Source organism: Rhamphochromis longiceps, linkage group LG11 (genome assembly GCF_057381845.1).
Source record: "Rhamphochromis longiceps isolate RC_006_pf linkage group LG11, R_longiceps_female_GT1.1, whole genome shotgun sequence".
In the NCBI taxonomy this organism is placed as follows: Eukaryota; Metazoa; Chordata; class Actinopteri; order Cichliformes; family Cichlidae; genus Rhamphochromis; species Rhamphochromis longiceps.
Genome location: NC_140567.1, coordinates 33,786,261 through 33,857,324, shown reverse-complemented (window position 1 = coordinate 33,857,324; position 71,064 = coordinate 33,786,261). Strand labels below are relative to the sequence as shown.

The window sequence follows — 71,064 nt, the reverse complement described above, 5'->3', positions numbered from 1 at the left end:
ACTCCTCAACCTTACAAAGAAAATAGAAAATTTCAACATTGGTCTACTGCAATGGTTAAACTTATGACTGTGCCAAAAATCCTCAACAAGTATCCTAGTACCTCACCTTTTACTGAATTTATGCATTTCACTTCAAATCCATCTTTGTCCTGCCCCAAAGATGCAAATTTTACTGCTTCATCTTTCGGTTTACTTTTTGCTCTCGGGGGCTGCATTGCAATTCACTGTCTCAGAAAAAGAAAAAAAAAGTACAATTTATGTAATATTTCAGGAAAATAGTTTACAGTGAAAACTGATCTCGTACAGGTGTTCTTAACCCTCTGGAGCCAAGGGTATAATTGGCTGTTTTTGACTACTTTTGATTTAATTGTTTGATCGGCTCATGTTCATTTATCCACCACAATAGGAAAGGAGAGGCAATAATGTATAGAAAATACCGTTTTTATATTTTCCTGCACTAAACGTAAAAACAGTTTTCAGGAAAAAGCTTAAATTATGTATCATAACTCTGGTTTTACTTGGCCTATCAACACATTTTAAAAAACTATTATATACGCATGTTTCTGATACACCGTAAATTGGCCATATAATCTGCACTCCAGAGAGTTAAATGTTAGCTTATCTTATCTGAAATGTCTCATTAATAACGTGTCACCTATATTTCAGCATTGCTTAAAATCTGGAGACAGTGGGATGAATAAATAATAACATCTGAGTATTTTCAAATGTTACAGTTTAACTAAAAAGGTGTGCGTTAGACTAGGTATTTAACCTTGACTAATTAAATACACGTGTCATCAAAAAAGGCTAGCTTTAGCATGAGAATTACACTGAAATACAAAACTTAATCAAGGAATATACACCAAAGAAAAACCTCAAGAAAACTAAATCTGACTGGTTGCTGGGCTACAAAGCTGGCAAAATTTGAAAGTTTAAAGCTACCTGTTGGCTTCTCCACACCAGCAAAGTGTTGCTACTCCTCAACTCGAAGTCAGGAAGTGAGGGGGGAGGGGTGAAAAACAGCTCATTGGATAAAAAGTGGTCAGGTGATGAGAGTTCTGACTTTTTTTTGATGGAATTTCAGTGAAACATTTACAGTGACGAAGGACTGAGTTTTATTACATTTGTTTGTTTATAGGAAATTCCTCTTTTAAAAAGTATTTAGTTATTTATTTGAAGAAAAGGTACACTATAAGGCAAAACATGTTTCCTCACACACCACCAGCCAAGGTCCACCACTGAAGCAATGGTTTTACACTTACATCTGCATAGGTTAAACAAATCTGAGATTCAACCAACAGCATAGTGTGACATATTTTAGATCCTTATGTTAAACCAGCATTTCAAGTTTCAAGTTTCTTTATTTGTCACATGCATAGTTATACAAGTATAACACACAGTGAAATGTAGCCTGACACGCTCCTCGACATGTGCAAAAAAATTGGGGGGGGGGGGGGGGGGGGTGTAGAGGAAAAACATTATATATATATATATATATATATATATATATATATATATATATATATATATATATATATATATATATATATATATACACACATTGGGTGAATGTGCAGTAGTAGCAGCAAGCAGGTGAATTCTGTACATTAATATGAATAGACATCTGACTATTTTACAGGATAGACAATATAAACATATTTAAAATTAAAGGAATTGAAATGTACATTGTGCCTTGGTTTAGTGTCTGGAAGAGTCCTGACTCAGTCAATTATAGATGATGTGAGAGGGCGGGTGTGTGTGTTTAGAGCACGGATGGCTTGGGGATAGAAGCTCCTCTTGAGTCTCTCTGTCCTTGCCCGGAAGATGCGGAACCTTCTACCAGATTGCAGAAGTTGGAACAGTTTGTTGCCAGGATGGGACGGGTCCTTCAGTATCTGCGCTGCTCTAGTCCGGCATCTCCTGGTGTAGGTGTCCTGAAGCGGGGGGAGAGCAATCCTGCAGCAGCGTTCTGCTGTACGGATCACTCTCTGGAGAGCTTTTTGGTCCTTCACACAGCTGTTCCCAAACCACGATGTCATGTTCTGTGTGAGGATGCTCTCCACAGCGCCTGTATAGAAAATCCTGAGGATCTTTGGAGAGACCCTGAACTTCCTCAGTTGTCGTAGGTGATACAGGCGCTACCTAGCCTTTTTGGTCTGGACCTGAATGTGGGCAGCCCATGTCAGGTCTGAGGAGATGTGGACACCAAGATACTTGAAGGACTGCACCCTCTCCACTGGAGCTCCATTGATGATAATGGGCTTGTAGTCTCTGTGCTGACCCCTTCTGAAGTCCACCACCAGCTCCTTGGTCTTGCTGACGTTCAGCTGGAGGTGGTTGTCCTGGCACCACGATGCCAGATTCTTCACTTCATCCATGTAGGCCGCCTCATCGTTGTTGGAGATGGCACCCAACACCACTGTGTCGTCAGCAAACTTCACAATGGTGTTGGAGCCATGGGTGGCCACACAGTCTGAAGTGTAGAGAGAGTAGAGCAGTGGCGAGAGGACACATCCCTGAGGTGCTCCTGTGTTGATGGTGATGCTGTTGGAGAAGCACCTGCCCACCCTCACCACCTGAGTTCTGCCAGTGAGGAAGTCCAACACCCATGCACACAGACGGCTGTTAAGTCCCAGATCCCTCAGCTTTGTGAACAGTCTGCAGGGCACTATTGTGTTAAACGCTGAACTGTAATCAACAAACAGCATTCGCACATAGTTACCCTGTTTCTTGTCCACATGGCTGAGAGTGGTGTGTAGATCTGTTGGATCTGTAGGCGAACTGCAGCGAATCTGTGGTGTCTGGGATGGAGGAGGAGATGATGTTCTTCAGCAGCCTCTCAAACACCTTCATTACTACCGAGGTCAGTGCAACTGGCCGGTAATCAAGCATGTATCAAGATGTAGCTTTCTTCTGAAAAATGTATTTAATTATTATACTTTTGTTCTGATTTTTTGTTTGAAGATGCAGAAGGTGCATCCTGAAACCAATGAATTTATCACTAGCAATTATGGACAGTTTGAGAAACCAAACATTGTTTCGTTTAGCAGTACAGAATAAATCAGATCATATGATATGACTAAAAAAATCTGAAACTAATAAATCCTATGGAAATTATACAGTGTAAAATTGGCTCTGTTTACAGTATAGAACTGTACAAACTTGGATGGATGGGATGGATGGATAGTTATTAGTTATAACGACAAACTTGACAGAGTAAATGCTAACCAGTGTGGAAATGATAACCCAGTTTTTCTGGGGGCTGGGAGAATTTGTATTGTTGATTGTTAGGGAGAGAATTAGGTAAGTAAGTACAGATTGTGGAATATGTTATTTGTATTCCAGGACATACTTCTGTCCCTATATTATCAATTATAATATGAGTTACCATGGGTGGCACAGTAGTGTGGTGGTTTGAACTGTTGTCTCACAGCCAGAAGGGTTCTGGTTTAAAGCCTTGGCTGAGTTTGCATTTTTAACCCTTGTATGGTGTTCGGGTCTGTGAGACCCGTGTTCAGTTTTTTTCAAAAGAAAAATTAAACAATTAATTATTTTTTCACGTGTAAATGTGTTGTGTCTTTCCACTCACTCCACTTGATTATAACTGATTTATTTATAACATTTTATATAAAAGAAAAACGAGAAGCACATTAATTCATAAATGTGATCTAACAAAGGTAAAGGGAAAAAATTAACCATGTTTGCTGTTCATATGTCTTGTAATTGGGATGAAGTAAACATCTGTTGAGTAATTTAACATAAAATTGTTTGATAGTGTTAATTTGGAAAGCCAAAACTCTAGCGGGTCCACCAGACCCATGAACACTGGCTGACTAACAAAAATACAAACACCACACAAGGGTTAACTGCGCATGTGTGTGTTTTCTCCAGGTACTCCAGCTTCCTCCCAATGACCTAAACCATGTATGTTAGGTTGAATAGATATGATAATTTGATAGTGGTTATTGAGTGAGTAGTTGTTTGGCTGTGTGTTATAGACAGGGGTGCATATGACTGGTACGCAGGTACGCATGCGTGACAAAAATTAGGAATGCGTAGTGACACTTTGCGTACTTGACTGTCTCATTTAACCTTACATGTGTTGCTTGTCACCAGCTAAATGTCCAAAAAACAACAGACATTAAGCAGCTTCTTTGGTGTGCCGCCACTAGCTAAGAAACACCAACTGGAGCCAGAGAAAAGTGGCTCCAAGATGTGCCGTGGCTTGAAGCTAACAATGAGCACACTGAAATGTGGTGCAAGATTTGCCACACCCATCCACATCTAGCAGGTGTGTTTTTTAAAGGCTCAAAGAATTTTAACCATCCTTTATTTGACAAACATGAAAAAAGTAAGGTGTCACGGTTCTGGGTCATTTTGACCCAGCATTTTGAGTTCTTATGTTTTGGTTTCATTTTGGATTGTATTCTGATTCTTGTGCTTTGTTGATTATTAGTAGAATTCTATGTTTCTGTTTATTCTTGTTAAGGGATTTGTTTTTAGGTTTTGTGTCTCATGTTTAATGTAGGTTTCGTTCTGGTGCCCTCGTGATTCCTGTAGGTTTAGTATAGTGTCTAGTCTGGGTCTTTGTGTAGATGCTTCTTGTTTCCTGTTTTATTGTGAAGGTCCGTGTCTTATGTGAGTGTATTCAGTTTAGCTTCTCTTGTCTCATCTCGTCAATTACTTCCAGCTGTGTTCCCCACCTGTGTGTAATCTCCAGGTGGAGATTATTTGGAAATGCTTAAAATGGAAATGATCATTTACTGTGAGGTGTGGTTGAGGTATGGACAGTGGTTGTGCTTTTGTAACGTTGAGGTATTGACAGTGATTAGTGTTTAGGGGACACATCATTGGTTTTTATTTAAAAACAACAGTTTATCCACTGTGGCAGGTTGTAGGCGATTTCTTTTTTTTGGACAATATTTCCCCTGCTTTTGAAAACATTTGCTCACAGGGCACAGATGAGGCAGGGGTACACAGGTATGTCAGTGCTAACTTATATAAGTGAGGATAGACATATTTTTGTCTCTCCCAGTATTTAAGGGGTCCTCCAGCCTTCCAATATTTGGCTCCATCATGTACCGTTGGACCTCAATATTCGCATCTGCTGTTACATTTTGTGTCTGTGTCTGCCTGACACTTTCATCCAGGCGACGGCACAGGTTGTTACCTAAACAATAAGGAGAGTTTTTATGTGATACTAACAATTCAATTTTCAATTAATTGTTATTTATATAGCGCCAAATCACAACAGCAGTAGCCTCAAGGCGCTTTATATTGTACAGTAGATCGTACAATAATAGATACAGAGGAAAACCCAACAATCAGTTTATATAAATGCAACTCAAATGCAATAACAATAGTACCGTGGGAAACAGCCTCAACAGTTTGTGACGTTGATGGCTGTGGTGGTAGTGCGGAGGAAGAGGAGGTGGTGGAGGCCCTCATTACGGAAGAACATTCGGCTTTCAGTCTTTTTTCTGCTTCGCTAGCTCTTGCAGGGCTGAGTTTTCTGAACCTTGGGTCCAGCAGTGTTGCAAGGAACATAATGCTCATGGTTTGTATTTTATCCAGCTTCTCTCTCAATAGCATCCTCAGCTTCTGAGCCAGAGAAGACCCAATGGATGGTGATTTCTCCATTTGTTCATTGAGGCAATGAACAAGCATAGTGAGTAAAGGTATGACCTTTGACCCAGACACTCTTTTTTTTTTTTTTTTTTTTTTTTTTTCCTTCCTGAGAGAGCTCAGTGGTTGCATCGTTAAATGGTGCTAGGACAACCAGACACGCGTTTCCGCAGGTCCTACCTCCCTGCAGCTGTCAGACTGTACAATCAGAACTGCTCCCAACAAACAGATGTTTACATCAGCGCTGTATCTTGCACTATTTTATCAACCGATTCACACTATAACCAGGGTTGCCTCTTATCTGTATTTAATTTTATTTAATTTAACAACAGTATGGTACTCAGTTTTTGGTAACCATTGTCCTTCATGTAAATATGTAAAAATTGTGTATGTTCTGTGTCTTGTGTACTGTTTGTTTGTATATGTGTTTTCTTGCTGCTGTTATACCCAAATCTCCCCTTGTGGGACAATTAAAGGATTATTCTATTCACTCTGAAATTATACCAAATTCCTCAGATGAAATAGGTGGGATGTCTGTTGTGAGACTTGCCAAAGCAGCACCCACTGGCTCCCTTTGCTCGAACAGTCTTTGCAGCATATTACAAGTGCTGTTCCAGCGGGTTTCCACCTCCTGTATTAGTTTGAGTTGAGGCTTCCTTAGTTGTTCCTGCACCACTGAAAGCCTCTCCTTACAAAATACAATTAAAAAAGCATACATTAGATTGTCAAGGGAGCAGAACTATACACTTGAGTAGCATTAAAGAAACTGTAATTAAGCCACTTAAGAACTTACCTTTGCAGTGGTACTGCTCCTGAAATATCCCACGATCTTCCTGGACTTGGCTCAGATGTCAGAGAGCTCAGGGGTCTGGTCAAGGGCCTTCTTCACCACTAAGTTCAGGGTGTGAGCTATGCATATGGCATGTTTGAGTCGTAGCTCCCTTGCACAAGCCCCCATATTGGCAGCCCCATCTGTTACTAGGCTTGTAACTTTGTCAGTAATTGCCCATTCTGTCATGAGTGAGCCTTTCACTTGTGCAATATTTTCTGCAGTGTGTGTGCATTAGGAAAATATTGCACTCCTAAAACAACGGTGTTTAATGTGTTGGACTCATCAACAAAATGGCAGGTGACTGCAAGATAGGCCTCTGTGTTGATGGAGGTCCACATATCTGATGTCAGACTCACAGCTGCTGCCTTCTCAATGCTAGCCTTAGCTTTCTCCTTCATCTTCTGGTACCTGGCCTCCACCATGACTTTCAGGGCCTAAAGGTAAGAAAAAATATTTTGTTTAAAAGTACGACGTGGCTGTGAAGCAGTGTGTAGGGTAGCTACACAGTCCTGCCTGTTCACATTTTATTCTGTAAAAACTAAATTTTCACTGCTTTTATGACCTTTTTAGTGGGGAGAACATAGCTAGGATTGAATGATTTAACAAATCTTTTGAATCCTTTGTCCTCCACAATGCTAAATGGTTGGGAGTCCTCAATCACCATGCTAACAGTATAGATTCGTTTTGGTTCCGTTTTGCCATTTCCACCTTGTGCTTTATTTTTTTTCAATAAACCTCCTTCACATCTACGAGTGCCTGCGCTTGGATCATTTAATTCCTCCACATGTCTCATCCCATTCGCCATGACAGTACAGACCAGCCACATTATGGATCCAGCAGCATTCGCCCCACCCAAGGAGCTTCAGGAGGTCATAATTGACTCTGCTTCACGGTTGGTCAACCTATGGCTGGAGCATGAGGGAGAGGGATTTCTCAGCGCTGTGGAAGCCAGGCTACAGCAACTCATTTCCAGTCACTCCTGACTATTGGACTCACTGCACCCGCTCGTTCAGGATTTCATTCTCCACGAACTTCATCTTCTCCACCCCCCGCCGCTACCGCTTGCCTCAAAGGAGGATGTGCGGTCTGAACTGCGGGACGTGGAGTTAACCGGCCCGTCGGAGCCATCTCCAAGGAGGAAGCGACGTTCGCGTCACCCCACAGCCAGATTTGAGGATGTTAAAGCAGCCAGCTGTGGTGAGTGAAAAGGACACATTTTCTGTTTCTTCTGGCTCTGTAATTGTTTATTCTGGGGCTATTTTTTTATGTTTCCACTAAGAATAATGATGGATTTTCTGCATCACCCATGACCATCGCCTCAAAGACTGTCACTTCTGAGCCCACACTAAGTGTTAGCAATTGTGTTCACTCTGTTGCCTGTTTCTTCCCCTGCATTGGTTCATTCAGGGAAAGAGGGAAACCTCACTGAAACAGTTGTTTCTGAACTTATTTTTCCGTCACAACCCTCTGTTCGGTCAGCCACTCCACCACCTGTTACACCTCCACCACAATCATCTCCGCAGTTCAGTCTGCCGCCCAGCTGCCTTCAGGTTCATCTGCTCACCTTCCTTCATGTTCGTGTTTATGTTTGCTGTTCAGTAATTTAGTTGGTCCCAATATAGATTAGTTTTGATTCCATTTTGCCATTTCCACCTTGTGCTTTATTTTTTCAATAAACCTCCTTCACATCTACAAGTGCCTGTGCTTGATCCTCATTTAATTCCTCCACACCCCATTCGCCATGACATAAGGAACATGTGAATGTGGCACAAGTCATTGCTAATAAACAAGCTAGCTGTGAAGAAATGTCCAGTCGCCCACTTAACAGACAGCAAGACAAGAAAAAAAAAAATGAAGAACAGCGGCAAGCTCTGTTTAATATTTTTCTCCTCACCTTCCATAAAGCTAAGCATGCACGCCCTATGTCTTCATATTCCGAGGATACTCCATTATTGAAGCGGCTAGGAGTAAATGTCGGATGTGCGTCTAATTCACATGAAGGGGGCACACAGATCATGCAGAGCATCGCTCACACCACCAGTGGGGAGTTACGAGCCAAAGTACAGTCTGCCGAATTTTGGGGGATGCTTTTTGATGGATCTGAGGGCATCACAAAAGCTAAGCAGGAAATTGTTTACATTGTGTCTGTGTCTAGCAACAGAGAGTTTACATCGGACTTTCTTGGACTGATTGAACTGGGTGCTGACCGAACTGCGCAGGCCATAACAGACAGACTTGTGAGGCTTTTCGAGAACACAGGACTGGATGACTGGACAACAAAGTTGGTCACTGTGTGCACAGACGGGGTTGCTGCCAATGTGGTTATGTACAATGGCGTTGTACCAAAAGTCCGGCAACTTGCTCCAGTCAGACTCCCTTGTGCACATTTGCACACAGATCTCGTCTGACAAATGCTCAACTCTCAACCATGATGCACATTCATCTGTCAAGGTAGACCACAGAGACATTTGACCCAAAGCCAGCTGTTGACCTGTAGCTGGTGACAACTAACCGGAGGCTCAACCAAGAACATTTAGGTGCGTCTGCAGCATCTTCATTATCTGCCATGCAGGAATCTGAAGTAGAGGACAGTGAGGAAAACTGCACTTACTCGTAGCCTGATGGCTTGCGGGTAGAAACTGACACTGAATCTGCTCATGTGAGTCTGAATGCTCCTGTACTGCCTATTCAACGGCAGAAGCATGAAGAGTGTATAGCTGGGATCAGAGGGGACCTGTTGATCTACAGTGCTGTCTGTAGAGGTCCTGGATGGTTTGCAGTTAAGACATGGCAATATCTTGTGATTGATCTGACCACTCTCTTTAGAGCTTTGCAGTCAAGAGCATTACAACTGCCATATCAGGTTGTGATACAGCCAGACAGAATACTCTTGATAGTTCATTGGTAGAAGTTGGTGAGTATTCTAGAGTCCATGCTGAATTTCCTCAGCCACTAAGGAATGAAGAGCTAATGTCACATGCACGCGATTGACCAGTTCAGATCACTGATGTTGATCCCGAGGAACCTGAAGCAACATACTCTCTCCACCTCTGTCCCCTCAATGTGAATAGGGGTGTGCCCTCCATTCTGCAGTCTTCTGTAGCCCATGATGAGCTTTTTGGTCTTGAAGATATTGAGCAGTAGGTTGTTTTCCTGACACCATGTCAGGGCTCTCACCTCTGCTCTGTAAACAGACTCGTCTCCATCTGAAATGCAATGAATGATGGTAGTGTCACCTGCCCATCCAAAACCTTTATTTTGGTTTCATTTTGAGGGTTTTTAACCAGTCAAAGGTGGACTTGCTGATGTGTTTCAGATCATTATCCTGTTGTATAACCCAAGTGCTCTTGAACTTCATGAGTTCATGTTCAGTTCATGTCCACTTCAGGACATGAACTGATTGCCGGCCATTCTCCTTCAGGATTTTCTGGTAGAGAACAGAAGTCATCAATTACAGCAAGGCGTCGTGAAGCAAAGCAGTTCCAGATCATCACATACCACCACCATGTGTGACTGTTGCTATAATGTTCTTTTTATGAAATGTTGTGTTAGTTTGATACCAGATGTAACTGGATTCAAACCTTCCAAAATGTTCATCTTTTGTCTTGTCAGTCAACAGAATATTTTCCCAAAAGTCTTCGGGATCATTAAGATGTTTTTTGGCAAATGTGTGCTTTTTGGTCAATAGTAGTTTTTTCCTTGGACCTCTCCCATGGATGCCATTTTTGCCCAGTCTTTTTCTTATTGTTGAATCATGAACTCTGATCTTAACTGAGACAAGTGAGGCCTGCAGTTCTTTAGATGCTGTTCTGGCTGCATCTCTTGTGACCTCCTGGATGAGTCTGCAGTGCGCTCTCAGAGTAATTTTGGTAGGCAGGCTGCTCCTGGGAAGGTTCAGCACTGTTTTAAGTCTTCTCCATTTGTGGATAATGACTCTCTGCAGTCCCAAAGCAATGGAAATGTCTTTGTAACCTTTCCCAAATGGACAGATGTCAATGACTTTGTTTCTCATATTGTTTCTTTAGATTGTGAAGTGATGCGTTGGCTTTTTGAAATTTTTTAGCCTACTTCACTTTGTCAGACAGGTTCTGTTTAAGGGATTTCTTCATTCAGCAGGTCTGTAATAATCAGGTCTGAGTGTGGCTAGTGAAACTGAACTCAGCTTTACAGAAACTGTTAATTGATGATTTAACAAGAGGGGCAGAGCGGGGGGGCTAGAAGAAGAAGTTGGCCGTCCGACTGGGGTCTGGAATGCGGGGCCTCCCTGCTGCTGTGGAGTCGGGGAGGTCTGTTTCTCCCCACCCCAGGGAAAAGGGTAACACCACCTGGGTCTGGGTGCAGTTTCCCCCTCCAGGGGCAAGGATACCTAGACCCGGGGCTTAGAGCACGCTTGGGGAGTGTGATTGTGTGTACAGTGTCTCTCTATGTCTGTCTCCACGTTGGGTGAGTGTTGAGTAATTGCATATGAGAGCATGAGGGTGGGAATGGATGTTTGTATATGTGTGTGCCTGTTTGTCTGTGTCCATATGTCAGGTCGGGTATCAGACGCCACCTCTCTGGGAACATCCCAGGTCCTCCAAGGTATGGAGGCCTATCTCCCCCACCACTTCCCCTACCAGTGGCAGACGCCCTCAGTGCGGTTCTTTGTGTCTGGGGTTGGGCGTCCAGGTACACACCGGCTCACTCCTTGGTGGCTGCTTATCGGAGCCTGGAGCTCGCTCGGGCCACTTCGGTCACTCTGGCACAGCTGGCTGCCGGCGATGCTCATGGGCACATCACTGCAACTCCCCCTGGCTTCTGCTCCGCGGCTGCTGAGTGACCCCTCATCTGGGACTCTCGTCAGCTCTTTCTGGGACAGTGGCGCAGCTGCCCCTCTGTTGGTCTTCCTTGGTCTCTTGTGTTCTGGGGGCCTCTGGATGTCTGGAGTTTTGATCTCCTCCATACCTGCTTCATGCCCTGGTGGACGGGGCTCTGTGTGTGTGTGTGTGTGTGTGTATACGTGTGTGTATACGTGTGTGTGTGTGTGTGTGTGTGTGTATACGTGTATGTGTGTGTGTGTGTGTGTGTGTGTGTGTGTGTGTATACGTGTGTGTGTGTGTATACGTGTGTGTGTGTATGTATGTATATGTGTGTGTGTGTGTATGTATGTATATGTATGTATGTATGTATGTATGTGTGTATATATATATATATATATATATATATATATATATATATATATATATATATATATATATATATATATATATATATATATCCTCCTGAGACCCAGCAGTTCATTTTTGTGCACTGTAGTACACATTTAGTTTTGGCTTGTATCTCTCATACTCTACATGCCACTCTGCTAAGTCCTGTTGTTTCTTAGAGAGGACAAGTGTACCTTTAAAATGATGTCACATGTGTGGGGGTGTGGCCTTGCCAACTATCCTTTTCGCTCCTTTTCAAAATGGCTGGCATCCCTACAAGCACATTTTATGGAAGAAGGAAAGGTAAGCATGATATTTACATTTAAAGTATTTTTGCAACTCATATTTTTATAAATTTCCAAAAATAAACATCTAGTAAGTAATTTGAGGAAGTTTTCAGAACTAAGCTTATTTAATTTCACAGAGCAAATGACTAATTTATTAATGTGTACTCTAGTGCACGTCGGGACTTTGTACTTATATTTATTTCACATTTTTCTAGTAGACAGCTCTTTGACAGAGGCAGAGAGAATTCTTAACAGAATCATTGAGGGAAATTCAGACAGATCTTTCAGAAGATGAGAGTCATGTGAGCCAGACAGGAGAGGGTGAGAACGCAGATGAGGGACCAGACAAAGATGACCAAGATGCAGGGCCAGATGTAATGGAGAAAGACACAGGGCCAGCTGAAATCTGCCGTCGTCCTATCTGGTCCAAAACCAACATGTAGGAGAATCTGGAATTTTTGATTTTGAGTACAAAAGTACCAGTAACATACAGAAATGCTTTACAGTAAATTAATTTAACTTGTAAAGATAGTGTAAAAGTGTTTTAAGTGAACTATATCGGATATTTGAGTATAAATAATTTTTCTGACTTTTGTTTTGCTAAGTAATTTTTCTTTATCTTAGGTTCATGCCTGTGTTGGAAGAATGCAGAATTCGAGATGATGGCACACTAATGACACGTAATGATTGGAGCCCACAGCAGTATTTCCAGCAGTACATTGATAAAAAACTAATTCAGGACTTGTCCTTCTTCACCAACCAGCGTATGGTACGGGATTCAGGGTGTAGTTTAAACACAACACCAGAGGAGATCAATACCTTTTTAGGAATCTCTGTGTACATGGCATGCCTTGGATATCAGAGAATTAGAATGTACTGGGCTGCCAAAACAAGAGTCGCAATTATAGCTGATTCCATGACACGTGATCGTTTCTACAAGATCAGGTCCTCGCTGAAAGTGGTTGACGATCTCAGTGTGCCAGAAAGCGAAAAGAAAAAGGATCCCCTGTGGAAAGTCAGACCAGTTCTAAAGAGGGTCCTCCAAGGTTGCCTCAATCTGCCCAGGCCAACAAAGGTCTGTATTGATGAACTGATTGTTCCATTCACTGGCCGTTGTCCAGTTCGTCAGTTTGTACCTGGGAAGCCAAATCCAACAGGGTTAAAAGTGTTTGTTCTTGCAAGTCCAGGTGGTTTAGTGCTTGATTTTGAAACCTACATGGGAAAGAACACCTTCACTCAAGTCCAACAGATGGGGATAAGTGGAAATGCAGTCCTGCGTTTAACAGAGACACTTCCTAGAGGATCACTAGTCTACTTTGACCGGTATTTTACCACCATCAGTCTTCTGGATGCTCTTAAAGAAAGGGGCCTTCTAGGTACAGGAACAATTCAAAAGAATCGAATCCCAAAAGAGTGCCACTTCACTGCTGACAACATCCTGAGCTCAAAACCAAGAGGTTCGTCAGAAATGATTGTATGGAGACCTGATGAAATAGCAGTCACCAAGTGGATGGACAACAAGCCTGTTGTCATGGCATCAACTGCTCATGGAATTGAGCCCCAGGATACCTGTTCCAGATGGTCAAAGAAAGAACAGAGACAAATCCAAGTCCCAAGACCTGCAGTGGTTGCAGAATATAATATCAACATGGGAGGGGTTGACCTATGTGATTGCATGCTCAGGTTCTACAGAAGATCTAGCCAGACCAAGAAGTGGACTGTTCGCACCATACTTCATTTCATTGATCTGGCCATCACCAACTCATGGCTTCAATATCGACAAGACAGCAAGGCCATGGAACAAGCTGAAAAGAATACACAGTACCTGGAGTTCAAGCTCCTCTTGGCCGAAGAACTGATAAACAAGGGACAAACATGGGAACAAGACCTGGATAATACCAGTGATGAAGAGTTCTCTCCAGAAATCAAGAAAAGGAAGCCCCAACCAGATGAGAGTGTAAGAAAATATGGTGCACTCCACTTGCCTGAAATGGTTAACAGCCCAAGGCCTTTCAGGTGCAGAATGCTTGGGTGCAACAGTAAAACATATGTGAGATGTGTGAAGTACCAAATGTTCCTCTGTGTATCCAAAAAATCACAGTGCTTTCTTAGATATCATAAATGAATGGACGTTTGTGAAATTAAAAAAAAAACAAAACAGTGCAATCAGTTGTTCCTAGACGAATGGCCTACAGCCAGTGAAATGTCAGTGACTTCTAAGTTGACCCATGATCTACTGTTTTGTGATGTTTTTATGTAAATATGTTTTAAAATCCTGCTTACAAAGATTTCAGTGCAGCATTTAATTTTTTTTAATCAGCTCTTGAATTTTGTTAGTTTCACATTCGTGATCAATGAACTCCCCTCGTGCACTGGAGTGCACATGTTGTAAAATTTAAATAAAATCTGTTAAAAACAAAATTGTTTTTGCAATGTGTTTTTTTACCAAACCAATACTTGATTTATATTAAAAAAAATCAAAATACTTTTTTTTTCCTGGGTCTCAGGAGGAATATAAATAAATAAATATATATATATATATATATATATATATATAAATTTACCTGTTACTACCTACTACCACACACCCAACCCGATTGTTGGTCCTTCCTGGCTTGTGTAGCCACTAGGTAACAAAAGCCAACACGGCCCCTAGCATCCTGGAGCACTTCCGTTGTGTTTTGGAGTTTGTACGTGCTTTGTCTCTAGGGGCCACTGTAAATATAGTTTTATTTATTCACTCCACATAAAATGTAATACATAAATTATAAAATACAAAAACCAACTGTTCACATTTCATACATTTCAACTTTTAAATTTTCAGCTTTTTCCTTTTAAACAAATTTAAAGTGAAACAACACAAAACACTGCAAATCACAGCACAATAAAATATGGGGAAAAAAAGGGGGGGAAAAGAACGCCCAGATCTTTAATTAAGGTAAAGGTTGGAATTTAGAAATATTCATATCACACTCAACTGACTGCGTTTTATCTTCCCATTGCACTTAACCCTTTAAGACCTACCATAGAACCAAGTCCGCCAGAGCTTATATTATATTTTTACATGCTGTGGAGCCATTTTTGGGAGCATTTCAAGTTGCTATACATCAATACAACCATTATAGCCCAGATTTTAATAATATGTATTCATTAAGTGCATAGTAATTACATAAATTGCAAAAAAGTGCAATAAACTACAAAAAAATTGAAAATCGTTTTTGATTTTTTAACATATATTTGTAGTTAGAGAAATTTAAGAGGCTTATCCCTCAAAACTGTAAATACAAAAAAGTTGCACAAAATAGTTTTCCACCACAGGAAATTTATTTTGAGTGTCTTCATAGTTTTATTTTTGAAATACACCAATTTTTATACACTGCAGGAAAAACGAAAATAAATATTATACTGCAAATTTGCAAAAAAGCAGCATATGCATCAAAATAAACTATTTCCAGCAGTGCAATATGAGTCCTAAGCATCCCAGAAACGACACAGAAAGTCATAAAGTCAAAGATAACTTTTAAAAAGAGCAGTATAGGCCCTGAGGCCCTGATCGCAAAAAAGACTACATTTCCGCGAAAATGACGTCACTTCCGGTTTCGGCCAGGTAATGGCGGAAATGCAAAAGTTCGCGCTGACGTCTATTCCAACGTAGGAAGTGTTATGGACAGCTGATCGGATCGGTAAAGCGTGTTTCTGGAATATTATGTTTTTGTTCCTGCAAGCGCTTTTTATGCAGTTTTTGCAAAGCTATATGTGGAAGGAAACCGTGACCTAGGACAAGCTGATGGCATCAGATGTAAGTACAACTCCTCCGGTTCCATATGCAAAAAAAATTTTTGCGCTAGCTTACGTGGTTGCAGTGCTACTGGGATTTAAAAATAGTTACACATAACAGAGCGTTCCCGCTCCGATCGGCTCTAAAGGGTTAAGAGGGGACAGTTCTTAGGTGCCTGTGCATGCTGTTTGTGGAGCCGGCTCTATATGATATCCTTTTCTTGTAGACTCTACACTCTGCCTTTGTTTTGTCAATAAGAACGCATCGTTTACTTCAAAGAACCAGCTCTAAGAGCCATTTCGTTCGCGACCGACCCATCACTAGAACACAGTTGACACGAATAACCATAACGAGACAGGCGGAGCAAAACTGAACAGAATGAACATGGAAACACAGGACCTTCACAATAAAACAGGAAACATGATAAGGGAGTGGAGGAGAGACGGATGAGAGGGAGCGAGGCAACACAAGGGAGAGAGCAGACATGGGGAAGAGCCAAGACCCAAGAAGGGAATCTGTGGGAGCAGAGTTAATATAGTTCATATATTTTAGTATTTATATTTGCTGTTGTTAAACTTGTTTGTGTAAATAACAATTTAACAAGTAAATGCATGTTTATGGTGGAACTAAAATTATTTTATTGCTGTGTTGGCTTGGTTATGTAGTACCGTGAATACATGTGCCTTAAAGGCTTGTGTTTATAGTTAAAATCCGGGCATCACAGATTTATTTGGGGCAGGGATAGCTCAGTAGGTAAAGTGGTCGCCCCATGATCGGAAGGTCGGCGGTTCGAATCCACTTAACGGCTACCCTGAGGTACCCCTGAGCAAGGTACCGTCCCTACACACTGCTCCCTGGGCGCCTGCTTAGTGGGCTGCCCACTGCTTCACTGAGTGAATGGGTCAAATGCAGAGAAAAACAAGTAATTTCCCCATGGGGATCAATAAAGTATCCATTATTATTATTATTATGCAAATGAGCGCGTGCGGGTGGGGGGAGAGAGAGAAAAAGAGGTTTTCCTACCGTAGTAGGTTTTTTTTGTTGAGGATAAGTTAAACCTGACCACTCCTGTAAGATCAGCAAACTGTGGAATAAATTTTTTGTTACATCTTCTAACATCGGAGTCCCGTGGAGTTCTTTTTCCTCTTCAAACTAACGTACACGAGTGAAGCACGGGAAAACTGGTCTCACGGCTATACAGAATCCAATAAACAAAACTAAACAGAATAACCCAGGGACCATAGAATAAACCTTTGGAATAACAGGTGGACGTAGCATAATACAGAATGCCAAAAACGCACAAAACCCAAAACATTAGGTCAAAAGACCCAGGGCCATGACAGATGGATCTTTGTACTTACACCATGGATAGTGACTCCAATGGCTCACTTTCTATTTTCTCTTTCACATGACTGTAATCTCCTGTGAGTAAAACAGTGTCAAAAAGCCATCCCATATGGAAAAGATATATATAAATCTTATACAGCTTGTATCTGTCTTGTGTGAAACTTGTATGAAAAGCATACAAGAGTGAAAACAGATATAAGATCCCTTGAAAAATTATATAAATGAAACTTGTATGTTTTGGATACTTACTAAAACAATATATGAAAGTGGCCACTTTCATGGGTAAATCATATAAGCCTTATATGATTCACTATATGAAGTAGGCCACATCTGATGCAAGTCTTTTATAAGTTTTTTCTATTTCTTTTCCATATGGGATAGCATGGGAGGCATTGGGAAAGGTCACAAGGGAGCACTGGATAGAGGGGCAAATATGTTTCTAGCACATGAAGAGGAAGGCTGCAAGCTACACGCTAAAGCAAAGAGCATCTAAGTAATACTAGATACTTATTATTCTACACTTATGAGAAACTAAACATGCGGTTGTGAAATATTGCAGTCTAAGAAGACATTCTGGTACCAGAGAGGAGGAAGCCAACTCTTAAGAAGTCCTCACTGATGAATAGATTAATCACAGGTGCATTGTTCCATGAGTTATAATAATTTAGACTGCCTCTTTAACAAAGGAATGCTCTCCAGAGAGTGGAGATAATCAAACAGTACACAAAAACACACAATCACGACAATGTTTATAATATAAAGGATTCTAAGAGCAAAATATTATAAAATAAATGTTTAAAAATTAACCATCAAACAGTCAAGAGTGAATAAACCATAACTACAGTATCTATTAAGTGCTTGATCAAGTAGTTTAGTCATCTTAGTATCACTGAAAGTGGTGTTTTAAGGAGTTGTAAGGATTTATCTATGGTCATGTTGTGAAACACACAATTTTTAACAAAAACTATAACAATGGGTACCTAATCCTACACAGATTATACACAAAAGTTGAGTAATTGTGAATAGTAAGGACTTTTTTTTGTTTTCACTGAAACTTAGAATTTAGGCTTTTGACAACTATATAAGTATAAGCACCCTCCAATCAATTTTTCTTTCAATGAATTTGAGGACATCGGCTGATGTCTTCTTGCAAAATGTCCTTACAAACCACCTTGGCGCGCGCATGCGTGCACACACACACACACACACACACAAAATAGAAAAAGCAAACACTAAGCTTAAAAAGCTTAATATACATTGAAGGGTTTATCATTGGTATATAAGACTGTTTTGCTTATATGACATTAGAACGGGGGTAGGCAACTCCAGGCCTCAGGTGCTGGTGCCCTGCAGGTTTTAGATATCACCCTGGGTCAACACACCTGAATCAAATGATTAGTTCATTACCAGGCATCTGGAGGACATCAGGACATGTTGAGGTGGTGATTTAGCCATTTAAATCAGCTGTGTTGGATCAACACACATCTGAAACCTGCAGGACACCGGCACTTGAGGCCTGGGCCCTATTTCAGAAAGCCGGTTTAGTGCAAACTCTGAGTAAGTATACCCTGAGTTAACGAAAACTCTGAGTTTTCTAAACCCGCTTTCTGAAACAGACCCCTGGGCCCTATTTCAGGAAGCCGGTTTAGAAAACCCCGAGTGAAAAACGATACTCACGGTTGAGTAACCCCAAACTGTCCAACTCGGAATATTCGGTTTCAGAAAGGCTGATAACAATTAGTTCAATCAACGCGGAGTTGCTACAACCCCAAGTCAAGCGCGCGCACGAGGATACATAAAGCCCCGATTAGTGGAGCACAGATTAAGCGAGTCACCATGGAGACGGAGGGAAAGAAGGCGCGGTCGACGTATTTCACAGCGCTCGAGGCGGAAATTCTGATGGCAGCATATGCCGACAGCATGCACATCATGCAGAAAAAAAGTAACACAGCCGCAGCTGCAAAGGAAAGGGAGCATGCATGGCAAAACATAACCAACAGAGTCAATGCGTGAGTGTTAATCTAAACATTGATCTAGGGATCACCACCCATTTAACACGTCATCTCAGTATATGTCATTTCATTGCCTATGTCATACATTTTATGTTGTGATGTGATGTGAGCGCAGGTGCAACCCAACAGGCCCCAAACGTTCCTGGCAGCAAGTAAAAATGAAGTATAAAAACATAGTCCAAACAGGTAAGGTGCAATTGTATTATGAGCCATAGTGCTTGGTCTGTGTGTCCAATGTAAATCAATTGCAGTTAGAGGCAGAGGAGGAGCCAGACATTTGAAACACCCGGGGCTTAGCCCTAAAGGGTAGTATGCATGTGGGATTTTTTTTTTTTTTTTTGAGGGGGGGGGTGTAGAAATGACTGAAAGATTAATAGGCTCTGTTTTGAGTTTTGTTCAAAAAAGAATGACTTCATATAGGGAAATATATATATCACACATGCAGGACACCTTAAACTAGTTTTTTAATTGAGCAGCAAGACAGAACGAAGTCGGGGCTGTATCAAGACACAGGGACTAAACCCCAATTCAACCAGACCCAGAACTGATCCAGAATTAAAACAGGACTACAACAGTTCAAAAGCAGGATTACTGAGGACTTAACCAAGACATAACCACAATCAGAACTAGATGATAGTAGCACTAAAAATCATCATAGACCTGCACTACACTTATTTATTTAATTCTACCAAAGTACAATATTTAGATTGAGAAAAGTTTATATAATTATTTAGCCTTGTTGTGCGAACAAGCCTGCAGAACTTAATAAATATAGAATTTGAAAAATAGCAAACCTAAAAAGAAACACTAGGTACGAGATACATGAGTACCTATGATACAGTGATACTTTTAGTAAGCAACCATTTGACTAACATGTGTGTCTCACCTGCTCTTGTTCATCTCTGTTCTGTCCTCATTCTCCATCTCAATCTCTGCTCCTCTCTCTCCCTCTTTGTGCTGACAATCATCAAATATACAGTTGAAACCAGATATTTACAAACTCTTCAGATCAAAACACAAACACTTTTTTAATTGTAACATCAAATCAGACTAAATGTTTATTTTTTTAGATTGATAAATATAAAAACATATTTGTTAACTTTAAGAGTAAAGAGAGAAACTGTCTGTGTTTTTTAATTGCAAATGGCACCAAATTGTATTCAAAATTGAGCCACACTTATGGAGCTCCACGATTCTTTTCCTGGTGTTTTGGTTGACATCTCTTGATGTTCCCATGTCACAGAAACAGGCTCTGTGTTTTGCCTTATATGCATCCACAGCTGTGCCACCAATTTACTCACATGGACTCTACTAACCTATCAGAAGCTTCTTCAGCTCAGAATGGAATCGTCTGGAGTTTTTCTTATTAATTAACAATAAACTTAGTGTATATGTGCTCCTAAATTTAATGAAAGTGATAAAAAATAGAAGCTCTGTCTCTCTTTATTCTGACATTTAACTAATTCAAAATATATTTCAATATTTATCTAAAACAAAAGTTTACTCTAAATTGATGTTGTACAGTAAAATGTTTTATGTTTTCTCCCTAAAGTGTATGTAAATATCTGGTTACAAATGTGAATATCCTGCTGTGTACTGAAATCCCTCTTGTTTTGCATAGAAATATACTGAACAACATACAAAGCATAATATATAAAATAACATTTACCTGAGTTTTTTCTTTGAAAGAACCCTCTAATGTCCATTCTTATATTTCAGTACATAACTGAAACCGAATTAGTCGGGGAGGGTAAGAACTGAAAATATGAAATAAACACACGTAAGCTAAGACTCTCTAAAAAATAGCATTTGTTCGGCTTTTCATTTCGCCATTTGTTGATTCACTTGAAGAGCAAGTAAAATAATATTGGTCAAGTGATCAGTTTCATATCAATCTTTCGTGATGCACCGTCATATTTACATTATTTGTACGGTACGAATGATTTGCTTTGGTACCTGCTCAAACTTAAGCTCTCCTTAGTATGGCTGGCTCCGTCTCTCCAACAGCGCACTCACGGGCAGCAGCTCCCCCCGCCCCCTCGCTCAGTCGCTTAGTGCCTGAGCTTGGATCATACCAATATCAGGGGGGGATTCACGCACAGTCGTAAATTCCCACAGTGTGCACTATGTGCTTCGAATATTGTGTGTACTTTTTGTTTTATACAGTTGTCAGCCAGGCATCTAACTATGAAAAAATTACACTCCAAAATACCCCGGGCTTCTGACAAAACAACCCGGGCTTAAGCCCCGTAAGCCACCCCCACGCTCCGCCCCTGGTTAGAGGCTACAGTAATATACCTCCTGTAAGCACATATTGAAATTATCTGAGCACATCACAAGTACACATTTATCTGAGCACATCACAAGTACACATTTGCCTACTCATGCCCAAATGTGTGCCGTCACAGCCAACAGAAAAAAAGCGGAGGCCCGACAAACAGGTGGGGGTCCTCCACCACCACCACTCACAGAGGCTGAGCAGTTGGCCCTCAGCCAAAACAGTGGGCGCCCTGTGGCTGAAGGCATCTCTGCGGGGACATCCTCTGTGGCAATAACCCCACAAGACACAAGTGCCTACATAAGGGGTAAATCCAAAACAATACATGGCGTGCATACATCCATTCTGCACAGTCACCTTGACCAAAATGAACTATGTCGTAGTGAAGTTATTGTCCTACTGTCAGAGAAAGACAGTTATCAAACAGTTAGGTGAATAAACAACACTGAGACACTTGGAAACTGTTAACGTGCTGCACGGGTGAGGGCCCAGGGAGAGACTCACACACACCGAGCTGCAGTGGTACGTCTTTATGAAGAGCATAGCAGTGTCCTTTAATTTTGCATACATGTGTGTGTGTGTGTGTTAACCTCTCACAGGGTGAGCTCCCTGTTCCCAGAGACAGAGCGAGTAGTACATTCCGTACCTTTCCCAATAAGTGTAACATATGAACCTTAATGCAACATAAAGCCCATAAAAGCGTTTCCACCCTGACACCTACTGATTTTGCCTTCCCTCAGTGTCGGTTGTCTCTGAGAGCATACTGACAATGAGGTGTATGGTGATTGGTATGTCTGGTAATTGCCATTTGCGCCCACATAAGTCATGAGTGACCTGTATGAACCCCATATACTTCCAGTTGATGGTGATGGTGTACTGCATCTGGTGCAGCCCCCTGTTGAGCCAGACTGACATGCAGTCGTGAGTACTCGTAATACTCCACAGACTACATGTGTCAACAGTAGAACAGCAATGTTGTTAAATGTCTCCACCACAGGCATATGATGACGAAACAGTGACAGCTGCTACAGAGGAGGCCGCAACAGAGCCACACTATGAGGTATACAGCGTACAGTGGAAAATATAACAACTGACTACAATGTGGTACTATGATGACACCATGGACTTACTATGTCCCTGGCAGAGTGATGCTGGAAATGAAGAGGAAGAGGGTCCAGCCACTCCTACAACAAACCTTACCACAGTGGGTTGTCCAGCACTGATTTACAACCAACCTAAGTAGGCATGTACTATGGATGCCAATGCTATGTCCTTTGTTGCAATAGCTCCCTGTGAAGCAGCTGTATAAGACATATCTGGCCAGGAAGATAAGAAAGTGCGACATGGAAATGGTGCACCTCCAGCTGCAGATCCAAAAGTCGAAGCTGGAGATTGTACTGCTGGAACAACAGTTAAGGGTGGGTGGAGTGATCATAGATGGACGAATCATGTCAGTGTTTGTACAACATACTAATATACGCATTTATACTTTGTGTACAGGACATACAGGGTGACCAATAAAGCCAGTTGACCACAGTATCTGTGTATTTGTCATGTAACATGTTGGGGTGACGGGTCACAGGAAATGGTTGTGGCATATGGTGTCTCTGACTGCTCTTCCATCCTGTACGTTCGTGGGTGGGTCAGGATGTTCATCGTGTGGATCACTGCTGATGTCTGGTTCAGCTGGACAGTGTTCACCTCTAATCGTGGCAATGTTGTGTAGGATCACACATGCCACAATGATGTCACATGCCCTTTCTGGGGTGACCCTGAGTCTACGAAGGCACTGGAACCGGGCCTTGAGCATTCCGATGGTCATTTCAACTCTGGCCCGTGTCCTGCAATGGGCCAGATTATAACGCTGCTGTGGGCCCGGTTCAGGGGCAGGGTAAGGGGTGAGCAAATAGGGTAGACATGGGTACCCCCTATCACCAAGCAGGTGGCCAGTGAACTCTCCTAGGACAGAAGAATACATGTCAGTGCAAACGTCCCTGTGGCAATTGGTCTCTGTATATTTCACAGTTACTTCGACCCACCATGTCCAAATTTGGTGCTCAGTGTACATTCCCGGAAGATTCGTGAGTCATGTACAGAGCCTGGCCACTTGGCTTCCACATTTGTGATGATGTTGGCAGCATCACATATGATCTACACAGTGCAGAGAACACATATTGGCATCCATTACCATGATGCCATCACTTGTTGGTGTGAAATGCTACAGGGAATTATGTACCTGTACATTAATGCTGTGGAAGGACTTCCTGTTCACATAGTCTCCTTCATTTGCTGAGGGTGCAATGATTGGAATGTGGGTGCCATCTATACAGCCAATCACGCCTGGGAACCCTGGAAATTTATGTACCATTTGAGTGGTAGTTCACGTATCACCACATCATGCATTGAGTTTTGTTCATCCTGATACCTGCAATTTTGTGGAATCCCTCTTTGATGAATCTTGTGGGTCTGTGACCGGGGAACACCACAAACGAGTGCAGGAGACGTTTCAGTGCTACTGTAACATTCCTGACTGCCCGACAGACGGTAGCCTTGGAAACGTGCTCAGCGTCACCAATATTGTACAGAAAGCTCCCGTTTGCAAAGAAACGGAGTGCGGTACAAAGAATATGTAATGGACTGAGCGATGTGTCACATGCGCAATATATGGCCTGAGGATATTATCCAAATAACTTATTGATTGTGCTGAGAAACGGTAACGTTCGCACAGGAAATCATCAGGTAATGATAAAATGTCCATACGCGCTCTGATCACTCTCTCCCGGCGGAGAGCTCTGCGGAGTATTTGGGCTTCAAGATCTACTGGCTCTTCAAGGAAGGGACACGCCATGTCTGACACTTCCTACTGTCAGGTTTCCGACAAAGAGGCGGGGTCAGTCAGGGTTAGTTGTAGTAAACCTGCTAGGGGGCAGGTTAGCTTCACGGAGTGTGTCGTCATAGTGACTCACTCAGGCTTCAGCTGAACTCGCTTTGTGAAACCGAAAAACCAGAGTTTTCGTTAACTCAGGGTATACTTAGTCAGACTTTGCACTAAACCGGCTTCCTGAAATAGGGCCCTGGTCTTAAATCCCCATAGACACAGGTGTTGCCAATCCAAGTAGACAAGGTGGAAACACTGGTACAATGGGAAAAACCAGCACTCACCCGGACCATGACAGGGTCGTTGTGATTGGGTTTCTTTTTATTACTGTCTTTTTTGCTGAAAAAAGTGAAGTGAACTGAATTTCCACAGCTAGCCATGAGCGTGGCACTGATAATGTCCTTCTGAGGAGGGAGGCTTTCTATACAATCACTTGGAGGTCTGTATTTTGATTTGAAAGCTGTTGAATGAAATAATAACTAAATTCACAGAAAAACAATAATACAGTTCTTCATGAAAAGTAGTTTTTATTTGATCGAAAAAAAAACATCATAAACACTCACAGAACCAGAGAATTTCTCATCGTAACATGGTTGAACCAAACCTTTTAAAAAAAACCAGTAGAATATTTCATCACATCATTTTAACTATGTGTAAAGTTCTCTGCAGCAACAAAGCAGCAGCTTCTTGCTCTGACCTTCATTTATTTGGTAGTGACAGGTAGTGTTGCACGCATTGTGAGTCCTTGGGTTACTGACAGTTACAGAACTGAGGACCTGCTGCATCTACATGAAAGTCCAGTCAGTTAGTCACATGAGGCACTGGAGGAAAACTGTATAATAATATAATTTTTGTTTGTATTGTTCACTTTGCACTCCTCAGGATTAGAATCGTGTTTCCACTCTTTCCCAAATGCAGTCGCATTCTTGCAAAACGTCCCTTTCGGGCATTGTGGTCATGATGCTGAACCTGTTCCCGGAGATCTCCCGCAGCTCCTTGATCAGTCCCTCCACAGATGGACTCGGCCAAGTTTTGTTTTCGTCACTTATAAGAATGTATGTCTGTCTCTTGATCAGCTCCAGTCGCTCCAGGTGTCGCAGCTTGTTGAGGAACAGCAGGTCTCTTGTTGGTTCCTCACGGTGGAAGCTACAGAAGACAAGACAGGGAAAAAAACGTCAGCTCTAGTTGCGTGTTGGCAACGATAGGTCCATAATGGGAAATTGTTGAGACGATTTTCTGTAGTGTTTCAGTTGTACTTAAGAAATCAAGACAGAGAAAAGCTTCATTTGCAGCAAAATGTAAATTATGTCAGTTTCTCAAGTGAGATGATTTGATGCTGCAGGTCACACATAAACCATCAAATGGTTTATGTCAACACCCTGGTTAAGAAAGCCCGTCAGCGTCTCTTCTTCCTCAAAAGACTTAAAGACTTCCATCTGCCACTGAAGGTGCTCAAGAACTTTTACTCCTGCACCATCGAGAGCGTCCTGACGGCAAACATCTGCACCTGGTTTGGGAACAGCACCAAGCAGGACAGACGAGATCTGCAAAGAGTGGTGCGCTCAGCCGAACGCATCATTCAATCAGAGCTCCCTGACCTGCTGTCCATCTACACCAAGCGGTGCAAGACCAAAGCTAGGAAGATTATGATGGACCTCTCCCATCCCAACAATGGACTCTTCTCACTGTTGAGGTCTGGGAAGGGCTTCCGCTCCCTTAAGGCCAAAACAGAGAGAATGAGGAGGAGCTTCTTCCCCCAGGCTATTCGGGCCCTGAACCAGGTGTAGGACTGGACTCTCCCACACACATCGCTATAAGACTGGACTCTCACACACATCACAACACGCACCACCACACATTTCCTATAATTTATAATCTTTATAATCTCCTCTGCTATTTGCACATTTTTTACTGTAAATTTCTAAGTTAATTTGTAAATTTTGTAGTAACCTGTAAATTGTAAATACTGTAAAACTTTTTTTCTGTCATTTAATGGTCAGGCATTGTACAGCTACAAGCATTTCACCCCCATGTCATACTGTGTATGGTTGTGTGTGTGTGTGTGTGACAAATAAAATTTGAATTTGAAATGGAACTTTTACTTTGTAATAGTAATATAAATAAAAATCTGCTGGGCATACCGTATTCTGAGAGTCTTGAGTTGAGGAAACAGTGTAGGAAGCTGTTTGCAGAGACAATCATCATAGCGGTTCTGATCTATGTCCAGATGTTCAACTCGCTGGAGTTGAGATGCAATGGAGCTCATCTGGCACATGCATGTGGATGTTCGCAGTGTCAGACTGGTCATCTGGCGTGGAAGGTCTTCCGTATAAGAGGAAAGAAAAGTCCCTCCTATAAGGAAAGAAACGACAGGACAGAAGTTACAGAAAACAGTTTTGGCCTGGAGCTTCACACAGCTTCACTTAAAAAACAAACAAAAAAAAAGGATGCATGCAAGACAACAGATTTTTGCTTACTACACACACTTACACACATTACAAAGATTAAATGCATGTTTTGACTCACCAATGATTGAGAGTGATTCCAGCTGTTGCAGATAACTGAGCCAGGAATAGAGGTTGCACTGCAGACCATCCCAGGGGTACCTGTAGTGGACAGCAAGCGACTTGAGTGAAGTCAGACCCCACAGCGCGTCCTCCGACAGGATGATTTCTGTGTAATTGACTAACTCCAAAGAGATCAGTTCTGGGCCGCCGTACTCTCCTACAGGATAAAAGAAGTGGTTAGCTAAACATTTAGTCTCTGTCAGTTAAGTTTAGCATAGTCACACAATACTGCACAACAGGCTGTGTGCTCACAATACTAATCAGAACAATATGTATTTATGAATGTAATCAGAATAATAATTCCTAAGGAAATTATGTGGGTTACAGTTGGTCCAAGATAGTAACAGTAATAGACTAAACTAATTAAATAATACAATATATTACAAGTACAATACAGTTTCCAAAATTTAAGAAATAGCACTAATATATACAAATCGCTCAATTATAAACATCAAGAATATTACAGAGGTGAAATATATATAATAATTCAGCATGTGTGCAGCTCAACTGACTTCAATATGATGGGTTTTGTTCCAATATTAAGGCATAATGTCAAGAAATCATTGTATTTTCTTGATGAAAAGCTCTTGTCAAAGGTGTAAAAAGTGACTGTATTGGTTCTGATGCTTGCAAGTGTAAAATATAATCAGGAGACTGGCTTACCTGGGTTTTCTGGGTCCAGTGGGTAGAAGTAGTTGTTGGGCAGTGGCACTGGTGGCTCCCCTTTCATTCCCCAGGATAAGTGTTTGAGTTTCTTCAGGCTTAGCAGCAGGTTGTGGAAGATGCAAGAGGGCACTGGCCTCATCCTCTCAAGCCTTTCACTTTCCTGCTGGTGGAACAGCAAGTACTCCAGGTTGACCAAGCGTGACACGCAATTGATGAACGCCACACTGTCGTCGCAGGACATCTGAATGTCGCAGACGCTGAGGTGAGTCAACCGCTCGACTAGTTGCTGACTCTGACACTGCACCAGTAACGGCTCAACCCAGGTGGCGTTTCGTACCCCAAGACTCGTCAGGTTGGGGAATTCACACAGGTTGTCTAAGTATTTCATCTTGTAATATCGCCGTTCCCTCACACAGACAATGGTGTTGAGCGATGGGAGGGACTTGCTGAGGATTTTCCAATCTTTGGATCCTAAATGTCGCACTGTGGCACGGCTGACCCCACGGCACTGCACGGTGTCCCAGAATCCAGATGTGTAGCGGGGAAAGTTGGAGAGTCCTGCTGTATAATCCTTCCACAGGGACGGGTGGTCGATGAGATCTCTGAAGTGTCTGCAGCAGAGGCGGGCTGTGTGCTTTTCCTCAGTGTTCAAGTAGCCGAACACCAAAACCCAAACTTCAGGTGGCAGATATGGTAGCTCCTGGACCTTCATGTTGACTGTTTGAGCCATTGCACCTCAATTCCTTACACAAATTCAACCAATGCAGAGGCAGCAGACCTACAATTAATAGTCCTTTGTCCCTGAGTAATCACACTGATTCGCTGAAATGTAGGAGCACCTGGAAAGGGAACAACAACAATTTACAATCCAGACTAAACAAAAAATGACCAAGACCTCACTTAAGCTCTTTTTTTATGTAAAAGGTGTTTATTTTTGCCCCAAACTATTCAGGCAAGCCTCACACCTCCATCAAGACTGTAATATGAAATAACTATCCCAACGTCCTTGTGGGTTGCCATGTGAATTTAAAGAAGCTTGTTGAGGTGAAATTTGCTTGTGCCTGTGAGTCACTGAAAACAAGGCCTCCTTGTATTCATCTCCAAACAAATAAATTAATCTCTGACTCAGTCTGGCTTCATGAAACGTGGATATAAAAAGTCATTATTACAATCCTAGATTATTTTCACAAAGCATTTCATGCACACATTAATTCCCTACAGCCAGCCAAAAAGAAACAAATGAAGGATAATCTGAGATGTGTTTTAACAGAAAAACCACTTTCACTCCCAAAATTACTTAAAACAGGTCAGTAAAGATCTATCCATACTTTAAATGCTTAACTTGACGAAAACAGCATTGCAGTACATCTAACCAGCAGAGATGCTACAACAGGTAAACTTGAACTACACAGCAAATTATAGTTTGTGGCAGAGAATAATCCTTACCTTGCAGGAGTTTCTGAAAAGTTCAAATCCAGTAAGAAGCAGATGAAGAAGCTCTTCCAGCCTGCACACACACAGGGCCAAAGCAAAGTGACCATCCCTGGTCTGTGACCCTTTAAAAGCTTGCTGGTACTTAATTAACATATGACTTTGTCAATAAAATAATCCCTGTATATCCTCTTATTTGTCTGCTGTTGACATCATCAGTCAAGTGGGGTGTGTCAACAACTGTCGATGAAGTTGAAGCTGAAGCTCATCACTCCATTGTTGTGTTCCAGACTGCTTGATCACATCACTTACATGTCTCCACACCCCACTCACTGTTTCATGTCCTTTCTCTTTCTTATACGTAACTGTTGGCTGCATCTGAAAGTCCACCATGACATATTGCTTTTGCTGCAATATGTCCACTGTGTTCATGAAGAATTCCTGTGTAAAACGACTAAACAGACTTAGTAAACAACACCAGTCACACTGAGCCAGCCATTTTTGTCAATTTTTCTTACCTAAATAGAAATCAAAGTAAAGAATATTTTCAATGTTTCAAGCAAGCAAGCAAGCAATTTATTTATATAGCGCTTTCAGATCAGCCACGAGCTGAACACAAAGTGCTGTACACTTGACATGCCAAACATGATACATTGAGCATGTTAAAAAAAATGAGAAAAATAGTAATAATAATATAAGATAAGTAATATATATATAAACACATTTAAAACAATAAAATCAGCACATTAGATTAAAACAATAAAATCAGGGTCAGACTGTGTCATAAGCCAAAGAGTAAAAATGAGTTTTAAGACGTGTTTTAAAAGTGGACAGTGAAGGGGCCTCTCTAATGTGCTGGGAAAGATTGTTCCACAGATTAGGAGCAGCAATAGAGAAGGCCCTGTCCCCTCTGAGCTTCCTCTTGGACCTGGGTACCTCCAGGAGCAGCTTGTCAGCTGACCTGAGAGACCTGGGGGGTGAGTAAGGATGCAAAAGCTCAGAGAGGTAAGTTGGGGCAAGACCATTTAAACATTTAAACACAAACATGAGAATTTTAAAGTGAACTCTAAGATATACAGGCAGCCAATGGAGTGAAGCCAGGACGGGAGTTATGTGCTCTCTTTTACGAGTTCTGGTTAAAAGTCGTGCAGCAGAATTTTGGACCAGCTGCAGACGAGAGAGAAGATGCTGACTAACTCCACAATATAGTGCATTACAGTAATCTAAACGACATGAAATAAAAGCATGGATTACCGTTTCAAGATGCGGCTGAGATAAAATAGGTCTTATCTTTGCCAAGCGCCTTAGATGATAAAAACTGGACTTGACAGTACCCCTAATTTGACTATCTAATTTAAAATCACTGTCCATCTTAAAACCCAGGTTTGTAACAACAGATTTAAAATACTCTGCCAGGGGTCCCAAATCAATAGCGGAGGGTTCACAAGGTCCACTAGGACCAAACAGAATGACCTCAGTTTTGCTGGAATTGCATCTTAGAAAGTTTAGGGACATCCAAGATTTAATGTCTTCTAGACATGCTAAAAGTGGCTTAATAGAGAAGGCATCGTTCTGCTTCAGAGGCAGATAGATCTGACAGTCGTCAGCATAGCAGTGGAAGGATATTCCATGCCTTCTGAGGATGGTTCCCAGGGGCTGTAAATATAATGAAAAAAGCAGAGGCCCTAAAATTGAGCCCTGCGGGACCCCAGACTGAAAAGTGGCAGAGGAAGACTCATACCCTAAAAAGTTAACACTAAAAGTTTCATTTAAAAGAGTTTATTTCAAGCTTGTAATAACTGAATATTCTACAGCACCAAAGGGTTTGTAATCTCATCAGAGTTACACAGATCTTATCTGCAGTCCATCACTGTATATCTGCTAACTCAGAGGCCTGCAAACTTTAAACTTTAAAAATCTGTTTTTAGCACAAGTTATTTTCAGCAGCCCAAAATCTGCATGGAGCCACATAGAGACGATGGCATTTTTCACACGAGATACAGTAAATGATGTTTTTCATGTTCAAGGTCGTTCTCTGCAGAATGGGTGCCCCTGTCTGTCCATGAGGATTGTACATAAACTGTCTTGGTTTGAAGGCCCAATGGTCAGATTTCACTGATCCTATTCTCCCTATCTGTTCCGGTAATTTAGCTCTAACAAGCATGTCCCTTAGGTTCTTGTTTCTCCTATGAGCTGAAATTACCCTGTAATTTTGAAATTGTATCAAACCGGAGGTATACTCCTTAAAGTTTGTTTTAAATTGATGGTGTAACGGTAAATAGGGGCATGAATAAGTAGTTACCAATGGCATGAATCTGCTCGGTTCCCCCAATTGGGCCTGATTCTGAGTCAAGTTTTCCCCTGAATCATCTAAGGCTCCACCTGCATTCGTCGTGTTAGAGTTAAGCCCTGCAAGAGTACTGCTTTTAATTGCTCCAAGAAACCTTCTGGAATAACCCCTGTTTCTCAGACTCCGAAATAATGTACCGATTGAATCCTGAAGGTCTGAATCCTTTGAGGAGATTCTGTAGAATCTAATAATTTGCGATTTTATGATACCTTTAAAAGTGAGTTTTGGATGATAACTACTTCTATGTAAAAGGGCATGAGAATCTGTGGGTTTAAAATAAACCTTAGTAGAAACCTTTTTCAAATTTGGATCCAGTTGTTCCAAAAACACTGTGTCCAGAAAGTTCACCTGTGCAGGATGCAACTCATATTTGACCTTGATAGAGGAGTGATGGTTATTTAGGATGTCAATAAATTCAGAAAACTTTTCCTCACCGTGAGACCAAGCCCCTATGATGTCATCCAAAAAAAGTAGAATATTAGTTTCTGAGGGCATTTTGCAAGGGCCTCATGTTCCCACTGACTCATGTATAAGTTTGCATAGGAGGGGGCATATCTATGCCCCATAAATATTCCGTCAGAGCAACATTAATGTGATAACAGGTTAAGAGCGCCTAAAATGTCTTATTTGCTGATGTCAATATAAACCATTACAGAGATCCACACAATATACCAGTGCACTTGACCTCAAGAGGATTTTCTGCCATTTCCTCGTGTTACATTTTAGTACACTGAAGTAGTCATCTTGGGCACTGAAATAAACTCCTAGTCTAGGGTGACCAACCGTCCTCTTTTCGCTGGACATGTCCACTTTTCACGTTCTGTCTGGGGGGATTTTCGAGATGGATGAAAATGTCCGGGTTTTCCTACAGGCGTACAGAGGACCCATATGTGCAACGTCATCCCCAAAGTGGTTGTTCCGCGTTCACACACGGGACAGAGCGCGGAACGGCGCACTGAAACGATGCCAAAGCGCAAGTGCATCTTTTCAGACAAACTGCAAAATAAATTTCCCTCGTACCATCCCGGTCGGAATAAATGGGAGGCGTAGTGCACTGTGTGCACAGCTGGCACATAACGTTTGCGTGTCTAACAAAGGTGCCGGAGATCTTGTTGCTTACATGGACACAGAAAAACATAAAAGGTTGTGCAAGGCAAAAATTAATCTAGTAAGTTGACTGAGTTCTTTGTTACACCTGGGAAAAACGAGGATGCTGTTGTTCTGCAGCAGAAGGTGCACTGACATTTCATACTATGAAGCATCACAATAGCTACAGATCCATGGATTACACTAGTGTGTTGCTAAAAATAAATATAATGATAATAATAATAACAATAAAAGCATTTCTCAGACTCAAGTAACCATGGAACGGGGAAAATATTTCCAATCATACTTTGACTGGAAGAATGGTGACGTGCAAACAAAATTGATTGAGGTTAGAAACGCCAAATGACATTGAGGGTTCTCGGGAGGGGCCATGCTAACACCTGCTGCTCTCTGGCAGCAGCACCATGTTCCCCTGTGTTTTAAATGCACCTTAGAACAACACGCAGCAACACTACACATGAGCGAGAGGAGGGAGGTTTGGGGGTCTTCACACACCCCTGTTCTCTGCTGGCCATCGGGGCAGGGGGGCTGGGAGGAGGTGTTGGCCGTCTGAAGAACACCACTGTGTAGTCCTTCCATAGAGATGGTTGGTCGATGAGTTTTTGAGGTCGTTGAAGCAGAGGCAGACTAAATGTTTTTCTTTTGTGTTCAGGTAACTCAACACCAACATCAAAACTTCAGGTGGGAGATGTGGTAGATCTTTCATGTTAACCGTTTGAGCTTCAGCTGCAGGTCTGAGGTTCTTCTGGCCCAATTTTTCTTTTCTGAAAGAATGAGCACTTATGTTATGGCAATGAATTGAACTGGCATATAAAAATAAATAAAGTAATATTTATAAAGTACTGCACTTTACGCTAGTGAAACCTAGCGCTCAACAAGTGCAATTATTCAACACCTGAACGTGCTTCAACAACGTGGCTTGCGGCGAATCCTGAGAATTTCCTACCGGGACCGAATAACAAATGAGGAGGTCCTACGAAGAGCAGGCACCCGCCCATTAGCCGATGTTGTTGCAGAAAGGCGCTTTCGCTTTGCGGGACATATTTTACGCCTACCCCCTCATCGCCCAGCTAAGATTGCCATGACATGGCGTCCACGCACTGGCAAGCGAAAGCAAGGCCGACCAAAGACCACATGGCGTCGAACATTTATGGACAATCTGAGAACTGTCGACATTGCCTGGGACGAAGCTGAAGCAGTCACTGCTGACCGACATCGATGGAGATCACTAGCTGCCCGATGCGCCGCTCGGCGTAGGAGGAACTAAGTGCTAAGTTATAAAGTAATAAAGGGATTTTTTAAACCTCTTATTTATGAGGAAAAATATTGATACATCATTTATAATCCAGACTTGTGTGCTACACAAAACAAGCACTTATTTAAAAATTGTAAACATTTTCCATATTTTAAGCCATTTATTCCACAGCTTGCAAATCTTCTTACTGGAGTGATCAGGTTTAACTTATTCTACGGTAAACTTACTACGGTAGGAAAACCGTAGTAAAACTCTCCCCCCACCTGCACCGCATGCACTCATTTGCATAAATTCCTGATGCTGGGATTTTAACCGTAAACCGAGCCTTTAAGGCACAGGGATTCAGTTTTAGTTAACCAAGCCAACACGAATGCAATAAAATAATTTTAGTTCAACTATAAGCATGAATGTACTTATTAAATTACTAATTACTATTAGATTATTCTGTTATTATATGTTACCTTATATATGTAATCAAAGTAGTTGAAGTATGATACTGCTGTAGATCATATTATACCCTTTAATATAGAGTGTGTGAGCTGTATGTAGTATAGTTCTCGTTATACTTTTGAGTTAACAGAACATATTCACATATTAGTTTATTAGATAAGTGTGCATCACTCTGTATCCTTGATCTGCTGTGAATGTATTACATGCTTAATTGTTGAATCATGAAGAGAAGCTTGTAAGCAGGAGACTCTGTGTCTAAGACAGGGGAGATAGACAGACCACATTCCATACCCCCACCTTACAGAAAGCAGAGAAACAACTGCCGAGGTCATAACTTAGGCGCTGTAACAGAGAAAGAATGTGATGTTTTGGCTTTTACGACTAGATGGGGGCCACTAGAGACTATAAAAAGCTGAGCAACCCGTCACCATTTTGAGACTTGCTGTGACCCTCTTCAGGCATGTCTCCCCATCATGATGGTCCTTATGCTCTTAAGTGTTGAATTGTATGGAAATAAATTATTGTTGATTGAGCATAAATACACCGAGTATTGTCCTTCCTTCAGCCCAAAGATTCAAAGAATTGGGAGATTTCAACAACTTGGTGCCGTGTGACCCGGATCTTTGGTGTGCTGAGGAGGTGCAGATTTGGCCTTTGGTGAGATCGTGAGGCGAGGTGAACAGAGGACCGGTCCAAATATAAAAAGGTAAGCACAGCCTGTTGTATTATAAATACCAAATGTGCATATTGGGCTTTCCAAATTAATCTGTTCACTGAGTTACATGTATTTTCACAGTAAATTTGTCGGTGTCTGGTTTTTGGCGCGAGATACTAACAACATAAGTTGAGGCTGAATTCCAGTGTGTTAAATAAACTGCTTCTACCGAGAAACTAATAAGATACTACGTTGAGCTACTTGCAGCCACTTTACCTTCCACATTTAATTTTGTCTAATACTGGCCTCTGTAGCAATAGTACATTAAAATTTCTTCTGAAGACGCGGCCATTAGTTCAGTACATTGAAGTCGAGGTTTGAAGTTTGTTTATGGTGTCAGTTACGTCCTGGCTCTTGCCGGCTATGAAATAGAAGTTGATTTAAGGAAAAGCAGATGCTGGCTCACGGTGCAGTTGAACGCTGGCAACGCGAGAGCGAAACACGTCCGTAGGTTTGGTTTATGATACGGCCGTGTTCCGGTGGTGCGGCCGTGAAGTGCAGTAGTGGTTGGTGCTAGTTTTAGTACATTGGATAGAGGTTTGATGGTGGTTTGTGGCGTCAGTCGAGTTTTAAGGGCTGCGGTCATAAAACAAAGTAAAATTTTACTTGCCAAGAAGTACATAGAGCAAAACCTGGTTTATGATGTCAGGTATAACTTCGGGGATGCAAGCATCACTTTTATGATGCGACTTTGCCCCGTTGTGGCGGTCATAAGCGCAGAGAAAGGGGTATTTTGGTCTATGGTGCAGTGTGCTTTAAGAAGATCTAATAGTTGAGCTCAGAGGTTTCTGTGTAAAATTCCCGCTGAGGAAAAGTGTTGTGTGTGTGTGTGTGAAGGCGCGCTCTGAGTGAGTGTGTGCGAAGCTGCGAAGCGCGCTCTGGGTGCTGTCTTGTGTGTAAAGCGCGCTCTAGGTGTTGTTTTGAGTGTGAGTGAGGCGCGCTCTGAGTGTGTTTTTTGTGAGTGTGAAGCGTGAACACAGTGACGGTTGATGTGTTTGATTAGGAGGACGCTAGAGCAAAGACACATTTTAGGATCAAAGGTTGATGCCTAGTGTACCTGTGGAAACTAATTTTGTTCATGGTTTGGCAACCCCCCTGTCTGTAGACGTGCAGGCAGGTTAAGTGCCGAGGTGGCGACTTGGGAACTGAGGACTCCCGCATTAGCTACGGAAATAACACTGGAACGGCCGTGTAATCACGGGTTCACATTTATTCCGGACTAGAACAAGACACATTTTGCGAACAAAGGTTGAGTCTAGATTAGTAAAGAAATATAAAAAGGTTGAATTCCTCGTTTCAGTGGTTGAAATTGTTGTGTGCCTGTCCCCTGACGAGTGTGAAATTAAATAAAGAGGGAATTTGGAGCCACATAGAGATAGACGGGCATAATTGGGTGTATTACTCTATGGTGTAATAAAAATTAAAAAATTAAAAAGAGAAATAGTAAGAGGTGTGTAGTGGAGAATTATGACGCTGTCAAGGTAGGCGTGTTGCCTGCTTATCTGTTTAACAGTGATGAAAATGAAATTAAATAAATCTCTTAGTGTGTTAATACAGGAAGCTGCGGACCTGGACCAACTGCCCCCACAAGCACAGCGGCCGAAGCAAAATTATAGGTAATGGGAACCACACCCAGCACGAATCAGCAGCTGTGAAACAGACAGCAGCAAGGAGAGAATTAGAGGAGGAATTAAGAGAAGTTTTTAACACATAAAATTGGGGCCAACGGACTTGTGGAGGTTGGGAAGGCGTCCGGAGCATCACAACAAAAGGTGAAACAAAAACACACAAGCAGAGAAATCTGAGAGAAAGGCTCCTTTTAAGGTAACGCCTAGTTTGAGAAAAGATAAAATTAACCTGCCTGCCTACAAATGCACACACACGCAATGAAGAAACAGCTTACACTCATGAACACGTGAAGATTTTCCAGCAAGGCTAAAGCAGCGAAACTTAACATACACCTGTTGTTAAAGGATAAATACATTACTGACAAATAAACTCTCTGGGTTGCAGGACAACAATTTAACTTCAAAGAAAAAGACACTGGTCTGACCAACCAGTGAAGACATGACAAATTTAGGGGTTAAAAGATTCAAATTGTGACATGTTTTCTGCTGATTGGTTGATACAAGTGATTACTGAATGAAAGAAAATTCCATTTTTGGGCTTTTAAACATGATCTTAAGAATTTTAATATGTACCTGTGTTGTCCTGTCAGCTTGGTGGGTCATGAGTGGATTATATGGTGAGAAAAAAAAAAAACACAAAAGGGGGGAGAGAAGGCTGACACAGGGCCTGCCCCGTTGTTTCTCCCCTCTCTGAATAACACAGCCAACACAACATCATTTTCCTGTTCGTTTGCTTTTGTTTTTGTCTGTTTTTGTTTTGTTTTTGTTTTTCTCTATATATATTTAATTACAGGCTGCTTTGCCGGCCCTGAAAGCCGAGGCTGACTGGACTCCTGCTCTCCCCTATACGTGACACTGACCAAATGCTGTAACAGCTGGACCCACAACAACGACCTGAAAATGTCAACAGACCTGCAGGAATGTGATCTCATGCAGCCGAGACGGAGAGCACTAAACCTAAGGCCCGTTTCACTACACGGGGAAATTCCCAGACTGAGTCAGCTGACAGAGCTGTGACGAGACGCCCGCCAAGCCCGAAGGAAAAGTAAGGCCGAGCAAAAGAATGCTGACCTTGATAACTCTGCATTTACACTGTGCAGGACAGTGATGGACCAACACGGAGGATCGGGCAGCAAAAAGGGCGTGACCGGGACAGGAGGAGTAACTGAGGTCAGAAGGCACCTCAGAATGGACAAAAAACACAGGAGAAGATGCAGGTTTCACCTGCGGTGAGCATGGACACTGGAGAAAGGACTGCCCCAATTGGGGTCAGAACCAGGATGGACAGAACTTCGAGCAGCAGCAGCAATGGTCGCAAACAGACTGAAAAGGAGGAGGGCAGGACCCCAGGGCATGCTTCAGGCCGTGGTTTACCCAGAACATCAGAACAGGAAAGTGATGAACGAACACACACACACACACACACACACACACACACACACACACACACACACACACACACACACACACAGATTCAGAATGAAGTGAAATACACACATGAATACACGTGCACTCGTTGAGTGAGTGAGAAATGACACACACACACACACACACACACACACGCTGATGCAATGAAGAATGCTTTGCTTATGCTGATATGCAAAATGCTGCACACAAACATCCCAATGCATAATTTTTATGAGGAGCCATTGATTACCATTGATTACTTAGAATGTGTTATATGTCACCCAGAGGGCATTTATGTAGATTTTAGGAATAAGGTCTAAAACGGTTTGGTTATGAAAACAATGTCTGTGCGTGATGTCTGTTTATGGCTCAAGGCCTTGACTGAATTCTTTGCTGTGCTTCACACAGCCCTGATGAGGAACAGTGGCACAGAGTGAAAATGATGAATTAATAGTGTAAGTTTTAGGTCGGAGTACGGCATTTTCTGTGATTGAGATTAATTCAAGGAGGAACAAAAGGTGTTACGGCACCTGAGGTTCTCATTCCCACACAATATTGTCCCGGCAGGAAGCAAAATGTTCCTGTGAATTTCTGGTTGATTGTTTGGTTTTAGCTTAGCGCTAGCTTGATGTTATCAGTGAGCTTTGGCTTGTGTGCTTTCTCGTAAGCGAGAGAGGGATAGTTTTATGCTTGGACATGTCTGCAACGGGCCCTAGTTTGTGTTATTTTAGTAGTATTTTGTTGGTTATGTCTGTTTTCGTTTTTGTTACAGTGCACTGAGATAAGAAAATCTGAGAGGTGTGATCCACCGGTGGTGATATGTTGATATTTTGTGAGTTCATGATTTAACAATCAGCTCTTTAAACCAGGCCTGAAAGATTGAAATTTAAAGCGCTATGAAATATTCTTACAAAAACAGTTGCAAAGTGTGTTTCTCCATGATTGTAATTGGCTTGGGAGAAATTCACTTATATGGGACACTGATCACATGAGAAGTCCTTAGTCTAAAAAGGATTGCAGCGGGTCAATCCAGAATAAAAGAACAAAGAATTGTTTTCCTTTTAAAATGATGACGTCATCTTGCTGGTGATGGAGGCTCGAATAGGTTGCGCGGGAGACTCCATTATCAGCAACATCTGGTATGAATGTGTGTGGAGGTATGCATGTGAATGGACTGTGATGGACTGACGACTAAAAGTTTTGACTGACTTGATACTGAGACAATGACTGCACCCACTTTAGGATTAGTAAATGCCAATAAACAATTCACCCAGCCGGCAAGAGAAGGGTGGATGCTTCGCTTTGTTTTGTTTTTTCAGGAGCAGGAGGATAAGAGAGACTGGAGGAGGAGACTGTGGCTTCACATGAGAGTGTGGAACTGCAGACTTAACTCTTGGGTTGGTAATGCTGAGTTACTGTTGTTTGCATTAAGAAAACTGTGCTATAGTAGCTGTGTTTGGATTAAGGTATTGTGTTATATTATTGGGAATGCCAAATGCTACAGTGGAGAAAACTATTGAGATCACTCATGACTGGAATATGTTACTATTAACCATAGCAGGCCACTGTAAAAAGTCAATTAAATTTTATAGAGGAAAATCGCCAAAACTTTAACAATACCTATGAATGACTTGCCACATTCAGAATAGAGACATGCAATAATAAACATTGGTCCACGTGATTTAGGTTCTCACTTGAAATAGTAAGTTATTAAATGTAGAATATAATTGACAGGGACATTTGATAGGATGTGGTACTGCAAAAGAACAAGAGCAAAGTAGAGAAAAGAAAAACCTATTGTGTTTAGTTTGGATGAATTCAACTTAAAATGTACCATTACACTCAGAGGATCAATATGAAATAAAACATATGCAAAATTTGTATGAAGTACATGACTGATAACTGTTCTGTCCTGAGCTTTTGTTTTTATAGCACCCACTTGACCACACCAACAGTTTCTCGCCACCAACAGGGGGTATTTGCAAAGAATAGGGAGGAATATCATCAAAACTGGGAAAGGTAAGCCCCGAAGGGGGTGATAACACCATAACTTTCACTTATGGTCAAATTCTCAAAATTTGACCCCAAACTTGAAAATTCTTCAAACATTTAGAGACAGAGTGGATAAACATAATGTCGCAAACCACATAAGGATGGAGCATTTGAATCAATAAGATGGTGGAATAACACGCAGTAAAATGTGAATCATGTTGATTATGTTTATTCCAGTGTGCAGAGGAGTCAATTCCCTTCACAAAGTTTATAAATTCACTTGAACCAAAATTAGGAGCACCCGGTGCTGCAAGAGTTAATAGTCACAATACCCAAGGATAAGCACAAGAGCATGACTGATATGATGGGACTGGGATTTTGCTACACTTAATTATTGCAGACACAACTAAAACTATAACTGAAACTAATCATAACTAAACTAAACTAGCAAACAATTGGTAAAAACTGATTAAAACTGATATAAAATTGAAAATCTGAAGTCGAAGCTAAATAAAAATAAAAACTAATGAAAATTGCAAAACTATTACAACCCTGGTCCAGACTAAGATGGCGTTGGACATCTTCAGGGGAGAAAAGGGTTGGTGTGACCAAGGTGTGGTTTGGCTTGTTGTATGTACATTTCAAAATGTTACAGCTCTGGATGGACCAGTTACCAGGGCATGGAAGGACGACAGACTTTATTACATGAGGAGAAGGGAAATTTCCGGGATTGAGGATCCTCTGGGATGACAAGGCTGGAGCAACGGCACTCGAGAGAAGAATTTCTGATACTTTCTGAGATATGATGTCACTAACCTTCTCTTTTTATTGTCTAGCTCCAATGAATTGACACATGGGAGTGTGTCAAAAAGGGGGAGTTGAGTCCGAACATCAAACAATGGTTTTATGAACATCTTATGATGTAATTTGAGTGTTTAATAATTTAGCTATGGTAAAACTTAAGCTTATAATGTGTTAGACTTAGAAAGGGTTCACTAATTTTTGATTTCTTTTACACACACATAGATTATGATTAGAATAGGTCCTGAACATAATATTTTAAACCAAATTTGAATCATTAGAACAACAATGGATAACAATATTAGATTATCAAGGCTAGGGAGAGAGGTGTTTTGATTTTCTGTCTCTTGCAGAGAAAGGAACAGACACCAGACGGGGACACGGCGGTGACCCCAAAACACACAGATCCTTGTTTGAAATCGGGGCAGAATAATCCCCAGAACTGTGCAATGACTAAAGGGTGGTCTAACCCCGGAGGTCGAAGAAAGAAGCTGAGAATCACCCAACTGGAAGACACTGGTAGCTGCAGCAATAAAAATAAAGGTTAAAAGCTCCTTAGACAGAGGTTCTAGTCTAAGTACGTTTGAAAGGTATAAGGTGGCATTAAAAAGGAGGGAAAACTGGAGCACCAAAATAAAGCTGTGGGAGAATTGGGGAGTGATGGGAGTGTCATCTGTAACTGCTGTTATGGTCGTAAGTCTAACTTTGCTTGCATCTGAACTGCGTGAACACAGAGGTCATCCCCCATATGGTCCACCCGTTAAAGGGGGACAGAGGGCCTCAGGATCAAGAAGAACTGGACCTTGCAATGCTGGAGTGCATGTTATAAGTGATCTCTTTTAAGAGATCAAAAGGGGGAATTATTAGATTATTCTGTTATTATATGTTACCTTATATATGTAATCAAAGTAGTTGAAGTATGATACTGCTGTAGATCATATTATACCCTTTAATATAGAGTGTGTGAGCTGTATGTAGTTTAGTTCTCGTTATACTTTTGAGTTAACGGAACATATTCACATATTAGTTCATTAGATAAATGTGCATCACTCTGTATCCTTGATCTGCTGTGAATGTATTACATGCTTAATTGTTGAATCATGAAGAGAAGCTTGTAAGCAGGAGACTCTGTGTCTAAGACAGGGGAGATAGACAGACCACATTCCATACCCCCACCTTACAGAAAGCAGAGAAACAACTGCCGAGGTCATAACTTAGGCGCTGTAACAGAGAAAGAATGTGATGTTTTGGCTTTTACGACTAGATGGGGGCCACTAGAGACTATAAAAAGCTGAGCAACCCGTCACCATTTTGAGACTTGCTGTGACCCTCTTCAGGCATGTCTCCCCATCATGATGGTCCTTATGCTCTTAAGTGTTGAATTGTATGGAAATAAATGATTGTTGATTGAGCATAAATACACCGAGTATTGTCCTTCCTTCAGCCTAAAGATTCAAAGAATTGGGAGATTTCAACATTACACAAAATAAGTTTAACAGCAACAAATATAAATCCTAAATATATGTTGTCAATGGTACGGTAACTTTTATTTTCCCCGATGAGAAATTGATTTGCAATATGTCCATACAGAGAGACTGGAACATGTTATAGGCATCAAGGATTCTGCCCTTAATTGGTTTAAATCCTACCTTTCGGGTAGGACTTTCTCTGTCATGATGGGCTGCTACTCGTCCGCCGCTGCCCCAGTTTACTGTGGAGTACCACAGAGGTCTGTGCTGGGCCCGCTAATGTTTGCCTTGTACATGCTACCCCTGGGTTCTATCTTTGACAAATATCAGATCTCCTACCACTGTTAGAATCAGAATCAGAAAGGGTTTTATTGCCAAATGTTGAGCAGGTTTACAACATTAGGAAATTGCTGTGGTGCTTCAGTGCAAACATACTGTCATAAATTACGCTTAAATAGACATGAAAAAATAAATAAATAAATAAATAAATAAATAAGAATAAGAATTAAAAGTGCTAAGTAGATAGATATGTACATGAGTGCAGGTGGTGATCAGTGCCAAACATGGAATGATGCAGTGAACACAGCGTAGGGTCATGTGTTAGTGGTGGGAACAGTCATACGGTTATTGTTCATGTGTCCAACAGCAGAGGGGAAGAAACTGTTCTTATGGCGAGAGGTTCTGGTGCGAATGGACCGGAGCCTCCTGCCTGGGGGGAGCAGGTCAAACAGACTGTGTCCAGGGTGAGAAGGGTCAGCTGAGATCCGAGCTGCACGCCCCAGTGTCCTGGAGGTGTACAGGTCCTGCAGAGATGGAGTCTGCAGCCAATCACCTTCTCAGCAGAGCGCACAACACGCTGCAGTCTCTGTTTGTCCCTGATAGTGGCTCCAGCGTACCACACGGTGATGGAGGAGGTGAGGATGGACTCGATGATTGCAGTGTAGAATTGCATCATCGTCCGTGTTGGCAGGTTGAATTTCTTCAGCTGCCTCAGGAAGTACATTCTCTGCTGGGCTTTCTTGATGACGGAGGTGATGGTGGGCTCCCACTTCAGGTCCTGGGTGATGGTGGTACCCAGGAAGCGGAATGAGTCCACAGAGGTGATGGGGGTGTCAGTCAGGATGATGGGGGGGGGGAGTGGGGCTGTGTGCTTCCTGAAGTCCACAATAATCTCCACTGTCTTCTGGGCATTCAGCACCAGGTTGTTGTGGCTGCACCAGGACACCAGACGTTCAACCTCCCTCCTGTAGGCAGACTCATCCCCGTCCGAGATGAGTCCAATAACGTCCAATTATCCTGACGACATTCAAATCTGTTTCCAATTGTCTGATGACCTGCCAGCTTCATTGAGCCTGACTGCTTGAAAGAGGTTACAGAGTGGCTGTCAGCTAATTCTCTCATTTTAAATGAGAAGAAAGCTGAGCTTATGGTGTTTGAAAGTCACACTCCATGAGACCAGCTAGCTGCACGATTTGGTCCCTTTGCTTGCTTTCTTACAGATACTGTAAGTAATCTAGGTGTTTGCCTGGATAGTTCATTTAAGCTGGATAAACAGGTTTCCTCAATGGTTAAATCTGGCCTTTTCCAGTTGCGCCAAATTTCCAAGGTCAAAGTGTCTATACTCCCAGCCGTTCTTTATGATCATCTGGTCAGTTACTTCTGGCCCAGCGCAGGCACCATCTGAAGACTAGGGGTAGGGGTGGGCGATATAAACGATATACGATAGAAACGATATAAATTTGGCCAACAATAGAGATTTTGACTATACCGCTCTATAGCGATAGCGCATGTTGATGATGTCATCAAGCTGCGCCTGTTTTGGTCGAAAGCATCGCAGTGGCTACAACAATCATCATCTGCAAATTATGCCGGGCGACAGTCATAGCAAAGAGATGAAGCACTTTTGAAATATGGGAAAAGCCAAAAACTGCGCTTCCTCCACTTCCGTAACATTGATTCATTAATGTTGAATTCTCTCGCAGCTGCTCTATGTTGCAGTATATTAATAACTAACCTTGTATTGTGGATGAATGAGCTCAGTTGTTCTCCTGACTGAAGTTTGGCCCGTGTATAGCATCCTGCTATGTGATTGCATTTGTCGTAATCGTAAGTACTCAAACAATAGTATGTACAATATATACAGGATAGCAGCATAATATAATGACAGTGACGGTATGGAATAGGTTCAATTGTTTTTGTGCTTATTTACTACGGTGATAGCTCTGGGAAAGAAGCTATCCCTGAATCTGTTTGTCCTGGTTTTATGTGACCTGTACCGTCGGCCTGACGGTAATAGTTCAAACAGTTGGTTGCTGGGGTGAGAGTGGTCCTTGATGATATTGCCAGCTCTGCTGAGGTACCGAGAGTTTGCAGTGACCTCCAGGCTGGGCAGAGAGCAGCCAGTGATCTTCTGGGCTGTGTTGATGACCCTCTGCAGTACTTTCCTGTCTGCAGCTGAGCACCCTGCATACCATGTTGTTATGCCGTACGTTATGATGCTCTCTATGGTGGCTCTGTAAAATGTCACCAGCAGCCTCTCCTCCAGGTTGTTCCTCCTGAGCACTCTCAGAAAGTGGAGACGCTGCTGGGCCTTTTTAACCACCGCTGTAGTATTTGCAGTCCAGGAGAGGTCATCAGATATCTGCACGCCCAGAAACCTCATGGAGTGTACCCTCTCCACACAGCTCCCGTGAATGTAAAGTGGGGCCGGGTCTGCTCTGCCCTTCCTGAAGTCCAAGATAAGTTCTTTAGTTTTCGTGGTGTTCAGTTGGAGGTTGTTAACTGAACACCACTCAGTCAGTCTGTTGACCTCATCTCTGTAGTCCGACTCATCCCCCCTTGAGATGAGTCCAACCACTGTGGTGTCATCCGCGAACTTTATGATGGTGTTTGAGAGATGGGTAGGGGAGCAGTCGGATGTGTAGAGCGTAAACAGGAGGGGACTCAAAACACATCCTTGTGGAGACCCGGTGCTGAGTGTGATGGTGCTGGACCGGTGGGGGCCGAGTCTGACAGACTGTGGTCTATTTGTCAGGAAGTCCTTGATCCAGAGGCAGATGGGGGTGGAGAGTCCCAGGTGAGACAGTTTCTGGACCAGGGTCTCCGGGATGATATGATTGAATGCTGAGCTGAAGTCCAGAAAGAGCATTCTCACATAGCTTCCTCGGTGCTCCAGGTGACTCAGCGCAGTGTGGAGCGCTATGGTGATAGCGTCCTCGGTGGAACGATTTGTCCTGTAGGCAAATTGGTGGGGGTCCAGAGTGGGAGGCAGACCGGCCCTGATGTGCTGACAGACCAGTCTCTCAAAGCACTTCATCACTACAGGCGTAAGTGCAACAGGCCTGTAGTCATTTGGGCTGGCCACAGCTGTCTTCTTGGCGATGGGGATGATGGTGGAGGTTTTGAGGCAGGGCGGGACGGTGTTTGATGACAAGGAAAGGTTGAAGATTTTAGTGAAGACTCCGGTCAGTTCGTCAGCACATGCTCTGAGAACCTTTCCATGTATTCCATCAGGACCTGCCGCCTTCCTGGGATTCACTGACCTTGGAACACACCTCACTTGGTGCTCCCTAAGTGTTAGTGTGCCAGTGCTGGGGGCGGGTGGAAGTGGTGTGGCAGCTGAGGGCTTGGTCGTCTCAAAGCGGGCGAAGAAACGGTTTAGATCCTCAGCCAGTGAGGCATCAGTCCTAGATGTTGCCTGGTTATTGCTTCTGTAGTTGGTAATGTGATTGATCCCCTGCCACATTTTTCTGGGGTCGTTGTCAGCAAAGTGATCTTCAATCCTCCTCCTATAGGCAGCCTTAGCTTTCCTGATGCCTCTACTCAGGTCTGCCCTGGCCGCCCTATACGCAGCCCTGTCCCCTGACTTGAAGGCAGTGTTGCGGCTTTTTAGGAGGGATTGCACTTCGCTATTCATCCAGGGTTTTTGATTTGGAAACACCCTGACCCTTTTGTTGACGGTGACATTGTCAACACAGTTCCTGATGTACGAGAGTACAGTGTCCGTGTACTCCTGGAGGTTGTGGCTGGAGAATAAATCCCATACAGTTGTTGAGAAGCAGTCCTGCAGTTGAGAAAGGGCTCCTTCAGGCCAGGTTTTTATTGTCTTTGTCTGGGGCTTTGTTTTTCTCAGCAGGGGGGTGTAGGTGGGGGTGAGGGACATGCAGAGGTGGTCAGATCCAGCCAGGTGGGGGAGGGGTGTCGCTCTGAAAGCATGCCTGATGTTTGAATAGACATGGTCCAAAGTGTGTTCTCCTCTCGTAGCAAAGTCCACGAACTGGACAAATTTAGGAAGCACAGTCTTTAGGCACGCTTTGTTAAAGTCGCCGGCGACAATAAAAACCCCATCGGGGTGGGCAAGCTGTTGTTTGTTTATGGTGTTGAGCAAGAGGCTGAGAGCCGTGCTAACGTTAGCATCCGGCGGTATATAAACAGCTATCACAATAACTACTGTAAACTCCCTCGGGATGTAAAAAGGTCTGCACGAGACTGCCAGAACCTCCAAATCAGGAGAACAGTGTGTGTGAATGATCCTGCTGTTACAACACCACTCGTTATGCACGTAAACACATAGCCCCCCTCCTCTGCTTTTACCTGAGTTGCTGTTTCTGTCATGCCGGTGTAGCGTGCGGCCTGCTAACTCGACTGCAGCGTCGGGAATCAGCGGGTGAAGCCACGTCTCCGTAATAAGAATAATGCTGCAGTTACGTGCAAAGCTTGTGTTGGCTATCTGTAGCTCCAATTCGTCAAGTTTGTGGGTGATGGATCTGGCGTTCGATAGGAAAAGGCTCGGAAGTGCCAGTAAGCACAACCAGAATTCATACATAAGGCACACTCTCGATTTTTGAGAAAATTAAAGGATTTTAAGTGTGCCTTATAGTGTGGAAAATATGTTATACAGAAGAAAAGAATATATCGCAATATATATCGTTACCGCACGTGCTTCAAATTATATCGCGATATGAATTTTAGGCCATATTGCCCAGCCCTAACTAGGGGTGATCGTGCTTTTGCCTCTGTAGCATCAAACCTCTGGAATAGTCTTCCTTAGGGATGGGTATCGTCTAGGTTTTATCCGATACCGGTGCCAAACCGGTACTTTTGAAACGGTGCCGGTGCTTAAACGGTGCTCAAACCGGTGCTTAAAGAATGGAGAACACAAAATTAGTCCAAAAACCTCATATTCAGCTGGTTTTTTGTAAAAAGATAACAATGTTAGCCTTTTCTGCAGCTATGGGGCATATATGGTATCACTCTTGGATGGAAGCAGTGCTTAAACAATGGAAAAACACAAATTTTGTCCAAAAACCTCTCATGTTTAACTGTTTTCCACTTTTTCTTTGGTCATTTTAGCCTTTTTGGCCAGGGTGAAGGGAGTATCTGCCATCAAACAAGAAGACAGCCGCATGTAACTATGATGATGTTTGCTAGTTCACCTTACATGCATTAATGCAATAACGTGGTTAGCCTACTCAACGTAAATTACACACAAACAACATTTAGCTACTCACTCAGAGAAGAACGGCTGCTGCTGCTGCTGCCATCATCATCCATCATCATTTCTGCTACACTGGCAGGGCTAGGGGCCAGGATTCTACTCTTCGGGTTTTTGGGGGATGTTGCTAACTCCGGGTCCGATAACAGGCACCACACCCATAGTAGATGTGCACGGTGTGAGGTCTCGCAGCAAGCTATCAAATACGGCGCATTTCTCGGCTTTTAAAAAAAACGCTATGCGTCGGCAGGTGTTTCATCGGATTTGAGGTGTTACCTCCTTTGACAGTATCACAGTATCAGCTTAAAGCACTTGTTGCAGGCTGCTGAGTTTGCATCTTTTGCTGTGAAGTACAGCCATACTTTTGACCGCTTCGCCTTGGGCATTTTTAATCTGTAGCTCTGCTCTAAAAGAACGTACGTACCTGGACCCGCCTACTATCCTCGGAAACGTAAAATGATTGGCTAGAATCTAAAGTGTATCACAGCTCAGGAAAAAAAAAGCACGGAAATAAAGCACCGAAATGTGCGCTGCTTTTCGGTCTGGTTACTACCGTTTATGTGCCATCATGGCACCGGATACCGGTACCCATCCCTAGTCTTCCTGCTACCATTCGTGCCTCTGACTCTATTTAATCCTTTAGAGGATTAAATGGCTTTTCCGACTTGCTCATTAATTGCTGTATCGCTACTCATTTCTCTGGATAATCATGATTTCTCCCTATCTCTACTTACTAATGCTTTGGTTTGTTTCTCTATTTTACCTTGTTTTAATGACTTACTGTTCAGTGTCATTTACTGTGTTATTTTCATTTACCGTTATTCCTTACTGTGAAGCACTTTGGTGTACCCCTGGTTTTAAATGTGCTATATAAATAAAATTGTATTGTATCATTGTTTTATATTGTTATTATTGTTTTACATTGTTTCTTTTTAAAGGCATTTTTATATTGTTAAGCACTTTGTGCAGCATCGTCTGTCTGGAAATGTGCTATATAAATAAATTTGACCCTGACCTAATAACCGGCTCAGAGGACAATACAAATTTTCAAGGTAGCACATAACTTTTCATGAACCACCAAATCACTAGAAGTCCTCTATAATCTATGAGGCTGTGCTGTGAGATGCTATCAGTAGCACTAAAGGAAAACACTATGAACATGACTGTAGGAAGGACACTATAAAACTATACTATGAGCTATTATTAGCAGTGCTGACGAAAATGCTGTGAACATTTCTAAGGAGACACAATAAATTAAGAAACAATACTATGAGTTTCTACTAGCAATACTAACGAAAAAGGTTAAGCACCAAGAGTCACCACATGAGCTAGGGCTCGAGCTCAAAGTCACAAAAGGGAAGTGGGGGGTCCTATGAGGGAGTCTTAGAGCTGTCCATGATGAGGACTGACCAATGACGATCTTGAGTCTGAACAAATGACTGCTTTTAATGGCCTCATGTCTTCTACCCACTGAACAGCTAATAGTATTGTGTGCATTTCAGCAGTGTATAGGGAGTGCAGAATTATTAGGTAAGTTGTATTTTTGAGGAATAATTTTATTATTGAACAACAACCATGTTCTCAATGAACCCAAAAAACTCATTAATATCAAAGCTGAATGTTTTTGGAAGTAGTTTTTAGTTTTAGCTATTTTAGGGGGATATCTGTGTGTGCAGGTGACTATTACTGTGCATAATTATTAGGCAACTTAACAAAAAACAAATATATACCCATTTCAATTATTTATTTTTACCAGTGAAACCAATATAACATCTCCACATTCACAAATATACATTTCTGACATTCAAAAACAAAACAAAAACAAATCAGCGACCAACATAGCCACCTTTCTTTGCAAGGACACTCAAAAGCCTGCCATCCATGGATCCTGTCAGTGTTTTGATCTGTTCACCATCAACATTGCGTGCAGCAGCAACCACAGCCTCCCAGACACTGTTCAGAGAGGTGTACTGTTTTCCCTCCTTGTAAATCTCACATTTGATGATGGACCACAGGTTCTCAATGGGGTTCAGATCAGGTGAACAAGGTGGCCATGTCATTAGTTTTTCTTCTTTTATACCCTTTCTTGCCAGCCACGCTGTGGAGTACTTGGACGCGTGTGATGGAGCATTGTCCTGCATGAAAATCATGTTTTTCTTGAAGGATGCAGACTTCTTCCTGTACCACTGCTTGAAGAAGGTGTCTTCCAGAAACTGGCAGTAGGACTGGGAGTTGAGCTCGACTCCATCCTCAACCCGAAAAGGCCCCACAAGCTCATCTTTGATGATACCAGCCCAAACCAGTACTCCACCTCCACCTTGCTGGCGTCTGAGTCGGACTGGAGCTCTCTGCCCTTTACCAATCCAGCCACGGGCCCATCCATCTGGCCCATCAAGACTCACTCTCATTTCATCAGTCCATAAAACCTTAGAAAAATCAGTCTTGAGATGTTTCTTGGCCCAGTCTTGACGTTTCAGCTTGTGTGTCTTGTTCAGTGGTGGTCGTCTTTCAGCCTTTCTTACCTTGGCCATGTCTCTGAGTATTGCACACCTTGTGCTTTTGGGCACTCCAGTGATGGTGCAGCTCTGAAATATGGCCAAACTGGTGGCAAGTGGCATCTTGGCAGCTGCACGCTTGACTTTTCTCAGTTCATGGGCAGTTATTTTGCGCCTTGGTTTTTCCACATGCTTCTTGCGACTCTGTTGACTATTTTGAATGAAACGCTTGATTGTTCGATGATCACGCTTCAGAAGCTTTGCAATTTTGAGACTGCTGCATCCCTCTGCAAGATATCTCACTATTTTTGACTTTTCTGAGCCTGTCAATTCCTTCTTTTGACCCATTTTGCCAAAGGAAAGGACGTTGCCTAATAATTAATTAATAATTCTGCACTCCCTGTATACTGAAAGTCCATCATTGATCCTTTTCCCCATTTCAACCACAAACTCCGGGATCACAACTGCTACACCAGTTTGACTGGCTGCATTCTTTGATGCATCTGTATATATTTGAACATATCAATGTAAGCCTGTACTGTATGAGAGTTTAAAATAAATGCCCTATCCTTATTCTTCTTGTCCAATAATGTGAATTTAGGAATTATACATAGAGGTATTGCTGGTAATGGCACTCTTTGACCGATGTCTAACTGATCCAGTTCAAATTAACCAACCCAGTGTATATGGCCCTCAAAGACTTCCTATCTGCTCCCCAGTCCCTCCCAACTAAACACCTTATTATTTTTAAATCTTTTTTTACATTTATCCAACACTTTCTGAATGTGTACACCCCATGTTACCCTTTCATCAAACCACAGCTTCAAACTTACATTTACTCACTCTAATTCTTGACCATATAACTTAAGCTTGACATCCTCACCAACTCTTTTCCTTGTAAAAAACAAAAAACAAAACAAAAAAAAAACATTGTCTTGTCCTTATCAACTGAGAATTTAAAACCAGACTTATATCACAACTCTTCAACTTTTCCAATTGCTCCCTGCAGTTTCTTTACAATATACTCTACATTTTCCCTCTCTTCCATATTGCTCCATCATCAGCAAAAAGCAAAAGCCCTATCCCACCCTCTATATCATTAAAAACATCATTTATCATTAAAATAACTAAGAACATAACACTACGCTCCCTTGAGGTGTATCGTTTTCGACTGGAAACCTCTCAGAGTAAGCCTTTCCAGTCCTCACTTGTATTTGTCTTCCCTTTAAAAAGAAAAAAAACAACAACCTCATTTTGATTTATTTTTACATTAATCTTTCATTAATCATTTGCTCCATTACTTTACAGATATTTGATGTTAAAGTTATAGGCCTGTAATTTCCTGAGTTTGTATCATCCTTCCCTGGTTTACTACCACTGCCTCCTTCCAGCTTTGCAGCTTTTGAAGACAGTGAGCTCTGGGGCCTGTTCTTCGTACGTCGCTTACTACATCCAAGATCAAATGACACATCCAAGACCAAACCATCGCGCTAACCGTGAGCTCGCTAATCCGGTTCCCCGAACACGCCTGCTGTTGACGATTAGTACAGCTGGACGCAGTAATGTGACATCACTGGGTGTCGTAAAAGGGGCTACGCATCGATAGTAGAAACATTGATCGGCAACCCGCTGATTGGTCGGCGAAAATGTCGAAGGGGCGTGCTCGGTATTTTCCGGCAGCAGAGCAAGAACTCATGAGTGAGGGATTTCAGGAGTTTCAGAGTTTAATTAAAACGCAAGAGAACACTGCAAAGGCTGCAGAAGCAAGGAGAGAGGGCTGGCAGAAAGTTGCTGACAAATCAAACTCGTAGGTAATTTAATAATAATACTAATAATAATGGATTGGGTTCATATAGCGCTTTCCAAGGCACCCAAAGCGCTTTACGATACCACTATTCATTCACTCCCACATTCACACACTGGTGGAGGCAGCTACGGTTGTAGCCAGGCTGCCATATCGCGCCATCGGCCCCTCTGGCCAACACCAGTAGGCGGTAGGGTAGATCTATCATATGACACTATATTGTCCAATATCATATGGCATTATATTATATTATAATATGTTATATTATATCCCCTTTCACATTAGAGCCACAACAGGACCCACAAGAACATGGGAACAAGTAAAAGTGGAATACAGGAGTATTCTACAGAATGGTAATATTTATCTCTTAGATTGCTTTTCGTCTCTTGGCAAGGTAATACTGGCCTGTAATACTCTGTTAGTTTGTTCATAACAGCAACCAAGAAAAGGGCAGAGGAAAAAAAGACAGGTGGTGGTCCTGCACCCCCTCGTCAACAAGTTGGTTAAGTAAATAATACCCTCACGGGAATATCGATATCTCTCAATGAGCACACTGTCGCGCTGAGCTAAAGGATCCTGTCTATCCCGCAATATACGCGGAATTCTGAGGACTCTCCTTATCAATCTTGCACCTTCCGCAATGGGTGGCTCGCGTATACGGACAGGACATGGCTGCGACAGGCTTCCCAAATCCACCTTCGCTTTTATAGCCGTGGTCTCTCATCTTGAGTACACGAAGTAATTTACAATTACTACTCTGAAATATGAATTACATCTGTAATAATCACATACATGTAATAGAATGTTAATAGTACATTTCCCTTTTTTAGGAAATGACCTGTATGTATCTGTGTGACATCAATAAAAGGATCAAGTGCTGCATTATCTTTAGTTACATTGATGTTATTTATTTATGGTACAACAGTGGTGGAATATCGCTGTTGCTTTCGTATAAATGAAGCGGACATACCTGCGTGGCCGCGATCTAATCCTGTTTACATAAAGTAAACCTGCTCCCGAGCAGGTTTACGCTTACGGCTCTGTTGCTATGACAGCAAGTCCCGTATGAGCTTCGGGGAACCGAACGATCCGGGATCACGCGAAATCGTCAACAATCTAATCCAGCTAACTTACTTAGCGAGGTACGAAGAACAGGCCCCTGGTCTTAAATCCCCATAGACACAGGTGTTGCCAATCCAAGTAGACAAGGTGGAAACACTGGTACAATGGAAAAACCAGCACTCACCCGGACCATGACAGGGTCGTTGTGATTGGGTTTCTTTTTATTACTGTCTTTTTTGCTGAAAAAAGTGAAGTGAACTGAATTTCCACAGCTAGCCATGAGCGTGACACTGATAATGTCCTTCTGAGGAGGGAGGCTTTCTATACAATCACTTGGAGGTCTGTATTTTGATTTGAAAGCTGTTGAATGAAATAATAACTAAATTCACAGAAAAACAATAATGCAGTTCTTCATGAAAAGTAGTTTTTATTTGATCGAAAAAAAAACATCATAAACACTCACAGAACCAGAGAATTTCTCATCGTAACATGGTTGAACCAAACCTTTTAAAAAAACCAGTAGAATATTTCATCACATCATTTTAACTATGTGTAAAGTTCTCTGCAGCAACAAAGCAGCAGCTTCTTGCTCTGACCTTTATTTATTTTAAAGGTAGTGTTGCACGCATTGCGAGTTCTTGGGTTACTGACAGTTACAGAACTGAGGACCTGCTGCATCTACATGAAAGTCCAGTCAGTTAGTCGCATGAGGCACTGGAGGAAAACTGTATAATATAATTTTTGTTTGTATTGTTCACTTTGCACTCCTCAGGATTAGAATCGTGTTTCCACTCTTTCCCAAATGCAGTCGCATTCTTGCAAAACGTTCCTTTCGGGCATTGTGGTCACGATGCTGAACCTGTTCCTGGAGATCTCCTGCAGCTCCTTGATCAGTCCCTCCACAGATGGACTCGGCCAAGTTTTGTTTTCGTCACTTATAAGAATGTATGTCTGTCTCTTGATCAGCTCCAGTCGCTCCAGGTGTCGCAGCTTGTTGAGGAACAGCAGGTCTCTTGTTGGTTCCTCACGGTGGAAGCTACAGAAGACAAGACAGGGAAAAAAACGTCAGCTCTAGTTGCGTGTTGGCAACGATAGACCCATAATGGGAACTTGTTGACACGATTTTCTGTAGTGTTTCAGTTGTACTTAAATGGTAAATGGTAAATGGCCTGCATTTGTATAGCGCTTTTCTAGTCCATAGGACCCCAAAGCGCTTTACACTACATTCAGTCATTCACCCATTCATTAAGAAATCAAGACAGAGAAAAGCTTCATTTGCAGCAAAATGTAAATGACGACACTTTTTTCAAGTGAGATGATTTGATGCTGCAGGTCACACATAAACCATCAAATGGAACTTTTACTTTGTAATAGTAATATAAATAAAAATCTGCTGGGCATACCGTATCCTAAGAGTCTTGAGTTGAGGAAACAGTGTAGGAAGCTGTTTGCAGAGACTATCAGCATAGCGGTTCTGATCTATGTCCAGATGCTCAACTTGCTTGAGTTGAGATGCAATGGAGCTCATCTGGCACATGCATATGGATGTTCGCAGTGTCAGACTGGTCACCTGGGATGGAAGGTCTTCCGTATAAGAGGGAAGAAAAGTCCCTCCTATAAGGAAAGAAACGACAGGACAGAAGTTACAGAAAACAGTTTTGGCCTGGAGCTTCACACAGCTTCACTTAAAAAACAAACAAAAAAAAAGGATGCATGCAAGACAACAGATTTTTGCTTACTACACACACTTACACACATTACAAAGATTAAATGCATGTTTTGACTCACCAATGATTGAGAGTGATTCCAGCTGTTGCAGATGACTGAGCCAGGAATAGAGGTTGCACTGCAGACCATCCCAGGGGTACCTGTAGTGGACAGCAAGCGACTTGAGTGAAGTCAGACCCCTCAGCGCGTCCTCCGACAGGATGATTTCTGTGTAACTGACCAACTCCAAAGAGATCAGTTCTGGGCCGCCGTACTCTCCTACAGGATAAAAGAGGTGGTTAGCTAAACATTTAGTCTCTGTCAGTTAAGTTTAGCATAGTCACACAATACTGCACAACAGGCTGTGTGCTCACAATACTAATCAGAATAATAATTCCTAAGGAAATTATGTGGGTTACAGTTGGTCTAAGATAGTAACAGTAATAGACTAAACCAATTAAATAATACAATATATTACAAGAAATAGCACTAATATATACAAATCGCTCAATTATAAACATCAAGAATATTACAGAGGTGAAATATATATAATAATGCAGCATGTGTGCAGCTCAACTGACTTCAATATGATGGGTTTTGTTCCAATATTAAGGCATAATGTCAAGAAAATATTGTATTTTCTTGATGAAAAGCTCTTGTCAAAGGTGTAAAAAGTGACTGTATTGGTTCTGATGCTTGCAAGTGTAAAATATAATCAGGAGACTGGCTTACCTGGGTTTTCTGGGTCCAATGGGTAGAAGTAGTTGTTGGGCAGTGGCACTGGTGGCTCCCCTTTCATTCCCCAGGATAAGTGTTTGAGTTTCTTCAGTCTTAGCAGCAGGTTGTGGAAGATGCAAGAGGGCACTGGCCTCATCCTCTCAAGCCTTTCACTTTCCTGCTGGTGGAACAGCAAGTACTCCAGGTTAACCAAGCGTGACACGCTGTTAATGAACGCCACAGTGTCGTCGCAGGACATCTGAATGTCGCAGACGCTGAGGTGAGTCAACCGCTCGGCTAGTTGCTGACTCTGACACTGCACCAGTAACGGCCCAACCCAGGTGGCGTTTCGTACCCCAAGACTCGTCAGGTTGGGGAATTCACACAGGTTGTCTAAGTATTTCATCTTGTAATATCGCCGTTCCCTCACACAGACAATGGTGTTGAGTGATGGGAGGGACTTGCTGAGGATTTTCCAATCTTTGGGTCGTAAATGTCGCACTGTGGCACGGCTGACCCCACGGCACTGCACGGTGTCCCAGAATCCAGATGTGTAGCGGGGAAAGTTGGAGAGTCCTGCTGTATAATCCTTCCACAGGGACGGGTGGTCGATGAGATCTCTGAAGTGTCTGCAGCAGAGGCGGGCTGTGTGCTTTTCCTCAGTGTTCAAGTAGCCGAACACCAAAACCCAAACTTCAGGTGGCAGATATGGTAGCTCCTGGACCTTCATGTTGACTGTTTGAGCCATTGCACCTCAATTCCTTACACAAATTCAACCAATGCAGAGGCCGCAGACCTACAATTAATAGTCCTTTGTCCCTGAGTAATCACACTGATTCGCTGAAATGTGAATTTAAAGAAGCTTGTTGAGGTGAAATTTGCTTGTGCCTGTGAGTCACTGAAAACAAGGCCTCCTTGTATTCATCTCCAAACAAATAAATTAATCTCTGACTCAGTCTGGCTTCATGAAACGTGGATATAAAAAGTCATTATTACAATCCTAGATTATTTTCACAAAGCATTTCATGCACACGTTAATTCCCTACAGCCAGCCAAAAAGAAACAAATGAAGGATAATCTGAGATGTGTTTTAACAGAAAAACCACTTTCACTCCCAAAATTACTTAAAACAGGTCAGTAAAGATCTATCCATACTTTAAATGCTTAACTTGACGAAAACAGCATTGCAGTACATCTAACCAGCAGAGATGCTACAACAGGTAAACTTGAACTACACAGCAAATTATAGTTTGTGGCAGAGAATAATCCTTACCTTGCAGGAGTTTCTGAAAAGTAAGAAGCAGATGAAGAAGCTCTTCCAGCCTGCACACACACTGGGCCAAAGCAGAGTGACCATCCCTGGTCTGTGACCCTTTAAAAGCTTGCTGGTACTTAATTAACATATGACTTTGTCAATAAAATAATCCCTGTATATCCTCCTATTTGTCTGCTGTTGACATCATCAGTCAAGTGGGGTGTGTCAACGACTCCTTTTACACCTCAACAACTCTCGATAGGTCAATCAAACGTGCTTGAGGCTGAAGCTCATCACTCCATTGTTGTGTTCCAGACTGCTTGATCACATCACTTACATGTCTCCACACCCCACTCACTGTTTCATGTTCTTTTTCTTTCTCATATGTAACTGAAAACCCACCATGACATATTGCTGTTGTATATGTTCGTACAGAATTCCTGTGTAAAACGTCTAAACTAGCACACTTAGCAAACAACACCAGTCACACTGAGCCACACATTTTGTCCCTTTTTCTTAGCTAAATACCCATATGGAAAAGAAATAGTAAAAACTTATATGTGATTACTCATGAAAGTGGCCACTTTCTCATTACTTTCATATATTGTTTTAGCAAGTATCCAAAACATACAAGTTTCATTATATAATTTTCAAGGGATCTTATATCTGTTTTCACTCTTATAGACAGATACAAGCTGTATAAGATTTATATGCATCTTTTCCATATGGGTAGAAATCAAAGTAAAGAATATTTTCAATGTTTCAATTAAAAGAGTTTATTTCAAGCTTGTATTAACTGAATGTTCTACAGCACCAAAGGTTTTGTAATAGTTACACAGATCTTATCTGCAGTCCATCACTGTATATCTGCTAACTCAGATACCAGCAAACTTTAACATTAAAAAAAAAATAAAAATATGTTTTTAGCACAATTTATTTTTTCAGCAGTCTAAAATCTGCATGGAGCCACATAAACATGTGACTATTCTGCAGTAGGTTATTTGTTTATGCACTTTAACTGTATCCATGATCCCTTACAAAAACACTCCAATTATAGTAAGAACTGATCTAATCTTTAGATGATAAATTTCTTCCAAATCCTTTTGTAGCAGCTAGAGCGGGGGTGTCCAACTAGATTCCCCGAGAGCTACTGTCCTGCAGCTTTTAGACGCATCCCTACTCCAACACAGCTGAATCAGATGATGGGAATACATCTTCAGCGTGCCATCAAGTTTGGCAAAGGCTTGATAACGAGGTAGCATTTGATTCAGGTGTGTAGCTCTCGAGGACTGCAAAAAGCTACACACTGTTCTACAAATTAAAGGACAGGGCCCTGTTTCAGGAAGCCGGTTTAGAAAACTCAGAGTGAAAAACGATACGCAGGGTTGAGTAACCCCGAACTGTCCAACTCGGAATATTCGGTTTCAGAAAGGCTGATAACAAGTAGTTCAGTCAACGCGGAGTTGCTTTAACCCCAAGTGAAGCGCGCGGACGAGGATACATAAAGCCCTGATCAGTGGAGCACAGATTAAGTGAGTCACCATGGAGACGGAGGGAAAGAAGGCGCGGTCAATGTATTTTACAGCGCTTGAGGCCGAAATTCTGATGGCAGCATATGCCGATAACATGCAAATTCTGCGGAAAAAAGTAACACAGCGACAGCTGCAAAAGAAAGTGAGCATGCATGGCAAAACATAGCCGACAGAGTCAATGCGTGAGTGTTAATTTAAACATTGATCTAGGGATTTCCACCCATTTAACACGTTATTTTATCATATGTTATTTTATTTGTTATTTTATACATTTTATTTTGTGACGTGATGTGAGCGCAGGTGCAACCCAACAGGCCCCAAACGTTCCTGGCAGCAAGTAAAAATGAAATATAAAAATATAGTCCAAACAGGTAAGGTGTAATTGTATTATGAGCCATAGTGCTTGGTCTGTTTGTCCGATGTAAATCAATTGCAGTTAGAGGCTACATTAATTTTCTGTCTGTAAGCACTTATTGAAATTATCTGAGCACATTACAAGTACATATTTGCTTACTCTGTATGCTCAAATGTGGCCCGTTATAGCCAACAGAAAAAAAGCGGAGGCCCGAAAAACAGGTGGGGGTCCTCCACCACCACCACTCACAGAGGCTGAGCAGTTGGCCCTCAGCCAAAACAGTGGGCGCCCTGTGGCCGAAGGCATCTCTGCGGGGACATCCTCTGAGTCAATAACCCCGCAAGACACAAGTGCCTACATAGGGGGTAAATTCAAAATAATACATGATGTGCATACATCCTTTCTTCACAGTCACCTTTGCAGTGCTACTCATTCATTTGATAAACTCTTTACCATAATGGATTATTTTGTAGTGAAGTTATTTTCCGACTGATTTTGCCTTCCCTCAGTCTTGGTTGTCTTTGAGAGCATAATGACAATGAAGTGTAAGGTGATTGGTATGTTTGTTAATTGCCATTTGGTCCCTTGTAAGTTATAAGTGACCTGTATAAACCTCATATTCTATCAGTTGATGGTGGTGGTGTACTGCATCTGGTGCAGCCTCCTGTTGAGCCAGACCAACATGCAGTTGTGAGTAATACTCCACAGATTATATGAGTTTACAGTAGAACAGCAATGTTGTTTATTTCTTTACTACAGGAAAATAATGAAGAAACATTGACAGCTGTTACAGAGGAGGAAGCAACAGAGACACTTTATGAGGTTTACATCTTTTAATACTTTGTGTACAGGAAATACAGGCGACCAATAAAGCCAGTTGAACAAAAAATCTGTTTATTCTTCTTTCAACATGTTGAGATGATGGGTCAAAAGAAATGATTGTGACATATGGTGTCTCTGACTGCGCTTCCATCTTGTATGTCCGTGGGAGGGTCAGGATGTTCATGGTTTGGATCACTGCTGATGTTTGGTTCAGAAGGACAGTGTTCTCCTCTAATTGTGGCAATGTTGTGAAGAATCACACATGCCACAATAATGTCACATGCCCTTTCTGGGGTGACCCTGAGTCTTTGCAGGCACTGGAACCGGGCCTTAAGCATTCCGATAGTCATTTCAACTCTGGCTCTTGTCCTGCAATTAGCCAGATTATATCGCTGCTGTGGGCCCGGTTCAGGGTCAGGGTAAGGGGTAAGCAAATAGGGTAAACATGGATACCCCCTATCACCAAGCAAGTAGCCAGTGAACTCTCCTAAGACAGAAGGATACACTTCAGTTCAAATGTCCCTGAAGCAATTGGTCTTTATATATTTTACAGTATTCTCAACTCACCATGTCCAAATTTTGTGCTCAGTGTACATTCACGGAATATTTGTGAGTCATGGACAGAGCCTGGCCACTTGGCTTCCACATTTGTGATAATGTTGGCAGCATCACATATGATCTTCACAGTGCAGAGAACACAAATTAGCATCCATTACTATAATGAAATAATTTGTTAGTTTGAAATGCTACAGGGAACTATGTACCTGTACATTAATGCTGTGGAAAGACTTCCTGTTCACATAGTCTCCTTCATTTACTGAAGGAGCAATGATTGGAATGTGAGTGCCATCTGTACAGCCAATCACGCCTGGGAACCCTGAAAATAAATGTGCAATTTAAGTAGTAGTCCAAGTATCACCACATCATGAATTAAGTTCTGTTCATCCTGATACCTGCAATTTTGTGGCATCCCTCTTTGATAAATCTTGTGGGTCTGTGACCGGGGAACACCACAGACGAGTGCAGGAGACGTTTCAGTGCAACTGTAACATTCCTGACTGCCCGACAGACGGTAGCCTTGGAAACGTGCTCAGCGTCACCAATATTATACAGAAAGCTCCCGTTTGCAAAAAACCGAAGTGCAATACAAATAATATGTACAGAACTGAGAGCATGTCCGCGATGTGTCGCATGCGTAATATATGGCCTGAGGATGTTATTCAAATAAATTATAGATTGTGCTGAGAAACGGTAACGTTCACACAGGAAATCATCAGGAAATGATAAAATGTCCAAACGCGCTCTGATCACTCTCTCCCGGCGGAGAGCTCTGCGGAGAATTTGGGCTTCACGATCTACTGGCTCTTCAAGGAAGTGGCACGCCATGTCTGACACTTCCTACAGTCAGGTTTCCGACAAAGGGGCGGAGACAGTCAGGGTTAGTTGTAGTAAACCTGCTAGGGGGCAGGTTAGCTTCACGGAGTGTGTCGTCATAGTGACTCACTCAGGCTGCAGCTGAACTCGCTTTGTGAAACCGAAAACCCAGAGTTTTCGTTAACTCAGGGTATACTTACTCAGTTTTTCCACTAAACCGGCTTCCTGAAACAGGGCCCAGAAGTGCATGTGAGAAAACCAACTTTAATCTGCCAATCTTTGTACAGACAATAAAGTCTGTCCAAGGATAACCAGCAACAGGCCATAAACACAGGCCATAAATACCAGAAAATTCAACCCTTGGATTTGCTTTTCAATTAGTATTTCTAAAGACTCTTGTGTGTTGTAAGAATTCCTAGGCAATGCAAATAAAGTGATTAATGACAAAAGTAACTTGAAAAAAAAAATCAACAAAAGAGTTGATAACAACAAAAATAAAAACAAACAAAAATAAAAACATGGGTAAACATACACAAGGAGAACAGACAGAGATAAGCAATAAGGTGGAGACCATATGCACCAGTGAATGGACACAGATGAAAACAACTGAAAGTTGAAAACAATCGTTAACAACCTTTAACACCTTCAACAGCTCCACTCTCATTAGTGTCACAAGAAAACAAGTGGAAACAGACACACAAAGAGACTTCTTACATAAACAACAGAGTGTCACACTAACAGAATAACCTAAACTAAGTAAAATAATGTGAATGATCATGATCACAATTATCTGGCTAATATATTGATCTGAACAACAACAATCTAATTTAGATTTATTTTCAAAGACTTTATTTCTGAACCTTATAGAATGTAATTCAATAAGAGGCTCTGAGTTATTTGTGATGTGGCTAAAATCAATATTTTTCACGCAAGTCTGCCTTAAGCTGAACATCCCGCGAGATTTTGCTGTTTTCTAATAGGTTATTTTTCCAGTGTCCAATCATAAATATTTTAGTGGCTGCAGATTTTTAGCATTTTATAATTCATATCAGAGAAGCTCAAAACTGTTCAAATTGCTCTCCAGGGCATGGATGCTTGATTTCAGCAATTTCCTGCTTCAAACCCACATTCACATAAGGCTGAAGGTTGGAAAGTAATAGTTGTTGGCAGCAGAGGCTGCAGGCGTAGGCAAATGTTTGGAGGCCCCGGGGTAATGCAGAGTGCACAACAGCTGCATGAAATAAATGAATGGATGAGAAATCTGAAGTTATAGGTGCAGATTGCAGAGGCAATTCCTCTCTACATGCAACTAGCTGATGAGGTTTCTCTTCTTTGCACCAGTTTAGAGATGATGGGCAAACACGTGTTTGTTGCTTTGTTGCCAGAGCAGCACCCACTTTCTAAAGTCCCCCCCAAAAAGCCTTTAACTGTTTTGGTTAAACACATTCTAAATTACAGAAACATTTGAGTTTAGAATGTTTTTGTGAAGAAGAGATAAAAAAAAAGTTTTTCACTGAGGGAAAAGCACAAAATGTCATGTTTAGTTTAAAAAAAAAAAAGTTTTTTCATGTAAAACATGAAAAACATATTGAAAGGAATTTTGCATTATCAAGCAAGTGTAGAAGTACGTGAACAAATAATCAAAAAATAACACTTAGTACAAAGTAGCTGCTATAGCTCACCTGGTTGAAGCGACCCATATGGTGAAAGTTACTCAAGGGCTTGTTTGAATAATAATGAGGCCTAATTTTGAGAAATAAAACTCCAAAAATGGCTATTGATTACCTTAAAAACCCTCTATAAATGCCTGTTTTGTTTACATGCAGTTTATCACTAATGCTCACAGAAAATGTACAAAGTGAGCAGTGGTGGTCGACCAAGCTAGAAAGTGAATAAAGAGGTGAGAGAACAGCAAAAAAAGTGGTGAATAAGACAAAAAAAAAATCTAATTATAAAACACTGTATCTGTGTATACATATTTCCTTGAATTTTTTTGACAGTAGTGTAACCCAACTGAAACAGCTGAAACTGAGGAAAATCTCCAGCTCTCTGTGGACTCAAAGAGTGCATCCAGCAAATTTAAATGATTTATTTATTAGGTCTGGGGAGGATTTGATTGGGTTTTGCAGAAATAACAAGTTGTTAATAATCTGAACTCTTTTCAATACAACCTGAAGTTCTACAAGCTACATCTTTATTAATATCGATGTATTATTAGTTTTTTAACTACAGTTGCACTTTTCTCCCCAGTGTAATTTGCTCAACCAAACTCATTTTTAGTTAGTATTTGTGTTATTATTTTTACACAGAGCATTTGTGTTGGACAAAGAGATCTGATATAGGACTGTCCTTTTTATTTTCTGTAACTGTTTAAAAGAAACGGACAGGTGCTACAGCTTTCGTTGCAGAAATAAGAAAAATATTTTCCAAAGGTGAGGTTGTCATTTTGTGGTCACTGTTTTGACCACACTCCTGCTGTTTAACAGATGACAGTAATTTGCATTCATTTAAGCTTCTGGAAAAGTCAAAGTGTTTCCCTGGATGCACGAGAATTGCTCTTTATTTTCTGAAATGGAAAATAAAACAGATGATCAAATACGATATGAGTTATGTGACATGTTATAGCATGAGCATGCATGGTTGAAAGTGAAACCAGGTTACTAGTTTAGTGATGATGTGACTGCTCATATAAGAAACAGGACGAATTGTCCACAGGGTTGTACTCTCTGCTCAGATTCAGCCAAATGCTGCAAAACTGGACCTTCACAGACAAAATGATAAAGGGTAGCTCATGCTTTCAATGAGGTTTCAAGGCTTTTCATCCAAATATTAAAAACAATTGTTATTTTGTTAAATTTACAACTCTTGATGAAAATGCACAACCCCCCAAAATTGTCATAACACGACTGGAGCAAATGTTTAAAAAATAAGCACACCGAATTCACACCATGATATTCTATTACATCATTATAATCACGTCTAATGTTTTACTTCAAAAACAAGGAAGCAGCTTCTTGTTTCCTTTGTTCTCATTCCCTTTTTGTGAACAAAGGCATTCTTTGTCACGGTTCTGGGTCCGTTGGACCCAGTATTTTGAGTTCATTATGTTTTGGTACTTTTGCATCATGGATTTTCCTTTATGTTTCTCTGGTACTTGGTGTTTCTGTTATCTTGGTGTTTTTTTTATATTATGATCTGATACTGTTGTGATTATGATTATTATTTAGTAGACTTTGGTCAGCGTCTAGTCTGTCTCTGTCTAGTCTGTGTCTTAGTAAAGTGTGTTTTGTTTCCTGTTTTACTTTGAAGGTTCTTGTTCCTGTCTGATGTCAGTATTCCGGCTTCGCTCTCCCTGTCTCGTTAGGTCTTATTTCTCCCAGCTGTGTCCCCCTTCTGTCTCTAATTCCTTGATGACTCCCTCAGTGTATTTAAACCCAGTGTGTTTTTATGTCAGTGTCGCGTCGTTAACGTCTGTTCACCCTCAGACCGTGCCTGTGTGTTCCAGCTTGTGTTTTCATGTTTGGTTTATGTTTTGTTTTCTGGCCAGCAATAAAGCTGTGGTTTTGATTCTCAAATCTATGTTCGAGTCCTGCGTTTGGATCCTCCTCTCCGCCTGCCCGCACACAGAGCCTTGACAGAACGACGCGACCAGTAATGGATCCAGCAGACTCCGTATGGTATCGGCGACCCGCAGTCTCCACCTTCCTCAAGGAGAGGGAGAGGCAGGGGGCTAGGTGTGCCTGGGAGCACGAGTCACCATTCGATGGGTCTCGTTTGGCTCTGGGTGGGTCCCGCAGCTTCCAAACTGCGATGGCTACCGCCGTTCCATCAGCTGTTCCGTCAGGGATGCGAGGGGCCAAGCGCTCTCCCTCGACGGCAGTAGCTCCTCCGTTTTCTGGCGTCACTCCACCGCTGCTCTCAGAATTCAGGCCCTGCAGGAGGGGCAAGCAGCGACGAAAGAAGGATTATGTGGTGGAAGACACTGGGCTTACTCCACTGCAATCCTTTGCTTTGTTTTTGGGACTTCCACGTTCGGAGCTACACAAACTTCCCGCCTCTTCGTCCCAGCCCGGCCCACCGAAAGACTTTCGGCCCGGTCTGCAGGAGGATTCGCAGTCTGGCTTATCTCCCTCTTCCCAGAGTGAGCGACGCTCACGCAGCCGTCGCTCCGCTTCCTCTGGACAGTCAGCAGTGGTGAGCAACAAAGACTGTCTATCTCATGCACCTCCTGAACTCATGAACATAACAAACAATAAATCCACCCCTAAGATTCTGAAGACTACCTGCCATTCAAGTGAATCTAAATCCACTAACTTAAAGGTAGTTGAGTCTGTGTTTGTTAACCCTGTGAACCCCTGCTCTGAGGATTTAAGAACCGGTTTTCATTCTGCCCAATCTGAACCTAGTGTTAAAATGAATAAGACTACTCCACTTAAATCTGGGGGGAGAAATGTTCGAACTGCTGTGAAATTTCCGGAGGCTTCAAGTTCTGTTTTCAAGTCAGCTGAAAGGGGGGTGGTTAATGTTTCTAAGCCAGCCTTTCAACCATGTACTGTTCAGCAAGGGCGCAGGCAGTTGGTAGGGACAGAAATTGCAGGCTGTAACTCAGGCTCTCTGAAGGAAGGGGCTGTCTGTTCCCCAAGGACATTTAAGGACTCTAGTTGCACCTCTCTACAGTCTATTAAGACCGTGGCTCTTCCCAGGGACTGTTCTGTGTCCCGGTTGAATGTTTCTGAGGTTGCCCACTCTGCTAAGACTATATGCCCAGACCCAGTTGGCAATATTGGGCATTTTGAGACCATTCCTGAGCTTCTCGCTCCTCCTGTTTCTGCTCCTAGGGTAGCTCGGGCCCAGCGTTCCCCTCCACCCATTTCAGTTCCTCGGGTGGAAGGGTTTGGTGTTCAGCTGGTGCCGGCACCCGTTCCTGTGTCAGCTGGAGGCTCAGGTGAGCCCTTCCAGCAGTTTTTGTCGTGTTCAGAAGGCTCAGGAGGATTAGCTCAGTCACCATCACAACCACCATCACTACAACCTTTATGGCAGTTCCCAGCTCAGCTTTCCGATCAGCAGCCACCTTCAGCTCAGTTTTCCGATCAGCAGCCACCTTCAGCTCAGTTTTCCGGTCAGCAGCCACCTTCAGCTCAGTTTTCCGGTCAGCAGCCACCTTCAGCTCAGTTTTCCGGTCAGCAGCCGTCTGTAGCACAGTTTCCAGTGTCACCTGGTCAGCAGCCGTCTGTAGCCCAGTCACCAACTCCACCACCACCCCCACTATCACCTCAAGTTCAGTTATCCATGGCTCAGTCGCTACCTCAATCAGACTTTTTGCAGACTTTATTACGGTCCATGGCCCAGTCAGTAGCGCAGCTAGTGCAGGAATCGTTAGCTTTGTCTTCTGCTAAATCAGCCTCTCATCTCCACCCTCAGTCAGGGGTCCCTATTGCCTCTGGCCCTGCATCTGCTCCAGCTGGAGGGCCTGAGGAGCCCGTCCAGCCTCAAGTGTCGTCAGCTGGAGGGCCTGAGGAGCCCGTCCAGCCTCAAGTGTCGTCTGCTGGGGGTTCGGGTGAACCCAGCCAGCCTCATGTTTCGTCTGCTGGGGGTTCGGGGGAACCCAGCCAGCCTCATGTTTCGTCTGCTGGGGGTTCGGGAGAACCCAGCCAGCCTCATGTTTCGTCTGCTGGAGGGCCCGAGGAGCCCGTCCAGCCTCAAGCCACGTCTGCTGGAGGGTCCGAGGAGCCCGCCCAGCACCACGCCTCATTAGCTGAGGGTCCTGGAGGACCCAGCCAGCACATCCTCACATCTGCTGGCGGTCCGGGGAAGTTTGCTCAGCTACCATCTGCTGAAACATCCCCTGTGACTCCTACATCACCGCCTGCAGCATTCACGCCACCGCCTATGGCATTCACATCATCACCATTTGCATCACCGCCTGCAGCGTCGCTGCCGTCAGGTTCCGCAGCCGTCCCGCTGCCGTCAGGTTCCGCAGCCGTCCCGCTGCCGTCAGGTTCCGCAGCCGTCCCGCTGCCGTCAGGTTCCGCAGCCGTCCCGCTGCCATCATCCACGCCTGGTCCGGCTTCAGCTCCGCCCACGCCGTCGCCTGGTCCAGCCTCCGCTTCTTCATCCACGCTTGGTTCGGCTTCGGCCTCCGCTTCAGCCTCGCCTGGTCCAGCCTCCGCTTCTTCATCCACGCTTGGTCCGGCTTCGGCCTCCGCTTCAGCCTCGCCTGGTCCGGCCTCCGCTTCAGCCTCGTCTGGTCCGGCTTCGGCTTTAGCTTCGTCTTCGTCTGGTCCGGCCTCTGCTCCGCCTTCGTCTTCGTCTGGTCCGGCCTCTGCTCCGCCTTCGTCTTCGTCTGGTCCGGCCTCAGCTCCGCCTTCGCCTTCGTCTGGTCCTGCGGTTGCCACGCCGCCGTCGGAGCCAGCTCGATCCGTTCCGCCTCGCCTCTGCCGGCCGTTTTCCAGGCCTCTAAGGTGGCGTCATGGCCTTCGGGGACGGCCTCCGGAAAAGGTTTGTCGCCGCCGCTGGCATCGCGGCCGCCCTCCGGACCTGCTCAGTGGCCGCCACTGCCTTCCAAGTGGTCGGCCTCCGGAACTGTTTGCCCGTTGCCGCCGTTGCTGTGTGCACGGTCGGCCTCCAGAACTGTTTTGCCTGTCGCCGCCGTTGCCGTGTGCACGGTCGGTCTCCTGACCTCTTCATGGACTCTTGAGCTTTTGTTTCATTTTGTTTTTGATGTGCCTTCTTGTGTGTTTGGACTCTTGTGCTCCTTTTTGTTTCCATTGGACCCAAAAACTGATGGATGCAGTTTCATCAAGGGGAGGAGCTAAAGGAGTGAGAGTCAGGCAGGTTCCTGAGCTATGATGGCATTTGAAACAACTTTTCCTAGATTATGAAGTGTCTGTGTTTTTCTCATCCACTTAATTTAAACTCCACGCACCCAGTCAAAGAAGAAGTCCAGACCACAAAAAGTCATCACAGATTCATTTTGTTAGACAGTGGTTGCTTAAGGTTTGCATAATTTATCCATTCTGTAGCAATATTTGTCACAGTCTTTACTTATATGCTAATCCAACTGTGTTTTGACATTTCTAAAGAATAATAAAGTAATCAAAAACAGAAAAAAAAAAAAAAAAGAAGTACAGTGGTCCCTCGCTATAACACGGTTCATCTTTCGCAGCCTTGCTGTTTCGTGAATTTTTGTTTGTGCAATTTTGCATGCTTTTCTTTCTTTCTTTCTTTTACAGCACATTGTATCAGCTGTAGACCATTGTCAATAAATCTCCTCCGTACCCTGGCTCCTGTACAGTTAAAAAAAAGAAAAAAAAAAAGGAATAAAGAAGCAATATAGTGCTTCTGTTAAATAACTAACGGTAAATCAGAAAACTGCTCAGAGAAGTCACAGAAAAATTCTTTAGCCCCATTTTTGCTGGCACCCTGTATTTGGAATGTAGACACTATAAAAGATGGATTATAACCATTATGACATGCTCCAGGGTTTTGTGACGTTCCATTATGAATCATAGAAATTAGCATTTTTGTCATGTTGGTGTTTTTTCTAACCAGATGTGATGAGTAAGAGAGTGGATTGTGAAATCACATGCTCAATGGAATAATTCTTCCATGATTTGAGTCTTTAAAAACATTTAAAAAAAAAAAGTAAATCAACTATTCATTCTTAAGTGAGGAGATTTGATGCTTGGGATTCTTAACCATATGTCAGACAACTGAAGCGACTTAAAGTGTAAAACAAATTAAAATAAACAATGTTTACTTACCTGCTGTCCAAGTGTCAAACAGTAAAGATAAGATAACCTTTATTAGTCCCACACGTGGGAAATTTGTTTTGTCACAGCAGGAAGTAAAACAGTATTGCATGATTGTACTTACAATTCTATATACACTTTGCCCAGATAATCATGAGCATCCTAGATCTCACCCATGGTTATTTGTACTACAAAATAATTAAACAATTGAATAAAAGTTCCTCACACAATGTGCTTAGGAATTTTGAAAATTACTTTTATTATCATTAAAAAAAAAAACAGGCCACAGTAAAAATTAAACAGGAACTCGAGTTATCAGAATTTTCTTTGTTACATTTATTTATTTATTTTTTACAACTTCAGCTTTTACAAGTCCAAAAACTTGTAATAACTTTTTTTTTTTTAAACACTGCATCGGCTTTTTATCCTCTCTCCTCTCTCAACGTTTCTTCAAATGCATATTAGAAAATTACTTTGGTTTAAACCCTCAGTTTGTTTTTCCACAACTTTTACCAGGATGTCATGATCATAGTGTATAGATAAAATCTTAAAAAAAAATTTTTTAAAGAAGAAGAAGGTTTTCACCCAGTAGGGCAATAACTACAAAGACCAAAAATAAATTCATGTTCAAAGTCAGATTGATTAAGTCAATGAAAGAAAAACAAAACCTAAAAAAACACCAAACATACACAAAAAAGTAAAAACAAACACTAAGCTTAAAAAGCGTAATTGTGACCCTTAGAAAATGGGGTAATACATGAAGTGTTTATCATTGGTATATAAGACAGTTTTGCTTTATAACATTAGAATAAAATAGTTAGCCAAAACGGGGTTAAATCCATGTACATGACAATAAATGCAGCTCACATTGCAACTCACAAGCTTAAAAAGTTTCATTATAATGTGGAACATATTTTGAATTAACACCAGGATATTGCACCACATACAGTTCAACAGTTTGGTCACTAATCAACTTTAATGCCAATATTGTGGGGGTTTTTTTTTTTCACTTTTTGGTAGTGGCTGAAGCAAAACGTATAGTGAGGGTGTGCTGGGAATGCCTGGCAGAGGCCCCAGTCTGCAAGATCTTCAATACATACCTCCAGCAGAGCTTCAACAGCATTCCGAGGGAGACTGGGGACATTGAGTCTGAATGGACCATGTTCTGCACCTCCACTGAGAAGCCGCTGCACTGAGCTGTGGCCGCAAGGTGGTTGGTGCCTGTCGTGGTGGCATCCCCCGAACCAAATGGCAGACACCAGAGGTGAAGGGAGCCACCAGGCTGAAGAAGGAGTCCTATCGGGCTAGGTTAGTCTGTTGGCTTCTGTTGACTTCATCAGGTGATGGCCTCCAGCTTGCACTGGAACGGTTTGCAGCCGAGTGTGAAGCAGTGGGAAAGAGAATTAGCACCTCCAAATCTGAGGCCATGGTCCTCAGCCTGAAAAGGGTGGAGTGCCCACTCCGGGTCAAGGACAAGTTTCTCTCCCAAGTGGAAGAGTTCAAGTACCTTGGGGGGTCTTGTTCATGAGTGATGGGAGAAGGGAGTGGGAGATCCACAATCAGATTGGTGCTGCAGCTGCAGTGATGCAGTAGCGTAACACATCCAGCCTAAAAGAAACAAAACAACGAAGTACTGTACTTAAGCTCTCTGTAATACAGAACCTGTTTAGTTTTGACCAAAACTTCCCAGGGAAGTCTTGAACTCAACGTCAACTATTCAAGATTGTAATATCAAATAACTCCATTACAACATAGCTTTAGTCCTGATGCTGAGGAGATTACAATTTAAATAATTTACATTACAAAAACTGTTAAGACACAGTAAGGTCTATAAATTTCTTGGAAATAGTTTTTCTGTTAGCCTCTGAATAGAACCATGGTGTAATCAATCAGTGTGAGTGATGACTTTCAGCTTTAGTTTTATGTGTTTTAATGCAAAGTTTTGCATCAACTGTTTAGGATTAGGTTAGAACTTCTTTAACTTACAGAACTCCAGTTGCTGTCTTTTTTCCAACCTCCTTAGACCACTATGACCTGGATAACTGAGAACCTACACACACCTTTCTTTACTTTTGCCACAATTTGTACACTCCATTTAGAAATAATTCTAATGCAACGGGCTCTACTAGCATATTCAGGGACAACCCAAAAGATTTTTTTCAATATATAATACACTGTTAAACATTTTATTTATAGCTAGTAATAACTAAATGCCTCTTTGTTTATGCACTTTAATCTTGCTGTGGACCAATGAAACAAAAAGTTGATTTTGAACGGTTTGCAATTCAGTAAAAACAGGAGACAACTGAAGAATTTAAAGAGTCACTTGCAGGAATGATACTTACCGGTAATATAACTTTTGCATATATCCAGAGACTCAAAAGAGCTACAAATTCATAACCCCTGAACTAGCTGCTTATAAAGTTAAATATATATAAATGAACTGGGGAAATTACTGCATCATGGAAGCCAAAGCATTACAAGGCAACCTATAATACTCCATGAAGTCAGTGCAAGTGGCATGGGGCATTTGGCTCACTGACATTCCTATATAATACCAACTCAGTCATATGGGTATTTAAGCATATCATTACCAACTTACAGAGTAGATATTGATGTGCGCCCGGTTAGTTTC

The 71,064-nt window shown here is 42.3% G+C and overlaps 2 protein-coding genes, 1 long non-coding RNA gene and 1 pseudogene across 4 annotated transcripts; 1 reads left to right on the top strand and 3 right to left on the bottom strand.

Annotated features, from left to right (window-relative positions):
• Positions 1-4,991: 4,991 nt before the first annotated feature.
• LOC146659642 (zinc finger BED domain-containing protein 4-like) lies at positions 4,992-6,343 on the bottom strand (annotated as a pseudogene).
• An 18,446-nt stretch (positions 6,344-24,789) lies between these two features.
• Positions 24,790-56,695, bottom strand: LOC146659639 (uncharacterized). Of its 2 annotated transcripts, none has more exons than XM_085421911.1 (5): positions 56,614-56,695; positions 27,454-28,295; positions 26,750-26,947; positions 26,365-26,575; positions 24,790-25,369 (listed from the first exon to the last, which is right to left on the bottom strand). In XM_085421911.1, exons 2-5 carry the CDS (start codon positions 28,184-28,186, stop codon positions 25,108-25,110), a joined length of 1,404 nt encoding a protein of 467 aa, XP_085278037.1. In that variant the 5' UTR covers positions 28,187-28,295; positions 56,614-56,695; the 3' UTR covers positions 24,790-25,107. The 2 variants fall into 2 exon arrangements, with proteins under 2 accessions (XP_085278037.1, XP_085278036.1); XM_085421910.1 differs by lacking the exon at positions 56,614-56,695 and adding an exon at positions 28,903-29,003.
• Positions 34,490-42,010, top strand: LOC146659641 (uncharacterized). The gene is made up of 3 exons (XR_014913818.1): positions 34,490-34,858; positions 36,100-39,196; positions 40,946-42,010. It is a non-coding gene; the product is annotated as an uncharacterized LOC146659641 (long non-coding RNA).
• On the bottom strand, positions 53,383-56,183 carry LOC146659640 (uncharacterized). Its single transcript, XM_085421909.1, has 4 exons — positions 55,356-56,183; positions 54,705-54,902; positions 54,320-54,530; positions 53,383-53,952 (listed from the first exon to the last, which is right to left on the bottom strand). The coding sequence occupies exons 1-4, from the start codon at positions 56,086-56,088 to the stop codon at positions 53,691-53,693; spliced, it is 1,404 nt and encodes a 467-aa protein (XP_085278035.1). The 5' UTR covers positions 56,089-56,183; the 3' UTR covers positions 53,383-53,690.
• Positions 56,696-71,064: the final 14,369 nt, after the last annotated feature.

Coding starts and splice junctions, on each gene's coding strand:
- LOC146659639 (XM_085421911.1), bottom strand. CDS start 28,186: ATGGCTCAAACAGTCAACATGAAGGTCCAGGAGCTACCATATCTGCCA. Junction 26,948..27,453: donor ACTGGACCCAGAAAACCCAG/GTAAGCCAGTCT, acceptor TTTATCCTGTAG/GAGAGTACGGCGGCCCAGAA. Junction 26,576..26,749: donor GGAATCACTCTCAATCATTG/GTGAGTCAAAAC, acceptor CTTTCCTTATAG/GAGGGACTTTTCTTTCCTCT.
- LOC146659640 (XM_085421909.1), bottom strand. CDS start 56,088: ATGGCTCAAACAGTCAACATGAAGGTCCAGGAGCTACCATATCTGCCA. Junction 54,903..55,355: donor ATTGGACCCAGAAAACCCAG/GTAAGCCAGTCT, acceptor TTTATCCTGTAG/GAGAGTACGGCGGCCCAGAA. Junction 54,531..54,704: donor GGAATCACTCTCAATCATTG/GTGAGTCAAAAC, acceptor CTTTCCTTATAG/GAGGGACTTTTCTTCCCTCT.